Source organism: Callorhinchus milii, unplaced genomic scaffold, assembly GCF_018977255.1.
Source record: "Callorhinchus milii isolate IMCB2004 unplaced genomic scaffold, IMCB_Cmil_1.0 Scaffold5, whole genome shotgun sequence".
NCBI classification, from domain to species: domain Eukaryota; kingdom Metazoa; phylum Chordata; class Chondrichthyes; order Chimaeriformes; family Callorhinchidae; genus Callorhinchus; species Callorhinchus milii.
In genome coordinates this window covers 42,287,502-42,351,796 of record NW_024704746.1, presented here as the reverse complement: position 1 = coordinate 42,351,796, position 64,295 = coordinate 42,287,502, and the positions used below count along the sequence as shown (strand labels likewise).

Sequence of the window (64,295 nt, the reverse complement as noted above, 5' to 3'; positions counted from 1 at the left end):
AATCTTATTGCGGTTAAAAAAACTGTACTTTGACCTTGATATAAATCAGCTTCAAACAATATAGGAACAAATTACAATCAAGAAGTTATGTTTTGCTAAAATGTTCTTTATATATTTAACAAGAGGTTATGGCTCGATTTGAAGAGCTTTCAGGGCTGAATAGAGGGATCTATTCTTTCCTAGCAGCAAACTCCTGCTCTAATTGTGAAAGGACTATTTATCTACTGGTTAGTTGGTTGAACTGGTAACCCCAATGCGCACTCTGTGGACAACAATGGCAAATTGAAAATTGCCTTTACATAGCGCCTTTCATGTCAGGAGGACACCCTGTGGAACTGAAGTCTTCGCTCCTGCCAACCTGCGCCTAACAGTTTTCAGAATTTGGTAAGCAGGCTGCGTCCCTCCAGGGAGAGAGTGCGCATTCCATCCCAGACACAGGGAAATTTCCATGTGAATGTCATCAAAGTTCATTGGCTTCTGTTAAAGTCTTCTCTCCTGTGAGTCTGAACTCAACTCTCTGGGCTTTCCCTCAGACTCTCCAAACCCGTGGGCAATTAAGGTGTCAGATTCGATCCCCAGTTTTCCTTTCTATCCCACATTTGTTCCCTGACCAGACCTGCTTTTTTCCACCTCCACCATATTGCCCGCCTCCGTCCGTTCCTCACAACCGACGCAGCTGAAACCCTCGACCACACCTTCGTCATGTCCAAAGAACTTTTTATATAAGAATTTCATACGATCTGAACCTTGCTTAAAAGAGGGAACAATCTTTCCATAAAATGCTTTTTGGTTTCCTTAAAGGACAAATATTTCTGTAGGCGAAAAACAAGCATTTTATCACATGTCTCTGTTTTAAAGTCTGCCTTTGTTTGCAATTGGGCTCTTCCCTGAATGAAGGATTCAAGCATTCCGGGCTAGAAACTTGCACACTGAAGGCCAAAATCTTCTCAGCTACCAGGGACATTATATTTTTGTATGTACGTTCTTTATGCAGTCCAAACCAAGCTGGTAGCATTATCTTAAAACATCAGGCTTTGCTATTAGCAGTCACAATACATGGCAAGAGACCAACAAAGCACTTCGTAATCAGAGAAGAAACACCCAGATAAAGGAAGGCCGACTAACTGCTTAAATAGCTGAAAAATAGAATTGTTACAGTGCCAATGTCTGATACACTTAACACTACCAATGTGATGTAGAATAATAACTGTGGGTTTAAATCCATCAGTCTTATCTGAATGAGTAAGTATAAACAAAGGAGAAATGTTTTACAAAATGTAGTTATATTAAGTTTGTGCCTCAAGACTTGGGGAATCACTACACTCGGCTTCCCATCGCTTTGGTGCCAAGCCTGCAAATATTTTCCTGGCTCCGGTTCAGGAAAGAACAGCTATGGCTGTAGGATGGAAAGTTAAATGTACTTGCCTGGATACGATAAAATACAAACAGTGCTTTGATATGTATTGAAGTTAGGCTCGGCTGCTTTCTTTAACACGAGCATCTTATTTTGGAATAAAGAATTTGCGCATTTTTCTTTAGCTGACCTGAGTAGCGATCAACTTCATAGAAAGCTCAACTCAGGTGATTGTCTGGGTCAGCAGAGAACTTTGGAGCATGAATGATGAATAAACTATAGAAAACAGATTTTTTGTTTGTTAACGTAAAACTTGCCATTACGGTAGGAACATAGGAACAGAAGGAAACCATCTAACCTGTTTTGCTAGTACATTAGATCTCGCCAGGTTTTTAATCCTATTTGCCTGCTTAATCTCCAAACGCCTTTGTGTGTGTGTGGGGGTGGGGTGGGTGGGGGGGAGGGTATGAGCTAGCATTGTGAGAGGTGATCTAACACCAGGGTAGAGGGGTGGGGGTGAACAAGTAACAGTGGGGGGTGAGGAAGGTGAGGGGGGAGCCAGCTCTTGTGGGTACTACAGAAAACAATGCACATCAGTCCGGAAAAAGCACACTCTGCCTCCACATCCTAAAATACCTCTGTTACTAATTCCTGTTTGACGTGAATGATTTTCAGTAAATCTATAAATCACGTCACTTCCACAGAACAGGTGTTGAACACAGTTTTCAGTGTGACTAAATCAGTCACACGGGGCACACAGAAACAGGGACAGAAAATCATTTCTAGGTTTACATGAAATAAAAGGGTTCAGAATACAAAACACTGACCTGTCTTTCTTTCTCTGATCCTGAACAGACGGCTGTCTGTTTTTTTTATTTCAGATCTCCAGCATTATTCAGTTTCTCTTTTAACATCTGGTCTTTGATTAGTCAGTTGAGACTCTAAAATATTACAGCAACATTGAATTAATAAAAAGATTCCTTGCATTTGATACAGCGCCTTTTACTTCGGGAGGATGTCTCAAAGCGCTTCACATGATTTATAATAAAATGTAATGACTGTATTTGTAGATGAACTCGACAACCAATTATTGCACAGCAGTGTTCTAAAATCAGCCATGGAGTGAGTGTGAGTGACCAATTTTATTTGGGGGATTATTGGCCAAGACACCAGGAGAAACACCCTTCTCTTTTCAAGTCGTACCATGGGATCTTTAATATCCACCTGAACAGGCAAATAGGACCTTGGTTTAATGTTTCATCCAAAGGATGGCAAATCAAAATTTATAACCTGGACGTGAATGATTTACTATTTGGATGGTAATCGGTGACAAAATAATTTTCCCATTCACATTGTAGTCCCTACAATTCTGTCTTCAAAAATGAACACTGTCTTAATTGTCTCTCCACTCATAGCAATTTCTGGGCCAAGAATCCTCCAGATAAACATTAGTCATTCACTTGGCTGTTTTTCAGCGCCTTGGGATGTCCTCTCGACGTGAAAGGCGCTATACAAATGTAATCTTGTTGTTGCTTGTGGGACATTGGTGTGTGCTACAATTACGCAGGTTACTACATTTCACAGTAAATCCTGTGAAGTGCTTTGAGACATCTCAACGACATGATAATTACAACAACAACAAAATTACATTTGTAAAGCATCTTTCATGACATGGAGTAGGCTGGAGCCTGCTGAACAGAGGGAGTAGACAGGTTGATAGGGAGTCAGCAGGTCGGAGAGGTAGGAGGGGGCAAGGCCGGGGAGGGCCTTGAAAGTGAGGATTTTGAATTCTATCCTCTGAAGGACAGGGAGCCTGTGGAGCCTGAGGGGTGAGGCAGTGGCGGAGTCAGGCAATGTTGCGGGGGTGGGGGAAGGTAGAATGGGTCATGGCATGGATATGGTGGAGAAAGGTCAGTTGTGGGCCGAACAAGGTTCCTGACTGGCTTGGTGAGGTGGAGTGTGCATCTGTGAAGATGCTGATGCTGCCAAGTGCCTGAGGTGGTGAGGTGCTGGTGCAAGCAAATCAGGAGGGCCTTGGTCTTGATGACATTCAGCTGTAGAAAGTTGTCTCTCATCCAGGACTTGATGTCTGACAGACAGTCTGCCAGGACGTCAGTTGTGCTGGAATCAAGAGTGGAGGCAGAGAGATAGAGATGGGGATCATCCACATAGATGTGGAAGTTGACCCCATGTCTGTGGATGATATCACCAAGTGGGAGTGTGTAGAGGTTGAAGAGGAGGGGATTGAAGACAAAGCCCTGAGGAACACTGCACAAGACTGTGTAGGGGCTGGAAGAGAAACCAGTGGCGGAGACAAATTGGAGACGGTGTGAGAGATAAGACCTGAACCATTCAAGGACAGAATCTTGAAGGTTGAGGTGAGAGGAGAGGCATGGGAGGAGGATGGAGTGGTCCACGGTATCGAGGGGGAAGACGCTATATGGCGCTATATCAAATGCAAATGCATGGTATAAGGCACATATGAAATGTAAGGAATTTATTAGATTATTGTATAGGGAAAGAACTTTCAGCAGCAGAGTCCTGTCACCACAAAGCCAGCTGTCGTCTTCAGAACCAGAACTGGTCAAGCAGATAAAATGCACTTTACTTGGTATCGCCCCTTCATGGAGCTATATTCAACCACTACTGTTGATAATCCAGCAATTGAAATTATACATGGATTTTTTCTTTGGACATATTTGAAGTGGAGTGCTACTATTGCCTCCTGCCTCCTGCCTGGCACTTCCTCCTTTAACAAGGTCATGGTTAAGCTGCATGGAACCGATTTGTTAGGCATTGCACACCATTGGAACCGTCTCCAAATGATCTGAAGACAGACTGGGCCATCTCGGTGCACTGAATTAAAAGAGTTAACTCAACCACACAGACTTGGAAAGTTACACGTTTGATGGTCTGAGTTAGCTGGTTTCAGTTGGAGCAGTATTAGAGGATGGAGAATGAATTCAATGCCCCTGCATTAGGGAAGACAATACAACCAGAGCTTTTGCCCACGGTCAGCACCCAGTGGCCTCTCCTGGTAATTGCATATGTGTCAACGTCAGAATGTCAGGACTGGGCTCTCAACGGTGGTGCCCTCACAGTCGAACAGCCTGCCAGCACTCACTGTCTAGACTTCCACATGGAGAACAACCTCTTGGATAAGGGTACATTGTGCTTGAGAAAATTACGTACTGTTTCTTAGTAAACAACGGTGGAAATATTAACCTTGTTTCGTGAAATATGGGATTAAAAATCAATCAGTGTGGATTGATTGTGCTGGTTAAATAGCAGAAAAGTGATTCACTTTGTGGTTAAAGGGATGTTCAGTGGCTTGAATATTAGTGGATTACAGTCATACAGAATGAAGTTCAGCTGTTGTGGATTGTATTATTCAGCCAATTTATACAGTATATGAGTGTGGCCAAGATCATAGCTATGACCAAAAATACATTTTCCTATTACCACGAGGCCTGCAGCTGTCCTCCTTAGACCTGGATCAGAGTGAGCACATCAGACACAAAGTAGATGTAACACTGTTCATCATTAGTTATTGGTTTGCTGATTTACATTTGTATAACACATTTCACCTCAGGAGGACGTCCCAAGGCACTGGACAGTCAGGGATCCACACCCGAGCTAGTGGTTGGGAACAGGAGGAGTGGAGGACAGGGAGGGCAGGGAGGATAGGAGGGTGACTGAAGGCATGGTCGAAAAGGAGGGTCTTGAGATTGTCTTGAAGGAGGCAAGGAAGGGAATGAGGCAAAAGGTCTGTGGGATGGAATAACCTACTGAGCCACTGAATGTCAAAACCTGCTCACTGAAGCCATTTATGCCTGTCAGTTAAAGTTGGCATCAACTTTGTGGGCTTCTTACCTGGAAAGATTTTTCTGACAAACATTAAACCTCAAATTTACACAAACCATGACAAATAGTTAATTTGTCTCCACAAAGTTAATTTTGATTTGTTTTAAAAATATGGCCCTTCCCTTCTTCATTACAGGGAGGAAATAGCTGTATGGTGCGTGCAAAGCCATTTCCTCCAGGGTAGAATTTCAGCACCTTGCCATAAAGGTTTGCTGGAAGTCGACACAAATCAGGCAACAGCTGTTGATTTCCTAGGACAAGATGGCTCCTGATACCATGAAACAGAGAAACATTGCCTCGGGTCACTGCCTCTCCCTCTCCAGCCTCTCCTCTGCTTCTCCTCATGCCCTAGCCTCTGCTCTGCCTCTTCCCACACCCCAGCCTCTCCTCAGCACTTCCTCACCACTTGGCCTCTCCTGACGCTGAGATTTTTATCTCATCATCTGAAGTGTGCTGATGACAGCACAGCCAGCCTAGTTCATCGTCAGGACCTGGAAGGGCAGACCAGTCATGGGGCCAGGGAGTCACCCCACTCAGCTCTGTGTTAACCATGCAAGCCAAAGGCCTACATCAACAACGATAAGAACAACAACAATTTGCATTTATATAGCACCCCTCACGCAGAGTACTGTCCCAGAATGTCCCAGAACACCCTAATGGTAGGATGGTCCCAGCTGGAGAAGCAGTAGGAAAATTTCAGCACTTTACCATGCGGTTTTAGCTGGTTAGACTCCAGCAGTACCCAAGGCACACTTTGGGGTACCCAAGCCTTGGCTTTTGCCAACCTGCATTTAATACTTTCCGGAATTAGGTAAGCGGGATGTGTATCTCTAGGGAGAGAGTGTTCATTCCATTTCAACAATCTCTGGCATTTCCATGTGGACATGGGATGCATAGAATTCTCAGTTTGGTTTGGATACTCTTAAGCATGGTGATAGTCTCTCATGTTTCACTTGGCTGACCACAAAAAAGAATATGATGGACAGGAGCCTGTGTCCTATCCCTGGCCTGGACTGGTTCCATGCATTTTATTACCCTACCATCCCAGCACGTTTGAATAATATATTTTGAAAGTTTGAGCCAAACCCCAGAATTTTTAGTAATTTCTTTCAATCGCTTGAAATGAGCTATGGAAAAATTCAAGCTATTTCAGCATTTGTAAGAATTTGATAATCCTTGGATTATTAAATTCTTGTAAATGCTAACAAAGCTTGAAATTTTCCATAGCCCATTTCACAGATGTTACAGCGTAAGCTTGATTAAGCAGTTTAACTCGGTTATTGTGACTTGGGGCCGGTGAAATGAAACAATGATAACTTAAGTCAAAGATGTCTAAACCTCTGTTCAGTTTCAGGCATGGAACATCATCGGAGTACTGGTGAACAGCCGACGTCGAGGGTCAATATATTGCTTCAAAACCTCAAACCAGATACACCTCCGGGTTTCTGAGCTACTGCTTTATCAGCCAGGCTTTAACAAGTCCCAGCCAGCTGGGAAGAGTTTCTGCTGTGGGTCCCCCCCGTTAACTGATTCCTTACGCTATGAGCCCTGCCACAGCTGATGATTCACAGGCCTGGAATGTAGCACATGGAAGCCGGGTTCAACAGTGTTCGAATCAACTGCTTCGCGCTGAAGGGTGGAACCAAAATAAAAAGACGGTCCAGGCTTTATCAGCAGCTGTTTTGTCTTTGATTGTGCCCTGCTTTGAGATGTAAGACAATTATGACTGAGCTGAGGAATTGCTTCCGCTAGCTCAGAAAACCACTCCCCAGCTCTCAGGCCTTCGACGTCTTTTGAATGGAACTGCCCCACCTTGCCCTCCCCTTAGTCGCAGTGCTGACCTGAACAAAACGTTGCTTACATGTGCTATACAGTAAAAATATTCATAGTAACTGAGGTACGGCTGCAAACTTGATGCATCTCAATCATGGCTGGAATAATAACTTCAAGGTTGTTTGTAGGCATTGCTTGGCTGCCGAATTTGCCAAAAAAACACAGTTACTACACATTAGGTAAATTGCGTGAAATGCTTTGAGATGTACTGACTGCAATGCATTGTATCAGGTGCAAGGATTTGTTTTATTATTAATGTGGCAGCCAGATAATCATAACAACAAGAACTTACATTTATATAGCGCTTTTCACGTGGGGCAGTGTCTCAGACTGCTTAACATGTTCATTGGTTCATAACATAACATATTCACACACTGCTGTGCGCAATTGGCTGCGGCATTTCGCCCACAAAACACACAGTTACTGCTCTTTACGGTGAATCCTGGGAAGCGCTTTGAGATGTCACAAAGACGTGATAAGGCGCTATATTAAATGCAAGGATTATTATTATTATTATTGCTGGAGGCGACTGCACCACTGTCTTGCTAGGCCACACTTATCATCAGACTCATTTGACCAGATGTTAAACAACATTTTGTCGTGTGGCCAAAAATATTTATTAAAAAAAATTATAAAAAAAACCAAGCGAAAAAGGGATGAGAAAAGGCAGGAAGAGACTAATGGGCTAAAATAAAGAAAAGAGGGTGGAGGAATTTGTCTAGCATGGCAGGATTTGAAACCATAGAAACCATTGAACCATTTAAATTTACAGCACAGAAGAAGGTCATTCGGCCCATCGTGTCTGTGCCGGCTCCTTTAAAGGTTTGCTGTAGAACTAGTGGAAAACAATTAACTGAATGCTCTGGCCCTGCTTTGGTATTTTGCCTTCATGTTGAAACCATAAAACATTACACTGGAATGTGAGCCAGAACACTGTGAAGTTTTTAGACTAGCAAATGCACATATTCTGTACTTTGAAGCAATGTACCCCCCACCCCACACATACACACTTGAATCTAAAGTAAAGTATATGCAGGGTTACAGTAAGGCTAGAAACAATTTACTAGACATGATTGGGAGTCAAACCTACGACAGTACTTGCCCCATATATGGTAAGAAACTAAGTGCTAGAAGCTCAATGACAACTGAACTGGAGATTCCTTTACAGTATGTGAGGAAGGGAGCCTAAATATTTATAGTAGCCAGTTCAGAGACAGTCATGTGCAAATTCAGTGCCAATTAACAGAAGATTTTAACCCTCAGTGCTTGCGATGCTGACCTCCATGTTTACAGCAGAGAAGGAGGCCATGCGGCCCATCATGTGACAGCGCTGCAGATTTGCAGGCCTCTCTCAACAAAACCTGCACTGCAATCTGCTCTGAGCAGAATTTCCAGAAGTCAAGTCAGTGAGGCATGCATCAGGAACGGCTCAGACTATTGAGGTCTCGATCACACCCAAACCTTTGTCCAAGTTAGCTAAATAGCTGAATAAATAAAGTTATATCGGGTGTTTAGTCAGCTGGATAGAACCTTGTCCAGACTTCTCTGGGTGGTAAGCACTCCCGATGCTATTTACAATGTTTAACTCCAGGCATGTTTTGGGGTGGGGTAGTTTTATCTAACCTAATACTATTTTTAGATTTTTAATTAGCATAATGCTGTTGACAATGTGTGTCTAATGATGAATCAAATTCTGCTGACAATCTACAGAGAAGGCATACTAACAAAATCAACCCCATTGGAAGCTTTTGATTTACAGAGACAAGGAGCATGAAGTTCAAATATTAAGGCTGATCCTCCTACAGTGAGAATGGGAGATCGGGTGTGTTGCTTTTGATCTACTCAGACACATTTGGCTTCACTCAGGCTTCACTTTGGTATCAAGCCAGACACATTCAGCTCTGAGTTCCATTCCTGGGTGGAGTAGGACTTACAGAACGGTACAAGACAATTCCACTCCAGTGTTACATTATTGGAAGTGGAGCAAACAAGAAGACAAGCATTGTGGTTTTCAATACATTCGTTGAATGAATTGTGACTAAAGTGGTGTAGCTCTTAGAGGGAAATTTCAGATGTCTCTCAAGCCAAGCATAGTGGTTTCCAGGAAGAATTGGACAGCCACATAATTAGCATATGTGGGGGAGCGGGGCAGGTAACTGAAAGCACAGTCCAAAACAAAGATCTTAAAACAGACTTTAAAAGTGGGTAAGGAAGAGTCTCATTTACATAAGCAGAAAGCACTATCTGAACCTCTAGTGAGCTTCATTATCTTCCCAAGTCTCCTGACCTCCCTGTCGATATCAGCTGAATACATTTCTATCTTCAGCAAGTGCACCATCCATGCTTCAGCTGACATTGTGCATATTTCTTGTAGTGCTTTGACTTCCTGCCACCGTTGCCGACTTGATAGCAAACAGATCAAGCCATTCGTCTTTTACTTTCCCAGCAGTTTCCACTTGGTCTTGAACAATCTCTTGCATCATACGTGTAGTTGATGGACAAAAGACTTAATGTGTACAATTTTTTCAAGGATACAGAAAATTACTGACTCGGATGGTAGCACTCTCGCCTCTGAATCAGAAAATTGTACGGTCAAGATACACTTGAGAGTTTGAACTCATATAGTCTAAGATGACACTCCAATGCAGTGCATGGTGGGTGTTGCAGTGTTGGAGGTGCTGTCCTTCAGATTAGATGTTAAACTGAGCTGTCTTCACTAACTGGTTGATGTACATAACAGTGATAATAATCCTTGCATTTTATATCGGACCTGATCACATCCTCGAGGCGTCTGAAAGTGCTTCACAGAATATAAACTGAATTGACGGTATATATTGTGGGCGAAACATGGCAGCTCATTGGGCACAGCAGTGTGGATTAAGTGCCTAAATTATTATTTTTAAAACTTATTTATTTTGAAGAGATTATTACCCTGGGAATTTTAAACGGAAATCGTTCACATATCAGTTTGCAACAAACTGAGAGGAAATGGGAAAAAAATGTAATTGGTATACAAACAATCAATTTCAGCATGTAGGGGGGAGAAGGGAATAGAGGAGTATGGGGAGCAGACAGAGAGAGAGGGGCGTGGGAAGGTTGAAGGCTGATGGGGAGTACAAATGCTGGCACAGACTAGTCAGGCCAAATGACCTGTTACAGTCTTCACCATTTATATAGTGAAGATACCCTAGAAATTGAGACTCAGCCCCTCCACTGACAGCATGGCTTCTTGTACATACATGGTGAGCAACTGTGGCATTTACACCAACACTGAACTGTTGGACAATTACACATTCCTAGTAAAATCTACGTTCTTACTCTGTTAGTTCATGGCTGCTGTTTTGTAAAAAAAAAATCTTGCTGAATTCCGCAAAGAATTTGGGGTGAAGAACTGCATACTTCGAACATATTTACCTTCAAGTACTTGGCTGTAAAAAAATCCAAAAGTTGGGAAATTCCTTGCAATCTCTCTTTATTATTTGAAAATCTACAGCTCTGTGCAATAGTTTACCCCATGGATTCAACTTACTCCATCCTTGAAAGCTTATGTGTTATCAACAGAGATCAGCTGCCAACTAAACTTTTATACAGACATTGAGCGCTTATATATGGTGCAAGTGATGTCCACCGAGACTCCAATCCAGCTCTATCTCAATTTAACACACATTGCCCATATACCTGAGAAACTATATATTTAATACTCAACTTGCCTACAAAATAGATCTCAAAGCATTGCAAAAGCTGACAAAACTGAGACACTCAGCCAACTTGTTATATGTTTATGAGGTAGTTTTTATTCACTATGTCCAAAGGAGGCCTCTGAGACGTTATCTATCTCACAAAAGGCAGCAGCTTGGCCTTCAAATTGACACTCAAAAGACTAAAGCAATGTGCATCATATACAGGAGCAGATAATGTGCACATTGGTATGCATAGAGGGAAGCCAGAGGTCATCTCTGCATTAAAATAACTGGGAGCCTATCATTTCTGATGATAACAAGAGAAAACTTGCAATTTTATGCGATATTGACTTGAAATGTAGCAAAGCACCTTCAGTAGTGAATGTGGTCAAATCCCAAAGCTGGTTTTGTTGGTTGTCAGAAGATCGCATCAGAGTGATCAGGGGTGACACACACCCTGTTATTTCTGTGATTTGATATTTGCAGTTTTCATCTGGGCTCTCACCCAACTGAGTTTCCGTTATCTCCGCAACACCACAACACCGCCTGCCTCAGTCACTGCCTTTCCCCTGGGTGACTGAAACCCTCAGCCACACTCTCTTTCCTCAGTGCTTAAGCCCTCTGTGCCCACACGCCCAGTGGCTTGGCCCCCCAGTGCCGCAACCCCCTGCCCCCCAAGCCGGACCTACTTTCTCAGATCTCTCTCCCACCCTGTTCACCAATTCATTCTTCTGATTCCCAAGTAAAATAGCCTCCAGCCTGACATATCTATTTGCTACACATTTGTTCCTGCTTCCCTTCGCCTCTGAATATACTGTACTTGGCAGCAATTAACTGTGATGCACCTTGAGATGTTTCGAGCTTATAAGTGGTACACCAGAGGTAATGATTAATATCTCCCCCCCCCCACCCCCACCCCCAATTGTCCTCCCATGTTGTTCTCCTGTAAACAATACTGTGAAGATGGTGCACATTGTGCACCTCAGCACAGCACTCAGCACAGGATCTTAAGAAGTGTATCTGGAAGTGGAACGATTTCCCTAACAGGAATTCACTCTTATTCCCTTTGCCAGATTGCATCTGAAGACTTTCCTCTGTTATCATGCCTCACCTTTTCTCTCCGCCATTATTAAGCGATCTGTGACACCTCCCATGTGAAGGGCGCTCTATAAATGCAAGTTGCCGTTGTTGTTATTATTTGCCCATCGGAACATTGCATATTGTGCCGCAGTTTGAACAGTGCCTTGACAACCAATGCAGTTAAAATCTCCCGTTCAAAAGCTAACAAATCATAAAACCGTCAAGTACTGCCTTACAACAGCATTCTTTCCCCATGACTGGAGCCAAGAGCAGGCAAATTGAGCAGAAAATACTTATGGGCTTAATTGTGGATTTTATAATCAAGCCGCACAAAAATATGTGAACATCCACTAAATCATTATGTTCCAAAGGCAGGCTTACAGCTATCAAATGGCTTTGTCACAGAAACAGAACTCCAGTCTCTGGTCAAGGTGACATTTGGGCTTGCGATCCGTTCCACATCCTGGCAAGACATGGGTTGCTGCTCGATACAGCAAGTCAGAAAGCAAAGTCTACTGCATTGAGGAGTTGGAATCAAAAGCATCCAGATGAAGCTTTACCAGGTTGAGTCCCATGGTATAGTGGTCAGTGTGCTCGCCTCGCAAGCAAGAGTACCGGTGTTCGATTCCCAGCCGGGGCAAAATCTTAAGTCAAGTTTCCTTGCTCCACACATCTCTGTTTACCTAGCAATAAGTAGGAACCCAGTTATTAGTTGATTGACGGATTGCTTTCCGGGGGCTAATAGTCCCTCAAAAACAAATTGGGTCACTCAACCCATGACTGTTTGTGAGGCACTGCTGTGCGCAATTGGCTGCTGCGTTTCACCCACATAATATAGAATCAATCCACTTTACAATATATTCTGTGAAGCGCTTTGAGCCATCTCAATGACATGATAAGGCACCATATCAAATGCAAGGATTATTCTTACTATTATTATTACTCATACTACTGAATTTCTTTTTTTTTGCATGAATTCTTTAAGCAAAAACTACTGGTGAAAAAAATGTGAGAACTCAGGGCGAAATGAACCCTTGTGCCAAACTGAACTGGTTCAACTCCTCCATTATTTGGAAATTACCCGTCATTTTTGAGGATTGTAAGGTATTCTGCAGAGGATCTGGGCTCATACCCTACGCAGCTTTTACACATTCCACACCAGTTCAAGTAAACACTCGACAGCCTAGATCAAATCATGTTTTCAATTTTACTTCAAAGGTTTAACCAGAGCTCTCCAAAATATGCAAAAAGTTTAAAGTTAAAGGGACCGAAGGTATCGTTTGAGAAAGGGCTTGGTGTTTAACACTTTCAAGCCCTGGGCTTGATTCTCAATTACACATGCACACAGATTAAGGCAATTTTATACTATTGATAATCCTTGCCTTTGCTATGAAACAAAAGAAGTTTGCAGCACAGAAGGAGGCGGTTCGGGCCATTGAATCCACTCCGGCTCTCAAAGCAAGGTATTTGTTCAATTCCAATGTCCCACCCTATCCCTATACCCCTTTCAACCTCTAATACTCTGTATACATGTCTACGTCGCTCTTGAAACCCATGATGAGACTCTACCACTCTACTTGCCAGGGCATATAGAGCCTCATCACATCGTCAAGAAGTCTCAAAGCTCTTCACAAAATTTTACTGTAATGTGCATTTGTAATTTTTACAGTGCAAAATGTATCAAAGTAACTGTGTGTTTTTAGTAGGCAAACATGCCAGCCATTAACTAAAAGAAGCTCCCATAAACACAATGAGGCCATCAATCAGTTACTCATGTGTTTGACTGATGGAAACTCACAGCTTTTTATTCCCTTTTTATTTGGTTTCACTTCCAAAACTTTGGAGTCTTGATCCCTTGTATTTTCCAAGTTCACTTATTTTTGTTCCTTCCCAGAGGTTCCATGGACATAGCTTCTCCTTTGTTGGTCTGCCAGGTGGCAAGTGTGGGAAGTGAGGGAGGGGAATCCTTTGTACGCTCCCTCCCTAAACCATCCAGCCAAGATCAGCAAACGGAGCCTGAAGGAAACACAAGTGGCAATGTCATTTGAGATGGGGGCTGGAGCTGGGGATTACCGAGGTGGAAATCCAGGCTGTTGTATTGCAGCTACAGGATCATATTCATTATAATCCTTGCATTCATGATTATTTGTGGGACATTTTGTATAATGCCTTTCATGTCAGGAGGATGTCTCAAAGCTTTTTACACAATTTACTATAAAATGTGTAATTTTTGTGTAGGTGAACAGCAAATCAACAATTTTATCCGGGAATTGTTGGCCAGGACAGCGGGGGAAACTCCCTTCTGTTTTCAAATAGTGGATGTTTAACAGGCTGATGGGACTTCTGCTTATAATTCCATCTAAAGGATAGAATCTCTCACAATGCAGCATGCCCCCAGCACTGCACAGGACTGTAAGCCTAGATTATGAGTTCCAAGTCCTGGTGTGGAGCTTGAACCCACATCCTTCTGATTCAGTGGTGAGAGAGCTACCAACTGAGGCAGATTGACGTACGCGGAGCAAATGTGTACTTCACACACATCTAATGCAGAAAAGGTGTGTTAACATGGTTTATGCATTGTATGCATAATATGCACAGCTACTCAGATGTAGTGAAGGTGTTCAATAGAGGAATGGACAACATGGGAATGAAAGTTTATCAATAATTCAAACGGCTGTAAGTTTGTGTCAGTAATTATTGAAATGAAGAAAATTTTTACAGCAGTTTTTGTTATGAAAAAAATGCTTTAGCCACAGTAAACCTCTCAACTTAAAACAATGTATAATAAAGCAATAAATGTAGTGCTGTACATCACTGTGGGTGCTCAGTCATCGGTGAATTGATCATTCACTTCATGGTTGTTTGTGGGACATTGCTGTGTGGAACAAATATGGCTGTTGAAAAAAAATTCAGTAGTCACTACACTTTACCGTAGTAAATTCTGTGAAGTCCTCTGAGATGTCCTGCCAACGTGAATGCCACTGTATTAAATGCAAGGATTCTTATTGCTTAAGGTGACCACTGAAATTGCTCAGGGCTAAAAGATCCTTCTAAAGCCAGAAGGCTGTTGCACATGTTCGCTCCTTGCCAAATGTACCTGAATAGCAGATTGATCATTTCCCTTTAAACCTAGTTTCAAAGCAAATTGCTTACACCAGCGCAGCTTGATGAGCTGTCCAGTACTTCGTTACAATCCAAAAGTTCTATTGTTACCTGGTCCATCTTCCCTTTGAAGGTCAGACACATCCTACAGTGTCGTGTACTGGGATTCATTTCTTTTACAGCCCTAGAAGGCAGCTCTGCATTCCAGCCATGGAGTTTTACCACATTTATAAACGTTTCTAGGGAGCTGCCAAAATATTTTATGTGCGCAGCAAGGAATGATCGCAAGTTTTCTGCAAGCAACCTAACCTGAAGCCCCGGACAGTGATTCTACAAGGCGCTGGACTGACAGAGTTACGGACCCGAGCTGAGGGTCGGGGTGGGGGAGGGGGGGGGGGAGGGCAGTTGAATCAAACTGGTTGCCAACTCTGCCCTTGAGGGTAAACAATAAGTTGGACTTTCAGTCAGTTGAAGGAGAAGTAACTGCATTAGTTCACGAAAGTGCTGATGGAACATTCGTTGGCAGGGGATCAAAATAATTCCTGTCTAACTATTATCTCTGGTGATAATGCTGCAGGATCCATGGGAGTGAAGGTATTCAAAGGGGAGAAATTCCATCTGGGTCTACATTTACTCCATCTCAGTAATATTTTACAATGTCCAGAATTTGGCAAATTCTTAATTACAGCCTTACATTTTGAAATGGGTTTTAGGCAAGTTTCTTATAAGAACCAGCAGAAAGCTGACTTTCAGGTTAAGACTAATTTAACAGTTTGCCAAATTCCACTCTGAAATGCTGCATAAATAAGAGTAAATCTGGATCCATGTTGAATTTCTACCCACAGTGTTGACTTTAATATCTTCTACGGGGCTGTATTCAGCTTCTTGATGTTTCAACCTGGGTTTGTAGCCTTTCCACAAGGAAAGGGAATTTATAAAGAAGAACTTACCAAAGGCTTGCTAGGGGAAAAGATGTCTAATTTTTTATTCTGTGGTATTTTCCTTCAACAGTTATTTATTATACTGTAAGAGACAGTTATTACTTTCCTGTCTAAACTCACTTGTATTTATCTTTGGGTGACTCACTGGAACTGTTTAGTTCTGGCATTTTAACGCAGGGACAGTTGAGAAATTAATACACATTTGCATTCCTTCTATATATGACTGATACCATTTAAAGGGGAACTGCCTCAACAAAAACAGAAAAACTGCTGGCTATTCTCCTCCCCACCCAAAAATAATTGATATATATATATGTGTGTGTCTGTGTGTGTGACACAATGGCAATGGCGTTTATGCATCCGAAGATGCCTCGGGATGTATGGTGGCCTGGAGATGGTGTCCTTCAGGTGAGACATCAAACCAAGGCCTCGCCTGGCTGTTCAGGTGGATGTTAAAGATCCCATGGCATCATTCGATAAGAGAAAGAAGTTTCTCCCTGTGTCCTGGCCAATAATCCCTCAACTAATTGGCCATTCTCCTCGTGCCTGTTTATAGGAAATTCCTGTGGGCAAATTAGCTGCTGCGTTCGCCCACAAAATAAGGAACTACAAATCGCATTCATATTACTCCTTTCACATCGGGAGGATGTCCGAGTCCCTCCACTCCAAACAGTCACTCCACTTTGCAGTAAAAATCCCTTGAAGCAAAGCATCCTGTGAAGCACTTTGGGATGTTATCCCGAAGTGAAATGCGCAATTCCAAATGTAAAGATTATCACAATGGTTTAAAGAGAAGCTTCACCATCACCATCTCAGGACAGCTTACAAACAACATCGTCCACAAATCTCACCCCTAGATGGCTGGCCTCTCGAATGAGAAATTTAAGGGGAAACTTCTAAGGGGAGAAATTTACCTGGCTATAGATTTACTCCATATATGTAGCATTTCAGAGCATCCCGAATTTGGCACATTCTTGAACTCAGTCTTAATTTTCAAATCATTTTTCTAGGTCTTAAAAAAAATCCCAGAAGCTGTAATCTACTCCAGGTATAACTCCCCCATTCCACCTCCTATCCAATAGTCACTAATCTTCCCTCCCATTGTCATTCACTCAGTCCTCTCCTACACCTAAACAGATTAACTCAGTAAATCACCTTGGACCATCTCCCTACGACAGGCTGAAGAGAGGAGTTAAAGAGTGTCTCTCTCGATCTCTCTTCATTCTTTCAGTCATGGGAAAAGTGCACTACGAAGGGCAAGATCTCAATCAAGCAAAAATATAAGGATTGGTGGGGGTGCCGAAGCGGGATAGTATGCAACAAAATTTGTTGCTGTATAGGAAAGTAAGGAAAAAAGTGTCACCGTCACCCATCAACAACAACAAATTGGATTTATATAGCGCCCTCCATGGCGGACGGCGTCTCAGAGCGCTTCACAGCAACGAATCCCGGGTCCAAGCCAGGGGGAGGGGGAAGAAGGTGACCAAAGGCACGGTCAAAAAGAAAGGTCTTCAACTGAGACCTAAAAATAGAAAGCAAGAGGGCGAAGCGAAGGGAGTGAGGGAGTTCCAGAGCCTCGAGGCATAGTGGCTGAAGACAAGGCTGCTGATGATGCAATGGAGGATTTGGGGGACAAGGAGGAGGCCAGACCTGGTGGAGCGAAGGCAATGGGCGCTGTTGTGAGGAGAGAGGTCAGCGAGGTAGGGGGGTAGAGGAATGGAGGGATTTGAAGACAAGATTGAGGATTTTGAAGTCGATCCTCTCTGGGACAGGCCACCAGTGCAGTCTGGCAAGGACTGGGGTAATCGGGGAGCGGAGTTTGGTGCAGGTGAGAATGCGGGCGGCAGAGTTCTGGTTGACAGCCTTATGACTGGAGAGAAGGGAAAAGAGATCAAGAATAAACTATATTAGCAAAGGGGGAACATTCCAAATAACAGGTTATTATAATAAAATAACAGGTTTTGGGATTTCCAGATGGCAGGTGTCCAAATGCAGTATAGGGTGCGGAAAGCAGCAAGCAGCTAAAATAAGGCCACTCTTTTCAATTGCACCGTGCTCTTCATTAGCCCGATGGTCAGATACCAGAATGTTACACAGGTCTGGTTAGACATTGTTGTAACACAGTGGTTTGGGCCAGTAAATGTAAACCCTGCAATATAATGACGCACGCTGTAAAAATGGCCACCACTCAGCGCTTTCCAGTCAGATGGCTGCTTGGAAGCTGGCAACCACTTTCACAAGCGCTTGTGGCTGTTGTGAGATGCGACCAGACCCTGGAGGCCCTCTACGCCTACAGACTTTGTAAGACAGCCAGTTGGCGGTCAAAGTACAGTATCCACAGCGTAACTAGCTAGTCTTTCAGCCTCTTTGCTGCCACTCTCTGGAACTCCATCCCTGTGTCCCTCCAGTTCGCTCCCTCTCCTGGTTCAACGTCCATTTCAAGACATAGCTCTTTGACCACACTTTTGGTCATCTTTCACTTCCCCGCTCCCCTTGTCTCCCGCTCCAAGCTCAGATGCCAAGTCAAGACTATTCAGCACTTGGGATGATCTCTTGACCTAAAAAGCACTATATAACTGTAAATCTTTACTGTATTATACATCTACAGATGCACACTATGATGGAGTGCATTGCAATAAGGCCCGATTGTATTCTGTGTCTGAACTCCCGCGATGCCTAACAGAAACACACACATTCAAATTACTCGGTATTACTTTGGGAACAATGGAGATTAAAAGAAATTTTATTTTTAAGCACTGTGAAGTACACTTCTGAAAGTTGAGGGTGTTTCGGAGTACGAAAAGGATACATCATTAAGGGCTGGCATTTCAGTAATTCCCATTTCAAACATTTCTTTTCAGAGCACAGCAACACGGTTTAAGTACAGAATGTGAACGCCAATAGCACAGGATTTTGTACTGTAATAAGGTGTACGTGATGCATTTGTTTATTATTATGCAACATTCCCAAAGCAAAAACCTTGTTCATTTTCGCATCTCCTCATCTTTGCATCAAAAGAACATTTCCTTTTCATTTCACATCAATGCGATGCCCGGCTCCGGATGGACACTGGAAGAAAAGCAATCTTTTACACTGCGGGTCGCTGGGATTGTTTAAGATGTCAGCTTCTTCTTGCAGTCCACCGAGCAGAAAACCATCCCTTCCACTGGCATGAACTTCTGACCGACCAGGCACTTACTGCAGCAGGAGCAGAGGAAACACTCGGAGGAGGCGTGCCAATTATAAGTGCCATACGAAACCCGCTGTGCCTCTGGATCAATGGTGTTGTGACAACCCTGGCACACCTGCAGACAAGAGATTGAGCAGCTTTCAGTATACAAACTTTCATTTTGTCTCTCTCGAAAATGCACATCAGAAGCACCAACAGATTTGGCTTTAAGCAGAGCTAAATCTACAACAACAATAATCCTGTGTTTGGTGTAGCGCCTTATCACATTGCTGAGACACCTCAAAACCGAAGTCCCGTCTGTTCAAGTGGATAATAAGATCTCATGTTTTCTCCCTTGTCTTATTGAACAATGGCCAACACTGTTTCTGGCCAAAAATCCCTCAGATAAAATTGGCCATTCATTCAAAGGCTATTATTGGGACATTGCTGTACCCGATTTGGCTGCCGCATTTGCCTACGAAATACAGACAGTACACTTTACAGTAAATCATGTAAAGAGCTTTGAGATGTTCTCCTGCTATGAAATGGAACAATGCAAGGATTATTATTATGAATAAATTGCCTGGGGAATAATAACTCAAGAGAGTGAGGCAGTTTTGTGGCTCCACATGAACAGTGAACAGCCGGCACGCCCCCCAGCCTAATCTCCTCATTTAGGTAAAATACGAGGAAAGCATTGCCACATGGCTAGCTGGCCGTTTGGTTACAAGAAGTTTGGATTAGCTTCAACACCCCTTCTTTGACTATATATAAACATAAGTACATTAAGTTCTACATTTCTAATACACTGGGGACAGTCAATGAATCCATTGACATAAATAGTTACGGCAGCTGCGTTTTTAGTAAAGAATAGGATGATATTCCTTCTCAAAGAATAACTAAAAGCCCAAGGGTGGGATCAAACTGCCAAATCCAAATGAGCATTTTCAGCTTTGTAACCTCCCAGTCGGGGACAGGAGATGTTCTCGCCGGATACATTACCGCAGCGTGAAGCTTCACATAGCATGGTTTGCAGACCGGTTTCTCGTTCACCATCACATAAATCTCCCCAGCGAGGACGCAGTCGCATTCAAAACAGCAGAAGTGCTTCAGATGCCAGTTCTGGTTCTCAGCTTGGGTGTACTCGTTGCTAAATATCAACTGAGGAGAAGAGGTAAATATCAGGGATATCCATGAGCTTCCAGAAGCCATACTTCAACGAATACATGGTCACAGCCACAAACGTTCGTCAGCTTTTCAAGATAAACACACACAGTGCAAGTGGTGGAACACACAGCTGCTCAGATGCAACGAGCAGCATAATATTACTGAATGCAAATAATACAGCAGTGCAATAAGAATTATTTTGGAGGTCAGCCGCGTCTGGACACATGCAGGAACCCATCACCACGGTTAAGAGTATCCAAATCAGGCAGAGTTACACATACGTATGCCACCCACACACGGAAATTCCCATCTCTGGAATGGAATTATGCCCTCTTTCCCTGGGGAGACCGAAGACCCAGAGTGTGTGTTGGGGTAGCTGCTGGAGTTAATCAGCTAAAACTGCATAACTTGCCATTGAATCTCCTACACGTAGTCACTGTCAAGATACACTGTCAAGATTAATACCTGCCAGAATTAGGTAAACAGAGTGCATCTCTTTGGGGAAAGACTAATACTCTATTCCAAACGAAGGGAAATTTCCATGTGAAGGTGGTAAACACGGAACTCAGTTTGGTTTGGATACTCTTGAGCTTAATGATGTGGTTTTGCGTGCGCCAAAGACCCATCTAACCCGCCCCATCTCCCCAGCTCAAATGAAGTTGACCACTGTTCTCAAGAGTAAACCCCGCAGCATCAATTAATCCAGTGAGCTACAGTCAAGGTTTAACATAAAGCTTTTGCCTACCTCGTCGCAGCCGGCACAACGCGGCTTCTCGCTGTCGCAGTAGTGACGGCCACAGTACAGCTTGCCTTTCTTCCAAAAGTAGATCATGTCCACAAGCAGCTCGCTGCAGACGCAGCAGATGAAACACGAGGGATGCCAGAGCTTGTCGTAGCCAGCACGCTCTGCATACACAGCCGGGTCACCCTCCTTCATGTTCAGCTTGCACCGGAAGCACGCCTGAAAAAACACACACACACACAAATGTGGCCTTTTAATCATTGACAAACGGGATGCTCTGGAACAAATTGTTGAAGTCTGAGAACCTTACAGACGTGGTTATAAACCAAGTCACTCAATCACGAAGCAAGTTACCAAACACTGTACAAACTGTGTTACAATCCCCATTTTGTTTTTAATACGTAGCCGTCTTCGCTGTTCAAATTCTTGAGCGCTCACAGATAGTAAAACCGGCTGTTCGGTCACAGTGCATCACACACTGTGCCCAACTGACCTAATCTTCACCAGCTCTCACGATGCCACATGATAATCCTCACCAGCTCTGGAGATTTATTGGTTTGCCTATGAGCGGAGAGTGGAAGAACTGGGATTTTTTTCACTGGAACAAAGCAGGTTGAGGGATGACCTGATAAAGGACTTTAAAATTATTTTCACTGGTCAGTGAATCAGTAACTCGAGGGCATCAAATTAAGATAGTTAGTAAATGAGCAAAATGAGGAGGTTAGGAGAAATGTTTTTATGATCACAACAGTTAGAATATGGAATGCCCTGCTAGGACTGGTGGTGAGGCAAAATCCATATTGGGAACTAGACAAATACCTTTAAAAGAGTCAGCTACAGTGTTATGGGGAAAGGGCAGGCAAGTGGGACTGAAAGGACTGCTCTTGAGAGAAGTGGCACAGACACGATAGGCTGGATGGCCTCTTACTGCACTGTAAATATTTACAGCTCTATGGTTCTAATCCTCACCAGCTTGAGTGACGCCACGTGCTCAACAAGTAAAATAGAGAACTAGTGACCCAAGAAACCATGAGAGGCAGTCAAATGTAAATTGCACAATCACCTTAGATTGTAAAATTGTCATGTGCTTGGGTTAAAAAAAAACTAAGATACAAGGTATCTTTGTATGAGACATTAAATCGAGGTCCAGTCTGCCTGTACTGGTGGACATTAAAGATCCCATGGCAGGATTCAAAAAGAGAAGGGGGTTTCTCCTGGTGTTTTTGCCGACAATACACCAAATAAAATTGGCCCACTCACTGCAATGCTTGTTTGTGGGACATTGCTGTGCGAAACTGGCTGCCACATTTCGCACCCCAAAGTACACCGTCAAACCACTTTACTGTGAATCGCTTTGAAACGTCTCGATGATGTGATAAGGCGCTCTATCAAATGCAATCATTATTATTTATTTTATTATTACCGCAACACAGGAGAATCCTTCATACTGTAGTCTTTGAGAGCATTCACAAAGTGCTGGTAGCATACAGTCAGAAAGTGTGCAAGCGAAATAGCCCAAATAATAGAGTATTAAACTGATATAAGAGGGACTGCTCTAACCACAAAAAGGGAAATTCTTTGAAGCAATTTTAAATAGTCTTGGTTTTCTCTGATGAGTATCTGCTTTCAACAGAGGGAAAACCTTATACCAGCGTCAAGCTTTAGCTTTTTTATTCCAAGAAACTGGTGATCAACAGTTTTAAACCAACACTCAACAACTTTTGATTTCCTTCCAGTGGAAAAAAATTATTAAAAATTCAGCATCCTTTATCAACTAAGCATACGAAAAGTCAAATGAATTAATGATGTATTGCTTTACAAGGAGTTAGAAAAAAACATTAAAACCTATTAAAAACAGGGTATGGGAACTGAGCAGTTCACTATTTTTAGACGTTCTCTCAAGTGTGTTGATGATGAATTTCTTTTCCCATGTTCAAGGGCTAACGGCTAAGAAAATAAGGGAAACAATGTGGTCAATGCAAATCCCAGGGCAGGCAGTTCCTGTTAAAAGGAATGACCAGTTTCCACTGAAGCAAAGAAAAATAAGGTCATAATGCTTTGGAACTCACTGCTTCAATCTCTCCTCCTCACCCCCTCTATCTTTAAATCCCACCTGAAAACCCATCTCTTTGACTGCGCCTAGGATCATGTTCCCCTCCTCCTTTTCCCTTGCTTGGGCTCCAACATTGCCACTGTGCAGCACTCCAGACTCTATATATTAAACGTGAGGGGCACTCTATAAATGCAAGATGATGGATTAATAAAATAAAACACAGCTTCGGGGGAAAAAAATCAATTCTTGGAAAATGTGAGCAAGGGCGTTCACTGCGTAAATGAATATTTTTGCAAATGTCCATTTTCTAGGTTCTGCCGAACAGTCTCACTTCACAGGACTGCAAGGAGCTCGGAATGTGACAAGTTGTGACAAATAAGTTCTCTATTTTATAGTTTAAAAAAAACTGCAAAGGGTGGGGATCGAAAATACTTTGTGCCTTTCATTTTCTACTCACTGAACAAATATTTCAGCTATTCCCATTTGTTGGGAATGCAGTGGACTGTGTTGGAATTCCTGATTGTGAGAAAGCGAGTGAAGCTCACCCTCTGCTGGCTGTTGGTCAGAACTATCTAAAATTGCTCTTCCAAGAGCTAGGTTCAATATTAAGCACTACCAGAATATGGACTTTAATTCTGGATTCCGCGCCACCTCCATATCAGCTCAAAGGTAGTGGAGATTGTGTTCGATCTGTCCATTGCTTTACATTTCCACCAAAAGGTGGATTAAACGATTAAAGGATGCGATTCTGAATATGTCAAAAATCATAGAGCGGGCCGAGGGCCAGCCTGTTGTAAAGCCTGCTAGACATGACATAATCTTTCCCTCAACCCCAGATTTTAAACCATAATTTTTCGACACAAAACGTTCTGTTCCATTTCTACTACCAACCTTCAGCCTCGTCACATTCATTCGTGTGGGAAGTGCTAGTTATAACTTGAGTCTGTGGTTTGGACCCTGAAACTCCTCTCACATTCGGTTATTGCCTTATTGCTCAGTATGCGTTTTGAGAACATCCTCACAACGTGAAAGGCGCTACACAAATGTACATTGTGTTACGCTTTTTTAAGGCACTTGCCTATAAGGCACATAATTTCTTTGCACTTCCGCCCTTTTGGTTGGTCCAATACCCAGCACTACCCACGATACAACTTACATACATATTGCGCTTTTCGCATCCAGATGACGTCTCAAACCGCTTTACATTTCTACCAAAAGGGGGGTTACCACCAGTACCCTTCCTTGTAGACGTGTAACTGCGTAGTCATTTATTTTCATAAAAGAAATGCTTTGATTGAAAGCAAATAAGAACAATCACAGCATTTATTTTCTTTCATTTTAAAACAAATCTCAAAATGTTTGTGAAAATAAATCCACACCACTACATTTCAGCTCCAAACAAATTCAGATTCCTTTTCCTTATCACGACCTCTAGCTTCGCAGAGTTAGTTGAACTGCGCACAGATCCTGGTTCCCAAATGCCCTGTGCATTTTCAAGCCCATCTAAACATGGGAATGTTGAGAGCTTGTTTGCGGATCTGGCAATAAACACGGTTGGCTCAATCGCTCAAAAATGCTTCACTGGATTCGTACCAAAGCTGAGCTTCCAAGAGGTGCTGTGGAGAGATATCTCTGGTTGAAACTTCATGTTTAGGCACAGCCTTGGGTGGGGCAGGTACAAAGTTAATCATTCGTTCATTATAAATTACACCTCATTTTCCAAAGTACTCCTTATTCCTTCCTAGTTTGTCTTTTTTTAAAAAAAGTGTCTTGGGATAATAACAACAATTCTTGAGCTTAATATAGGGTCGGTCTATCATCTTGTCAGCATATCTCAAAGCAATTCACAGGATTTTACTGGAAAGTGTAGTGACTGTGTGATTGCAGCTGCCAATTTATCCACACACAACAACAATTTGCTCTTATATAGCGCTTTCCACGCAGGGTAACGTCTCTGAGTGCGTAACAGCTGGGCCGGGGGGGGGGGGGGTGCGGGGAGGGGCGAAAGGAAGGTGACAGTAAGCACGGTTGAAAAGGAAGGTCTTCAGGTGGGACTTGAGAAAGGGGAGAGAAGGCAAGGCGGAGGGATTGAGGGAGAGTGTTCCAGAGTTTCGGGCCATAGTGGCTGAATGCACGACCTCCAATGTTGGAGCAGAGGACACGAGGGACAAGCAGGAAGGAGTCTGGTGCCAGTCAAGTGGAGGCGCTGGAGGGTGGATTGGGGAGTGAGGAGGTCGGAGAGGTAGGGAAATGCCTGGGGAGCGTGTGTGTGCTCGTCTTCATGGGTCTATAACCTGGAGAGTTAACAGAGCATTATTTAGGGCTTGCTTTTAAAAATTCTTGTAATTCATAGTCTTGTAATTTTTTTTAAACATTATAATAAATAACGCAAATTATTTAAAAATTGGAGGATCATTTCTAACAATGAATCGGGCATCTTCCTTTTGCTTAGATCTGATATAGCATCTTTCACATTGGGAGGACATCTCAAAGGATGTAGTATAACGTGTAGTGACTGTGTGTTGTAAGTGATGTATGATGCTGGCATTTTCTGGTGTTTATTGCCTGTGCTTAGATACTTTGAAGGTAGTGATAGGGACTTCTATTTAAACCGCCACAGTAAATGTGCTTAAAATATACAGCCTTTTTACAACTACTCTTCTCTCCCTCCCCTCTTAAGAAAAGCTCCCAATCAGGAAAATATGTTCTACCCTTCAATTCAATCCATTTTCAAAGAGCTAAACAAAGACTTTACAAACTATGGGCAATTGGGAAGAATTCATGAATAAATTAGTTAGAATCTCAGTTTCTTGCATTAATGGTATTGATAATCTTTGCATTTGATATAATGCCTCAAATACTTGAAAGATAATTGCTATAAAGTGTAAATTTTATTCTCTGCGACCCCCAAAACACCCCTAAAACGATGTTGCTCATATTCTCCAAAGTGAAGCTCGTCATTTAAATCTGGCTTCAGCTTTATAGCACTAGAATCCTTCCATTGAACTAATATTTCTGAGCCACAGTGGACAACATCACCAAAGTTGAGAAGAACGACAGAGAATCAGAGGAACAACAAATGTTAGGTAATATCAAGCTTGAGGTTTGTTAAGCCTGTAGATTGTATGAAGAAGGGAACGTTTAAGGAGTTGCGGAAGCTTAAACTCCTAATAAAGGATTATATAGGATGTTATAGCACAATCGGCCATCTGGTCCTACTACAATGCCGGTGTTTATATTCCACACGAGTCCTCACCCTCCTAAACTCCTCTTTTCCCTTCACTCTCATGTATGCATCAAGTTTCCTCTTGAATACGTTGATCTTTTTATCCTTCAAACACCACTTCTGGCAGTGAGTTCCCCATTCTCACCATCCAAATTCCTCCTAAAGTTCCTTTTACATCTGCTAATGGCTCTCTTATACTTATATCCCCTCGTTTTGGACTCACCAACAAGTAGAACAAACCTATTGACCTCCACCTTACAGAACATTACAGCATGGAAACAAGCCATTCAGCCCAATTACTCTGTTGATTATTTTGAACACCTCTATCAAGATGAGTTGGACTAAGAGACAGAAAGGTGAGCTTGGAATTTAACATAGTGTGGATGCAGGGAGAGCACCCGGGGGCAACAAAGTTGAAGCTTGGTTGTCAACAGAAGTGGAGCAGCAGTGATCACAGCTTATAGAGAAATGGCCAATTTCAGTTTATCACATTTCAATCTGATCACCATCACACATGAAGAGAGCAGCAGATTGTTCATAAATTAATTATAATCCTTGCATCAGTCGTTCACTTCAAGAGTACGTTGCAAAGCGCCTAAGAGGATACCCAGCAAAGTGGAGTGACTGCAAATCTTGTGGGAGGATGTGGCAGCCAATTTGGCCTGGCAATGACCCACAATCAGCCATGGAGTGAAGGAGCATTTTTATTTGGGGGATTATTGATCAAGACACCAGAAGAAACTTCCTTCTCCAGATGCTAGCAAACAGAAATAAGGGGCACTCTCCTCCCCACCAAAAAAAAATTCTCTAAAGGTATAATGCAATTTAAATTTATGTAGAACCTTTCACGTCAGGAGGACATCTCAAGCACTCAGGGATAGCTCCCTTGGCTGCAGGAACACAAGACTGCAGCCCTCCAAGAGTTAAACCCAGTTTTCTTACACGCTGGCCAACGGCAGTGGGGATTTATTTCTCTATTTGTACAAACATAACATTCTTCCTGCAGCATCCCCAAATACTGGGCTTTGGCAGACTGATTTCATAACTATAAAAGGACACTCAACAAACCCAGTTTGCTGATTCAGATCTCGGATTTCACAGCCACAAAATGTTCGATGTTAAAAAGGTAACAAAACTGACGAGGTGCTCAAAACAAAAAAGATGTGCTCAAAGCAGTCACCTTCCTCACCTCACCCTGATTCTTCAACCTTTCGTTTCCATTAGGCCAGAAGGTATCTGGGTAGAGATCACGTTCAATTGGTTTCCAAAACCCCACCCTCCTCTCGGGAGAAAAACATGGCTCGATTGCTGTATATATGCATGTTAAGTGATTTACCCTATAAATAAAAGGCAGCCCACAAACATTGGTTTTCAGCACAATGCTGGAGAAAAAATATGTTTTCAGAAATCTTTCTCCCACCCCCCTCACCCCATAAAACCAGAAGCATTACAGAGACCAGTGTATGTTGTATGGGTCTTCACCTAGAGAGTTAACAGAGTATTACTCAGGGCTAACTTTCTTGTATGTGGGAGGAATTAAAAAAAATAAAAGGAAAAAAAAGTTAGCACCGAATGTCTTGTAATTTTTTTTAACATAAAAAATGCAAATCATTTAAAAATTGCAGGATCATTTCTAACAATGAATGTCCTCCTTTTTGACGGAACGGTCCCAGGTTTCAAAAGTAAAATTGCTGGCAGGAAAATCAACTGGGAACAGCAGTCTACCTCACAGTTCCTTATGCACATCATTGTCAGAGAGGAACTGCGCAGATTTTACTCTTTTTGCTGAAGGTATGCAGATATTCTTGCAACCCATGCATGAAATTTCTATAATAACTTGGGTTATATGTTGTTGATCTCTTCACACAGAAAGGTAACACCGGGCCTGCAGGTACCTAGACATGTCCAAAACTGAATTTCCATTCAGACACCATTGACCTTGAATTCCCACCAAATGCCAGCACCCTCCCACTATAATCCAGCTTCACATAAGTCGGATGTGAATTTGCTGTCCAAATGAAGTTAGGGAGACTACGCCTGACACTTGAATACTCTCTAGTTCCAATTGTTTGCACATTGTGAATCAACTGCAACTCTTAAGTGTTCTTAGTGAAAAGGCCAGGTAACATTACACTGCCCGAGAACGACATACATATCTTTACATGACGACCAGAAGCTGTGGTTGAAGCAAAAAGAATCAATGCATTTAAGTGAAGATTTGATGTTTGCATAAGGGATATGGGATGAGAGTGGAATAGGTGGCTCGTGTATGAACATTGGGCATGTCTAGATGAGCTAGAAGGCCTGTTTCCGTGACATAGCACTCTATGTAACTCTATATGTAACCTTTAGTTTTTGCACAGCTATGAATGTAAAACAAGCCCTCACTCCATTGTCTCATGCTTAATGGACAAGGTTTGAAATTGCCATTATGAACTCAGTGAAATGCTTCATCCTTCTATGTATTCAGGAATAGAAAAGACATTAAACCATTTCGCCAAAACATCTGAAATAAAATAATTACAAAACTGCCGACATTTCCCCCATCATATTGTTTCGTCTATTTATCTATCTTTACATGCACTTATCGGCTAAATAGTGAATTATTTTCTTGGAGATACTGGCTTGGAAATGTTTCTGATTGGGCAATATACAGGAGCTGAATGAACATCTCTGGGCTTCTCACTATCAATTATCCTTTATTAAAGAATAGTGACTTTCACAGAATACCTCAGTAATTTCCTTGCGATACATCCAGTGCCACCGGCACTTCGAACGAAAACCACCCAGAACAATTGGTAATTTAAAAAAAAATCCATTTTAAATCTTTGCAAGGGTTTGTTTTTAAAGCAAAATGAAATTGTGGTCCTGTTGGTTAACCTCAATCTAAGAGCCACCCAGGGTGACAAACCCTTGATGGGTGGTCCAAACAAATTGTGTGGAAACATCTCCCCTTCCCACTCCCCCTCCCAGCTTCAGAGCGCAGCAAGGGAAATAGCTGCACAACAAGCACTGACAGCAGCAGACATCAAAAAGTGTCTTGTTCAGAATCTCTTGTGCCTTTATTCCTGGGAAAGTGAAAGTCGTATGTCGTGCAATACACAGTCAATATGAAAACATTCTTAATTCCGTTTAGGATTCCTATCTGAACAAATAATAAAAACAATACCAATATTAAAAGATACCGAGCATAAACACACAAACAGTCTAATTCACCATCAAAAAGTGGAGTAGGAACTAACCTTCTGGCTTCTGGGATTCATACTGCTCAGTGTAATCCTGGTATAGTTATCCCCAGTTATGGTTATGGTTTTCTTTGCAAACACCATCACTTGTGGTAAGTGAGTTGATAAGCATGGGCTTCTGCGGAGCTTAACCTGCAAACAGCTGCCAGCTGCCACACTCTGAACATGCAGTGTTGAGGGAAGCAGCTCACAGGAGACTGCAGGAACTGAATCCGAAAATGGCCCATATATAAAAATGGAATTTTAGTATGCGGACTGAGCCAAATGTCATGGTTAGTTTGGATTACTGGGACCAACTGCTGAATCATACCAAATGGATTGTTATGGTACTGAGTAATGAGATTTATCTCCTAGCAGGGTGTTTATTATTGTTGTTGGTACAGATCTACCAGATTTGTGGAGTCCTGTAGTTCAGTGGTTAGAGCGCTCGCTTTGCAAGTGAGAGACCTGAGTTCAATTCCAGGCAGGTCAGGGCGAAACCTTGGGCAAGTTTCCTTACTCCACATGCCTAATAATAATCCCTCCAAAAAAAACAAAGCAATAATGGTCATTTTCAATCTACGACTGTTTGTGGGACATTGCTGTGCGCAATTGGCTGCCGCATTCGCCCACAAATATACAGTCAATTCACTTTACAGTGTGTTCTGTGAAGCGCTTTGGGACGTCCTCCCGACGTGAAAAGCGCTATATCAAATGCAAGGATTATTATTATCTACTGCTGGGTAACTGACTGTGCTTCACTCGAAAGAAAAAAAAGATTGCATTGTCATAGATAATATTGATAATTCTTACATTTGGTATTGCACATTTCAGGAGGATGTCCCAAAATGGATTTCACTGTGAAGTGCAGTGACTGTACGTGTTCTGGGCAAACACAGCAATCAATCTGCAACGTCCTACATACAGGCATGACAAATTTTATTTGGGGAATTGTTGGCCAGAACACCAGGAGAAACTCCCTTCTCTTTTCCAATAGTGCCATGGATCTTTATCATCTATCTAAACAAACAGACGGGCCCCAAGAACGATAATCCTTGAATTCAAGCGTTGCAAGAGATCAACTGTTCCCAGTGCCCAGCACCAGTTAACGATTTTCAGACAACTCTGCCTTCTCGTGACTCCTAGGCATGTCATTCTTTAGTTAACGGCAAGTGTTAGCAAGGTGATGTTTAGATGGGATGCTTGAACTATCATCCTAACGTGCTCTTTCTCCAGGGCTGTGGACAAGATTATTCATTCCTTATGTCCAAAACCCCCTGAAGTTCCACTGTATGCAACAATAAAGGGATTGTTGACAGCGAGAAAAACAAAATGTTAGCAGAAACTCCATTCAACTTTGACCCATTCCCTTCACATTTCTTGGTTTCAATAAGTAACTAACATTTAATTTACAAAAGCATTGCACCGAACGTGGAGGTCTGACCATTTTATCCACTTTTGCCCCCAATCTCTGGAACTTCATCCCAGAGTCCCTCCAACTTCCTCCCTCCCCTTTTTTCAAGGTCAATCCGAAGACCTAGCTCCCAAGATGGGGGTGGGAAGGGGAAAGATAACTGAAATCGATTAGATTCATGAGCAGGGCATCAGTGACACACCGTGACGGAAACTTAACCTTTAGGCTTCTAAGCAACTTTCAAACTTCTACTTTGCAACATAAAAACATTACATTTTAAAAAACCTATTCCTGGCGGGTACTGAATAATTTTAAATTTTACCTTACATTAAAAAAAATAAAACTGGTTCTGGGACTCGATTTAAGTCCTTTATAAAACAAGTAAGAGATAACATGGGTGAATAGGCTTGCCATATTGATTGTGGACTGAATACTCACATATTTTTCACCCTGTTGACCTGTTTGGGCAGCCATTGAACCCACAGCAGCTGCTGTGCCCTTCTCACCCCCTGGACTTTTGCTGGTTTCTTTGACTTGCTCTTTCAGCTCATCCGGGAGTTTGACATCCCCAACCCCGAGAGCCTCATTCTTGTATTTCTTCACAAACTGTTCCATCTGTTTCACCTCATGAGGAGACAGCTCATGGCACTTGGAAGGGTCCTGATCGTGAGCAGGCAACTGTTTGGCAAGCTGCTTTTTTCGATACTGAGCTCCCTCGGAACCAGCCACTGGTTGCTTCTCCTTTGGTAGTAGTTCCATGTAGCGCATAGCCTTCAGAGGAATGAATTAGTTTAATTTTAACAGCTATCCAAGTTTGTGACTCACTCAGAAAAAGTCTGCTCCCTTTTTAAGTAAAGGAGCCTACAAAATGTTCCAGCGATCTCATCCGACCTGGACTGGTTTGATGGTCACTCTGGGAGATTAAGTACATCAAACCATCCATAAACATTTTATTTCCAAAGGAAAATATTTTCTAGCATTAGATAAAACAACAAGATAAGTCTGCAGCTGGAGTGATTTGAGCAGCGTTGTATTGGCAAACAGCCAACCCATACAGGTTACCAGTAAAAAAAGGACACTTTCACAGTATGGCATGCAGTTAGATGTTTGGATTTCTTTCTAAGAAAATAAATGCACTCTAGTGATTAACACTTTCTTTAGAAGTATGCAAATACCAGCGTTGGTCAGCATAGAAGGGCTGAAAGGAACTTGAAACTTCCGAATTAATATCTAAAGTTCAGCAGTTTAAATAGGGTTACAAAACTACTGTCAATATGAGGATTCACAGATTTAGACTTCAATTAAATTTTACTGCACAGGCTTGAACCCTGCTTGCAGTGGGTTTCTGTTAAGGGGAATAAAGAGGGAGCTCCTTCAGAGAGCCGGCACAGGCACAATGGGACAGATGGCCTCCTTCTGCGCTGTGAAATGCTACGACTCTGCAGTCGTCTATGATAAAAATAACTCATCGCAGCAGCCTTGACAGATTTCAACATGAAAAGGCACAAGACCTCTGGACCAAACACTCACCACTGCCTGACTCTGGACAGGTGGGGCCCACTCGTACGTGACCGTCTTGAAGGACACGTCCTTCTTGGCCGCTACGGGGTTAGTCAGTGTCACTACGTTACGTTTGTAGACGGGGACTCCATCGGTCTTGAGCTTCGCGATGAGACTGGTGTATTTAGTGTCCTCGAAAAGCTTGCCCACTTTCTTGTCATCCTCCGTACTGCTCTGGACATCGTGCTCTTCCTGGCCGCACTTACAATTACGACAGATCTTTCTGTAAATTCAAAAGAGTCGTGTCAAATTCGCCTGAAAGTGGGTTAGTACGTTGTTGGTTTGTTATTAGCACTGCACAGCTTTGTGCCGTAATCACTTACGCAGTCAGGAGATGGCTATCTCCACACCACCAGGGAAACGAGTCAGACTTAATAAATAATATTCCCCGCATTTGGATAGAACAGCTACAATGTTGAAAATCTATCAAAGTGCTTCAACAACAACAACTTGCATTTATAAAGTGGCCTCCACGCAGGGTGGCGTCTCAGAGCTCTTTAGTGCGGGTGAGAATGCGTGCAGCGGAGTTTTGAATTTGTTGAATTTTGTGAATAGTGGAGCAGGGAAGATCAGCGAGGAGGGCATTTGAGTAGTCAAGGCAGAAGGTGATGGACGAGGGTTTCGTCAGCTTTTGGAGTGATGTATGGACGGAGGCAGCAAAGTGGCGGAGGTGGAGGAAAGCGGTCCTGGCCAGGGACCGGGTGTGGGGTACGCAGGATAGCTGTGAATCGAACCTGACCCTATTTTGCTCACGGGTTCAGTAATTCTGAGGGAGAGATCCGGTAGGGTGAGGAGGTCTGAACCGCAGGTGAGAAGACATTAGCGGGAGCCAAAGAGTATGGCTTCCGTCTTGTCAACGTTCAGCTGCAGGACGTTTGCACTCATCCATACCTTAATGTCCTTCAGACAACCTGACAGGACATTAGCAGACCGGGAGTCGCAGCTGGAGGAGGAAAAGTACATTTGCGTGTCATCCGCTTACATGTGGTAGTCCACGCCATGTCTGTGGATGACATCGCTGAGAGGGAGCATGCAAATGAGGAAAAGTAGGGGGCCAAGGATGTGGCCGCAGGTGACCAGGTGGGGGCGAGAGGAAAAACCACTGGCCAAGATGAAGTACTAGTGGTTGGTTAAGTTGGACTCAAACCATGCAAGTGCGGTCCCACTAAGGTGGATGAGGGAGGAGAGGTGGTGGAGGAGGATGGCGTGGTCGACTGTATCGAACGCAGCGAAGAGGTCCAGGAGGATGAGGAGGTAGGGGGAACCCTGGTCACAGAGAGAGTGGATGCTCTTTGTTACTTTGACGAGCGCTGTTTCTGTGCTGTGAACTGGGCAGAAAGCGGACTGGAGGGGTTCAAGTAGGGAATGGAGGGCCAGGTGTGAGTGAAGTTGGTTTGCAACAACGCATTCCAGAGCTTTGGCCAGGAAGGAACGGGTTTGAAATGGGACGGTAGTACACGAGGTTGAAGGGATTGAGATCAGTTCTTTTCAGGAGGGGAGTAATGACAGCTGTTTTGAGGGGGAGCGGGAAAAAAAGAATATTTCAAAGAGCTGTGCAAAAGTGTCATGTTGTACATCAAGCAGGGGAATAAGTGATTCAAAGATCATGGTAAAATAGATCTTTTTAGGAGGCTTTTGAAGGCTGGAAAGGCAGGAAACATCTGTACTGCACACAATAGAGGCAAGCTCAGCCGAGATAGCAAACAGGTTAATTTTTCTAAATATGGTAAGGTCTGAACAGGTTGCTCAGCAACACAATAAACAGCGAGGAGAAACAGGCTTCTGGTGAGGAAAGAGAGAGAGAGAGAGAGGGGCTTGTTACAACACAGTGCAACGTAGCTCTGAGGAACTGTGAGTCAATGGCTGGGTGGTTGCTCTCAATGGGGAATAGGCTGTGGCACAAATGCAAAGCTACAGCAGGCAACAAGCAGCGACTGAGTTTAGAAGTCATAATGGAAATTACTTCCAGGAAATCTGCCACCTGGGAACGCAGGGAGTGAGCGAACAAAGATCAGCTTGGGTAAGCAGGTGTCATTTTACACAGCAAAGTTATGGAGGAGCCTTGCAAGGATGCCAGCTGCATCTATAGGCAGTGTGAGGATTTGGGGGTGGGGGGGGCAGATGTGGGGATGGGATGGTTTGCAATTGATGAGCCACCCAATGGCCATTATTTAATAGAGCGGGGCAGGGAGAGGACTGGCCTCTTCTCTGACCTTCTTTCTTTTTTTAAAAACTAAAGGCAGAAGCAGCAGATGATAAATAATAATGAATAATTCCTTGCATTTGATATAGCGCTTTTCACATCTTCTCAAGTCTCAAAGTGCTTCACAGAATATACTGTAAAGTGAATTGCCTGGATATTTGTAGGCGAAACCGGGCACCAATTGCGTACAGCAGTGTCCCACAAACAGTCGTGGATTGAAGTGACCAATTTATTATGTTTTTTTGAGGGATTATTATTAGGCGTGTGGAGTAAGGAAACTTGGCCAAGGTTTTGCCCTGCCAGGAATCAAACGCAGGTCTCTTGCTTGAGAGGCAAATGCTCAAACTACTGAGCTACAGGACGCCATAATAAACATGAGGCCTTCTGCTTTGCTGGCTTCCTTCAGGCTTATGGACAGTATGAACACGGACTAATAATAATGCTTCTTAAATTTTATATAGCACCTTTTATGTCAGGACTATGTTTCAAAGCATTTCACAGGATATACTGTAAAGTGTAGTGACTATGTTTTCCGGTTGAACGTGGCAGCAAGTTTACTCGTAAAAAAAGCCTTGAAATGAATGTAAAACAGGAAGTCTCGGATTACACAGCAGATTCTTTCTGATACCCATTTGTGACAATACCCATCCCTCCAACACCCCAAAAAGCTGGAATCAAGCCATCAGAGCATATCATCCAAAGCAGGTAGTGAGCTTCAACTGGCAAGCAACGATCTCTAAATCCATGCAATAAAACAAGAATCCAGTTCTTCCACATTTCATTGGCACTCATCTTCGGAACAGAGGCTGTCTGAGTAGGAAGAAGCAATCTAGAGACTAAGCACACAACACTGCAGTAGCCAACCTTCATTCTTTGAGTTATAACAGAGCAGGTTTGGGCCAACAATCCAATGAATGTTGAGCTATTGAGGTCAACTGGCACCTGAAGGCAATAATTCTCCACACAAAGGAGAAAAGAATGGAACCCTAATCCTGCCCCAAGACATGGCCACGCACTTTGGACTAAATGCCAAACTAAATGCTGCCACTCAACTGCAAGGACATTCTTATCAGCTCATTCAGCTAGAAAATCTCAGCTCTCTGTAGCCTAAATGTTTCCCTTTTGAATAGACTGAAATGACTACTTTGAGAAGGTATAACTTGATCCTCTTGTGGTTAATGTGTCTGCATGTATTTTGTCTCAGAGATAAACTTAATGCAGGTCATTTTTGGGGGTTCAGCCACTAAATTTTTGGGGATCAGTTCACTAAAACTTAGTGAGTGTTTTAAAATTGCAGACTGCAATTAAACACATCTTGTATTTCTTGTAACTGCTGCTGCTGGATTTATATACGATTTAGCTTGGGTTTTTGAATGTTGTATTTCAAGGAAGACTTAGATTTATCAAGCTTTTTAATTCTTAATTTGTTGGAGCTGAATTTGTGACAGCCTGGGGAGGTTACTGGCATATCTTCTCAGTTGGAAAACCACATAAAAAAGCAAGGTGAGTGGGCCGAAGCTTTAAAACTGAGTAAAGGAATTGATAGAACTGGACAGATGGGTGAGCGAAATGATACTGCGTGTTGGCAATCCTTTCTGTTCAATGTAAAGTATGTCACGGCAAAGTAACTCGTGCTCAATAGATTGAGCTGTAAAACTGTAAAATTGCAGGGGTCAGAAATACATCTCTCAATAAAAAGCAAACATTTCTTCCAAAGATGTCCTAAGTGACTTTTCCATGTACTAAATAAACCAACAGGTTTGAATAAACAAACAAATCTTCATATTCAAAGCATATATATTCTCTTTCCCCTCCTCCTCAAAAAACATGTGAAATCTGGAAATTTCATGAAAGCACATGGTGCCTCATTTCTGTGAAAAGGCAACAGGTTTTGTAAAAGGAAGTACTACAATTTCCCTTTTATTGCCAGTAAGCTGCATGTTAATTCAATGTGCAAAGGTTTCATGCAATATGCTCACCAGTGTACTGAAGTGAACTTTATTTTACAATCCAAACAATGCAAGGGCTGATTGACAGTCTCTGCGTGAATTTTCACTGTCAGTAATGCCCTGGGAATGTAGTTGCAATACACAGAGGAGATCGTCGTAAAGCAACTGTTTTAAAAGTGAAAGGAACACTGCGGGATAAGAATGCCATTTTTTAATACAAGTACTCATGAGAAATGTAATCTATGAGATTACCTTTCTCATAGGATCTATGATTTTTAGATTAAAAAATATAAACCCAACACTTCTTGATCAGTGCTGCAATCTTTGTGATGTTTCCAAAGCTTGGTGTGTGCACATCTCACACCCTCACTCACATATGCACACACATCACACCACCCCAAGCGATTCCTTCCATTGGAAATAATGAGCAGGGTACTGAGACAGTGTGAGAAATTGTCACAAACTACGCCCAGCACAAAGATAATATCTGTCAACAGTAACAAAGTGTTTTGTGTTACATTATTACTTTTTTGACAAAAATATGTAGGGGGGACATTTTTTCTCCCATAAATATTCTTATTATCCCAGAGCACTGCTTCACAGCAATGTCTTATAATCAAATTGGTTTGGAAAGTAATAGATTCGTTGGAAAGTAAGTACCATGTCAGTTTTATCTATCATCATGAGTGATTTACTTGTTTTGCAGCAGGAATATTTACAGTAACTTTTGGAACTTTGAAATCAAATTAAACAGAACATTCATTTTGAGACCATATTAGTTCAAAAATGACACGACAGACCAAAATACAAACATTCAATACATTCTTGTCATATTTACAGCAAACCACTGTAAACCCTAGTGCAACAGTGGCACTTGAATTAAAGCAAAGTTTCGAAAATCCTGAATACAAGTGCATGACTTAAAAACTGGTACAATTTCAAGTGGTTTTACCAAACCAGCAAATGCAAAGGAGAAGTGACATATGCACCTTATTCCACACTAAGTTAAATCTCCATATTGTACATTTGATGCTCCCAAATGGTTATTATAAATAATAAATACTACTACTAATAATCATTGCATTTGGCATAGCACCTTTCAGGTCAGGACATCTCAAAGCGCTTCACAGGATGTACTGTTAATGTATACTTGTATGCAAACACAGCAGCCAGTTTTCACCACAGCAAGACAGATTCCTTGCAGAGTCAATACTTTCCCTGGTAGTTGAGTTGTGCAGTTCTATAATTGCATTTTTTCGTATTACAGCCATATGCTGTTCTGAAAGACTTAAATAATCTTTATACATCTGACCCAATCCTATATCAGACAAGACTATTCCTTTGTAGTTCATTTAATAGTAGAAAAGAGGGAGGAGGGGATTAGAAGTGGGAGTGGAAGAGCTAATAGAATTTAATGAGATCATAAAATGTCATGAGCGCACTGTGATTTAAGTGAAAGAGCACATTTATAAACATCACTGCATCATCTTTGATTCAAGTTTGGAAACTGAAGTTTAGTTTCTTCTCATACTCCACTGACTTCCTGTGTCCTAAGATCCTAAAATATAACTCCCTTTACTCTCTAGCAATTCCCTATCTATGTGATCTTTTCATAACCCACTCCTCTGATTGCCGCATCCATTCAGCAAACTCCGTCCCATTGTGTGTCCCCAACCTCTCCACCCCATCATTGCTGCCTTTAGCAACTATTCTCTCTGCCTCTACCTTCGGTCTTGCTTGATGTCTGAAAACCTACCTCTTCAACCGTGCTACAGTCACCTCTCCCCTCCCTTTCTCAGTGTCCAACACCGTCCCTGTGAATCGCTCCGAACCCTCATTTTACACGAAGGGTACTATATAAATGCAAGTTGTTGCTGTATTATTAGTTTTCTGGTAGACATCAAGTAGAGTAATATACAATCGTAATGAAATATATCTGGGCAGCAAGTCAACCAGCAACAGTACAAGTTGCAAATCATGACTGCATTCAAGCTGAATGAAGAAAAATCAACAAGGTGCGTCAGCAAATAGAACCATTCATTTGGTTTGACACTCTTGTTCTGTTGTCTCTGATGATTTTATTGAATGGAGCACAATGTAAGAGTCCAGCAGCAAAGCACAGACTTACAACTGAAAACTATGTAGTCTGAATTCCAGCCTTGACTGACATTCAAACCTGTTGATCAATAATGTTTTCAGATAGGAGCACTTTACCTGGCAGTGGGGCACTCTGTCTCGACAACAAAAATCAACCAGGACCAGGCTTGTTATGAAGAGGTTTACTTCCAATCAGTCATCCATAATCCCCTGTATGAACACAACTGTGCAGTTTAGCTTCTTTAAACTGCAGCAGTATGCCAACCCACACTCTGTGGTCCCAAGCCTTGGGTCTTGCTAACTTGCATCCGATACTCTCTGGAATTAGGTAAGCAAGATGAGCCCCTGCGCAGAGAATGCACATTCCTTTCCAAATGCAGGAATTTCCTCATTAAGTTGGGAGGCATGTAACTCTGCTTGGTTTGGATATTCTTAAACATGACCAAAAAAAACACAAGGTGGGTCTGAGCTTCCAATATTCAAGCCTAATGGCCCAGCATAAGCCACAGAAACATAAAACATTTTTAGATGATATTTGAACCAAATAATACATTGAAAATGTAAAAAAAAAAGTAATTATTTAATAGATGCAATACCTCCAAAAGTGGAGTTCAAATCCTTCACATTTTTCCTTGCATTTGAGACATGGGGCCCCTGCTCCCTGTTCATGTCCAAGGGTGATCTGCAGGGTAAAGCACATACATTATGTCATCAGTCTCAGTATATAAGACATAAATTTCTTTCCATGTCCAAGATGGACATTGCAAATAAGATAAACAAAATCTTTAAACGCCACTCAATATTTGCTCCAGCTAAGAATTCTATTAAAGGAAATGTTCGCTGATGAAAGCCATTCAATTTCAACTCCTTGAGAGCCATTCCTCAAATGCAGACTTTGACATACTGTGAAGAAAAATGATGTATATTTTTACTGAGTGGTCACAGCTGCTTTCCCTAACTCTTGGTTCACTTTATGCCTAGCCATATCTCTGGCGTTCGACCATTGCAAACAAAATAGTCTACTAAATTATACAGGAGCCTCATCTGGAAATGTGTCAAAAAATCTACTTTTGTCCTTTTAGGGTAAATTGAAATGAAGACAAATTGGAACAGACAGCCTTCTGATCAATGCCCCCATTTGGCTCCATCTTGAGTTTGTGATGTGGCTGACAGGATTGTTAAAACGTGGAATACCCTACCTGGGATTGTGGCTGAAGCTAAATCGATATTAGCTTGCAAGAAGGAATTGGATAAATAACTGAAACAGGCAATAATAATAATACTTGCATTTTATATAACGCCTTATCACATCGTTGAGACGTCACAAAGTACTTCACAGAATATCCTGTAAAGTGGATTGACTATATTTTGTGGGCAAAAAGTGGCAGCCACTAGTGCCCATCCCACAGTTATTCGTGGATTGAGTGATCAAATTATTATTATTTTTCAAATTTTTAGCCCCGGAAAGCAATCTGCCAATTGACTAACAACTGGGTTCCTACTTTCTGCTAGGTAAAGAGAGGCATGTGGAGTAAGGAAACTTGCCTAAGGTTTCGCCCCTTCCACCCGGGAATCAAACCTGTGAAATATTAAAGGTATGGGGAAGGGGGAAATGGGACTAACAGAGGTAGCAATAAGCACAATGGGCCAAATGTCTCCTGTACCGCAAGTTTCTATGTTTTTAATGGGACCAACATTTTTAGTCTAACATTTTAGATTATTGCTCTGTTTGTGGAGGATTTGGCATTTAAGAGAGAATAAAAGTTCCTTCACTGTCGCGGTAGAACCAGCACAAAGGCCTCACACATCCAGCGAAGCAAGCAACAAAATCCCCTATTGACAGCAAATCATTTTGCCTAAAAACTGGCTGCTGTGCAAATGGCTGTTAGTGGGAGGAGGGGAGGGGGAGAGACACTGTTATTAAAGCCATCTGAGCATACGTCAAACTGTGAAAATGCATTCTCTATTACAGAGTAGCAGAGAGAAAAAAAATTCGAAGTAAGGAAAACCAGCAGTGGTTGTTTGAGACTAGAAGAAAACAGGAGAATTTATGTCTCTCAGGTCAGGTAACCATGCTTTGCAGTGCACACACATATTCTATTTACCAAAGGTTGAGTCACATTACTGCAATATCCTTTGCTGAGCCAGCAATTTAACAATGAAGAATTGGCCTCCCTCCCAACTGCTTGTACTCTTTCCAAAACAGGTAATCTGCAAGCTCGTGGTTAAGATGAGAAAGAAAATTCCATTGAAAAAAAATTACAGTTTAAGAAAGGAATCGGTCTAGGATACAAACCCATTTTTCTCTTTGCAAGGTCAATCTGACCTTTTCTTAAGAGAGAAATACTTGACAAATGTAGGATGGAACCAAAACTCGTTTTAGTACAAAATGTGTCCGTCATTGTGCCGTGAAAAGCATGATATATAAAAACAATCCACAATTTTACAACTTCATGCAAAAAAAACTAGTAATTTGATACAGTCTTATATTGTTGAAGCTTCTCAAAACACATCACAGGAATTTACTGTGAAGTGTTTGCCTATTGTGTTTGTAGGCAAACACAGCAGCCGTGTTTGCACACAGCAATGTCCAACAATTAGCCATGAAGTGAACGAACAATAGAAACTAGGGGGCTGTTGGCCTGACACAGGGAGAAACTCTTTTCAAATAATGCCACAGGATCTTCAATGTGCACCTGAATAGGCAGACGTAACCTCAATTTGACGTTTCAATTGAGGGACCGTACCTCTGAAAATCCAGAGTTCCCTCACCCCTATGCTTGAGTGTCAGCCGAGGCAAAGTCCAGACTTGGGACTTGAACCCACAGCCTTTTGATTCAGAGGCAAGAGTGCTACCGACTGAGCCACACTGAAGCCTAAACAATACGCACCAGTGCATATGTAAAGTCTTAAGAACAAGAATACACGTACTGGTTGACATTTTGATCCATTTGTCTGATATTCTAAATTGCTAAATAGTGGACAGTTCTTCCTTCCAGTAGAGCAATCCAAAATCAGATTATCTTTAATGTCAAAGTCATAGATTAGTAATAATAATCCTTACATTTGGTATTGGGCCTTATCACATTGTCAAGTTGTCTCAAGTGTTTCACAGGATATGCTGTAAAGTATAGTGACTGTATATTTTGTAGGCAAATGTGGCAGCCAATTTGCACACAGCAATGTCCTACAAACAGCCATTTAGGGAATGACCAATTTTATTTGGGGGATTGTTGGCCAGGATACCAAACAGTCTTCTGTAAGTAAGGGCATTCCTTAAAAGATAATAATAATCCTTGCATTTGATATAGCGCCTTATCACGTCTTCAAAATGTCTCAAAGCGCTTCACAGAATATACTGTAAAGTGAATCGACTATATTTTGTGGCCAAAATGCGGCAGCCAATTGCACACAGCAGTGCCCCACAAACAGTCGTGGATTGAAGTGATCAATTTTTTAAAAAAATGATTACTATTCCCGCAAAAGCGATTTGCTGGTAAACTAACAACCGGGTTCCTATTTACTGCGAGGTAATATAGGATTATTTTGAGGATATGAAACTAGGGTCGTAACTAGCGTCTTGAAGTGCTTCAAAAAGTAATATTGATTAGAAGACATGAAGTGAGTGTAGTTATATAGGCAAATGAGGCAGCAACAGCCCATAAACTATGACAATTAATTTGAATTTGAATTTGAATACTCCGCTTTGGAATAACAAAGTCTTGCATTTGATAAAGTACCTATAGCACTGAAATGTCAAAGCCCTTTCTACAGGGTTTCTTCACAGAAGGGGAGGGGGGTGTGTGGAGGGTGTGTGTGTGTGTGGGGGGGGGAGGGGATGTGTGTGCGTGTGTGGAGGGGATGTGCGTGCGTTGTGGAGGGTGGTGTGTGCGTGGAGGGGTGGTGTGTGTGCGTGGAGTGGGGCGTGTGTGTGCGTGGAGCGGGGGTGTGTGTGCGTGGAGCGGGTGTGTGTGTGCGTGGAGGGGGGCGGTGTGTGTGGGTGGAGCGGGTGTGTGTGTGCGTGGAGGGGGGCGGTGTGTGTGGGTGGAGGGGCGGTGTGTGTGGGTGGAGGGGGGGTGTGTGTGCGTGGAGGGGGGGGTGTGTGTGCGTGGAGGGGGGGTGTGTGTGCGTGGAGGGGGGGTGTGTGTGCGTGGGGGGGGGGGTGTGCGTGGAGGGGCGGGTGTGTGCGTGGAGGGGCGGTGGTGTGTGTGTGTGGAGGGGGGCTGTGTGTGTGTGGAGGGGGGATATGGTCCCTTTGAGCGCACCAAGATGTAGAGAAAAGGCGCGGAAATGGTTTTAAAAGATCTGATAAGCTGGTGGGACAGGCTTCCTGTTCATAAGCCATTAAAAGCAAACCTTAAAATCCAAATGCAATTTTTTAAAAAAAACTCAATTCTTAGAACTAAGACTAAGTTTGTAAGTTGTAAGTCAATGATTTTATTTTAGAACAGGAACTTATTTGGATTTTTTTCCAAGAAATTAATGTGCCCTGCGGCAGAATGATACACATTCATTTGAAAAATATCCGCACGCTCTGTTAACAAAACTAAATTGCATTTATATGGCAGCTTTCATACTGGGAGGACGTCCCAAGGCGCTGGCCAATGAGGGATTTGCACCCGGGCTGCGGGTTGGGATGAGAGAGTGGTGGAGGAGGGAAGATGACCAAAGGTACGATCGAAAGAAGGTCTTGGGATGGGCCTTGAAGGAGGTAAGGAAGGGGGTGAGGCGGAGGGGCTGTGGGATGGACTTCCAGAGGGTGGAGTAGAAAGGCTCAAGGACCGACCACCGATAGTGGAGCAGGTAGCGCAGAGACATGGAGCAGGCCAGTGCCTATAGAGTGGAGCGAATGGACAGGTTGGTGAAGCTTTAATAGGTCGGAGAGAAGCAAGAATGTGGAGGGTTTCAAATGTTAACAATGAGACTCCAGCAAAATGTAGTTTATATCTTGATGGGACTCCTGGGAATCTGGGAGAAGAATTTGAGACTAATGCACATTCAACATGTGCTGTGCCTCTTGTGTCAAAGAGTACAACAGTCTCTGTATATATTATAATATATCCTGGAGTCCTGTAGCTCAGTGGTTAGAACACTCACTTTGCAAGCGAGAGATCTGGGTTTGATTCCCGGCAGGGTGAAACCTTGGGTAAGTTTCCTTACTCCACTCGCCTGATAAAAATCCCTCCAAATAAATTAATAAATTGGTCATTTCAATCCACGACAGTTTGTGGGACACTGCTGTATGCAATTGGCTGCCGCATTTCGCCCACAAAATATACAGTCAATTCACTTTACAGTCTATTCTGTGAAGCGCTTTGTGACGTCTAGAAGACGTGAAAAGCGCTATATCAAATGCAAGGATTATTATTATTAAATAAAAAGCTGCCACTCACCAACTCCAATACTTCCATACTGAGTGATCACAAAACAGCAACTTGAGCAATGGAATTGTTTATTATATGCTATTATATTTCAGTGAAGTGTCGATTTTTATTTCAGTGCACACAATACAACTAAAACCTAAAAATGTATAGCTGTAACAAGCAAAGGACCAAGAATTAAAGGAATACGCTTCCTTGAAGAAATGTTTCTATGAAACAACTAGTCACTTTTATTCTCTGGACCTGAAATTTGAGGTTCGTCATACACTCTATAGCACAGGAAGAGGCTATCCAGCTCATCATGCTGTGCTAGTTCTTCAAAAGATGCAAACATTTATTCCCACCTCCCTGCCTTTTTCGAATACGTGTCAATTCCCTTTTAAAGGCTACTGTGGCTTCTGCTTTAGGTATTTCATGACCTATGAACTCATGTTAAAAAAATTCTCCTAACCTCTCCCTTTTTTGGTAATGATCTTCAATACATGCCCTCTGATCACTGACTCACTGACTAATATATTGTGTGGAAATGGATACATGCCTCCTAAACTCCTGAAGATAGCTTGTTACTATTTCTTTCTTCTTTAGATTCACATCAGCATCATTTGGCTGTTTATGGAATATTGCTGTGCACCAATATTGCTGTGCCCACAAAAACACATCACTTTACAGTATATCATTAATTAAATTTGTATTCTTTTGGAACACGAGTTTCCTCTGTAAAAAAAAAACTCCATTCCTCAAATGGTTGAATACAATAAACCGAAAATACTGATCACCATGCACTGTGCATTCACAGGGATATTGAAATATCAGCACAGAATAATGATGGATATTTAAGCTTTAATGTAGTTAAACTTTTTTAAAAAATTGTATTGTGGATAGGGTGGGTGAGTTAACTCGTATATTCCCTCCTTGTAAATGGAACCTACAACAATATGTTGTATGTAACCAAACCCATGTGAATATATCCATATCCACGGGTGAGAATGAATGGTGCATTTATGTGGAAATAATCCTGACATTTTCGATACAGTGGAATCTGTGCTGATCCAAGTCACAAAATCAAGATCACAAGATTGGTTGGATGAAGATAGCCCTTCGGTCCAAGCAATCGCATCTCTCCAGAACCACCCACCACCCCCATTTCAGCATCAAGCTGCTTTTTAAATGAATCTAACGTCCTGGTCTCAATCATCTTTCTCTGCAACCTATTCAAGTCGTTCATTACCCTTTGAATAAGGTAATTCCCGCCTCGGTGCACTCTAATTGATCTGGGTTTGCCTTTTCAATCCCATTTAAAATTGTATAGACCCCAAGGAGGTCCCCTCTGAGTCTTTTTCTTGCAAGACGTGCGAGAGCCCCAGCTTGAATCCCTCTCCTGCTCGAGTACCACTTCAAGGCAGTTTAAAAGACACAACAGAGTTTGACACGAGTAAGTGAAGCACATCCTTGACCGCCTTCAGAGAATCTGAAACGCCGTCATCTTGTACAGTTCTTAAAAATGCAAAAAACGTTCCAGGGACAGATCTGGGGCTGCGACAGCGTGCGGAAAAGTGAAAACGGTTGGATTACACAATGCAATGCGTTTAGCAATCGGGATTTCTCCCAAATAAAGTTTGGACAACTCAAAAGTTCAGCGCATCACCCATTCCTTCGGGCGCTGCACAAGTAAAAGCATACGATTATGAATATTTTTTTTCGACAGCCGGGGCTCTCTCCGGATCAAATCAAAATAGGAATGAAAGGCTCCCACTGTAGCAAAAATACTGATTAGATTATTTTTCAAAAATGCCTAAGTTAACTGTGTGCTGTTGGGGGGGGTCACCACCAGCAAACATGTTGAAACCGACCTACATTTCCTGTGCTGGTTTCCTTCCCCACCCATCTCTCTCTCTCTCTCTTTCTCTTTCTCTCTCTCTTTCTCTCTCTCTTTCTCTGTTAAAACCCACACAACCTATGAATGAATGAATGCTCTTTCTGCTTCTTTTCTCCCCACCACCACCACCAACCCCCTCCCCCCCTCCCCTCCTCCCCCTTCCCCCCTCTTCCCCCCTCTGAACTGATCTATTAATCGGACACTTAAGGATGACTCCTGTGTGTCTCACCTCCTATGAGCCTTTTTTGATGTACGATTCACGGAACATTAGAGACTTGGGACTGCGGAGAGCGATCGCGGTGACAAAAGCCTCTCAAGTCGAACCCCCCTCTCAGTTCCTATCTCTCCGTTTCCATCATCTTTCTCCACCGACCGACAAGAACGCTACAGCCAAACACATTCCCCTCCGCTCACCCACAAAGGGATGAGCAACTTCCACAGCAAAACCCCTCCAGTCAGCAGTTGGGCTCTATGCATTTGGAGGTCCTATTCGACATATTATCTGACAAAAGCGGCTGTAAGTTTTATTGATCAATAGGTTGATTTGGAGTTGGGTGTAGACCCCCTTCCTCCCCCCCAGCCCCCCACCCCACCCCCCACCTCCACCCCCACCAGTCTCCCCATCAGACGAGAGAAAGGTTCAAGAGGGGTTTTTTTTAAACATATATATGTAATGTACATATCATAATAAAACAATCAAAGGGTTAGACTGAAAGGCGTTGATGGTGTTCTTACCTTTTTCATTTTGTTTTCCAAATCCATGTCTTCCAAAGTGCTGGGGTTCCCTGTGGGTGTGGGTGGGGGTGTGTGTGGGTGGGGGGTGTGTGTATGTGGGTGGGGGTGGGGCTGTGTGGGTGTGTGTGGGTGGGGGGTGTGTGTATGTGGGTGGGGGGGGGATACAATTGGCAACAGTTACTTCACTCTCCAAAGAAACCAGTGGATCTCACAGCACTTCCGCCACAATGTAGCGAAATGAACAACGCGACCAATCAGGTCCCAGTCCTCCTGGAGCGGGCTGACCAATCAGGAAAGACCCGGGTTCGGGGCCAATCACACCCCGCCCAATCGCCAACCCATCTGACCAATCACCGCGTGGGATCCGAGGGATGGGGCCAATTCACAGCCTCCCTTTGCCCCAATTTACCCTCAAAGCCTTCGAACCCAACCGTGACAGAGTTTCCGGTCAACGTGCGCCGCGGCCAACCGTTACATTGATAGGAACCCCTAAACCTTCTCGGTGGCTCGGGACGGGCGGAGTGGCGGGTGGGCTCCGTCTGCGGCTGCACCAGGCAGACGGATGGATCTCCGTGCGATGAGTGAGAGTTTGTTGATAATAATCCTCGCATTTGATACGGCGCTTTATCGCGCAGTCAGAACGTCTCAAATACGCTTCACGGTGTTTTACCGTAAGATACAGTGACTGTGCGTTTGTAGGGAAACCTGGCCGCCTCCGCTTCATCTCGGCAAATGGTTTCTCTTCCTGCCCCCGCCCGGTCACCTGCAGGGGGGTACCCCAGCGCTCCATCCTTGGCCCTCTTCCTTTCCTTATTTACAAGCTCCCTCTGGGCAACGTCATCCGCAGACACAGGGTAAAATTCCACGTGTATGCGGATGACACACAAATCTACTTTGCCTCCTCCATTACCAACGCCAGGTCCACCAAGGTTCTCTCAGCCTGTCTGGCAGTCATCAGGGTCTGGATGAGTGCAAATTTTTGGCAGCTGAATGTGGACAAGATGGAAGCTATATTCCTTGGCTCCCATCAATGTCTGCACTCCTGCGGATTTAAACTCCTCAACCTCCCTGGGCTCTCCCTCACGCTCACTAAAGCAGTGCGCAATCTAGGCACCCGGTTCAACCCCAGCTGTCCTTCCTCCCCCACATCCGGTTCCTGACTAGTACTGCCTTTTTCCATCTCTGCTATATTGCTCGCCTTTGACAGTATCTTACCCCAAATGCAACCGAAAAACTCATGCATGCGTTTGTCACCTCCCGCCTGGATTACTCAAAGCGCACTCCTCGCTGGTCTCCCCAGGTCCACTATTCAAAAGATCCAGCTCATTCAGGACTCTGCTGCCTGAATTCTTACCCGGACCAAACTCCGTACCCACATCTCAGCAGTTCTGACCAGGCTCCACTGGTTCCCCATCACCGAATGGATCGACTTCCAGATCCTCACACTCGTGTTCAAATCCCTTCACTCTCTGGCACCTCCCTACCTTTCCGACTTCCTCACTCCCCATTCCACCACCCTGGGCCTCCGCTCGACTGGCACTAGCCTCCTGTTCATCCTTTGTACCCTCTACCCCACCATCAAAGGTCGCACTTTCAGCCACTACGCCCCGAAACTCTGGAAAACTCTCAATCCCTCATGCCTTACCCCTCTCTCCCCTCCCCTCTAGACTGTGGCTACGACCACCTCCTACCCCCACCCACCCGACTCGGAGTCCGGCTCCACCACTATTAAGTGCTCTGAGATGCTACCCTGTGCTATATGTACAAGTTGATGATGCACACAGCAATATCCAATATCCCACAAAAGCCATGAAGTGAATGATTTATTTGGGTGATTGTTCACCAGGAGACAACCCATTTGTGGAACATTGCTGTGCTACAAATGGGTTGCCATCTTTGCCTACAAATTATTTAGTCATTCCACTTCACAGTGTGAAATGCTTTGAGACATCCTCCTGACATGAAAGATGTACACCAAATGCAAGGTTTACTATAATTATCATTATGTTACCCGTTGCAGCATTGCTTGCAGCCAAAGGATCCATTACGGAATGTAGACTGACACACAGACATTTTGTTCAGACATTATCCTCAGCAGGGAGGACTTCTGTGGGAGGATTCCTTTTGGGAGGACTCAGTGGGAGGACTCCTTTAATATATTTTCTCTCAGAGTCTCCCTCAGTCTCTCTCTCAGTCTCTGTCTGTCTCGCTCAGTCTCACTCTCTGTCAGTCTCCCTGCCTCTCTGTGTCTCTCTCTCTCAGTCTTTCTTAGTCTTACTCTCTCTTGTCACCTACTCTCAGTCTCTCTCCAGTCTCCATCTCTCTCTTAGTCTCTCTCTCTCACTATCTCAATCTCTCTCAGTCTCTCTCTCTCAGTCTGTCTCCTTCTCAGACTTTCTCTGTCTCTCCCACAAAACACACAGTCACTACACTTTATAATATATTCTCTCTCCCAGTCTCTCTCTCTTGCTCGCTCAGTCTCTCTCTATCTCTGGCTCTCTCAGTATCTCTCTCTGGGAGGACTCTAGCTCCATGACAACCATGAAAAAGTGCCATACATTTGTTGCAGATTATAGATGTATCTCTCTGAATGGTGTGTGCTTTCTTCTGTCGCGATGTAGTTGTAGAATACGATGCGTACCTCATATTTTGAGCCTTAATTAAAGCATTTTTTAATGTAGCTCATCAACGATAGGAGATCCTCCCAAAAAATATGCCCATGACACTGCCAGTTGCAAAACCTTTCCGATGAGGTATAAATCATATCTCTACGTCAAAACGGTTATTGTGTAATTGTCAGATACACTGACGCATAAACATTTGTCATTTTATTAGTATAGATAGAAGATTGTTGTTTAGATCACTCCGTAGAAGTAGTATCTAAGTCAGTGGTGGCCAACCAGAAAGTGGCGTGCGGGGCTGCCAAGATGTGGCCCCTGAACATTCACACGAGACGAGGTAAGTCCGTGTTCTGTTGTTAAGTGTTATTTATTGGTTAAATATTTCTTGATTTATGAAATAAGTCAATGTGATTCCCAGGAGCCAAAATAGACTAACTTTGTATGAGAAGCGTAGACATAAACAGATGACAAGCAACTGGTAGGAGCACACCCTGGCAAGTCAGCAAAAGGTAAACCCCCAAGAGCACCCGACTAAACATAACCAGCAGGCGCCTGATAAAGCAACACTTCATAAGCCAACACATCCATCGAGTGCTGAGACAAACCACAACCCATTATGGGTTTTGATAAAACATCCACACTCAAGGAGGTGAGAGGGGGCAAGTTTGCTTACCAAAAACTGTGGGAAATCCCCTACCATACAACCAAGTAATGGATCAAAACTACCTTCATAATAATATACATCACAAAACTGATATTCAATTTCCTGATACTCTCACTCGTTTTCAAATCCCTGCATGCCCTTGCACCTCACTACTTATCCGACCTGCTTACCCCCCACTCCATCACCTGCCTCCTTTGCTTGGCTGGCTCCAGCCTCCTGTTTGCCCTACTGCCCTCCGTTCCACCATCAGCCAATATGCCTCAAAACTCTGGAACTCTCTTTCTCAATCCCTCTGAGTATGGGAGGCCATATTTCAGATACCCCAAAGCAGCAGAACAAGTTACATTACATGGTTAGAGCACTCACCTCTCCCGCACTAGGCTCAGCGATCTTATCACCTCCATCCTTGCCCAACTCCACTGGCTTCCCATCACACAGAGGATACAGTTCAAGATCCTTCAAAGCACTCCACAGTCTTGCTCCCCCATACCCCTCCAACCTCCTAACCCCCTACCACCCTGTTCGCTCCCTCCACTCAGTAGGCTCCGGCCTGCTTCACGTCCCCCGCCTTGCTTGCCCCAGTATCGGCGGGTGGGCCTTCCCCACTCTGCACCCACCCTCTGGAATTCCATCCCGCAGTCCCTCCATCTCGCCCCCTCCCTCACCACCTACAAGACCCACCTCAAGACCCTCCTCTTCGACCGTGCTTTCGATATCCCTGCTTCCCCCCCTGCCCTCCCCCACCCCAACCCCCAGCTCGGGTCCGTAACTCTGTCCAGCTTAGGACATCCTCCCGACGTGAAAGGTGCTATACAAATGTAATTTTGTTGTTGTTGTTGTATCTTCCAATATCCTTCTCCTTGTCACCCACTGCAACAACTTCAATGTCCTCATTGTCAGCTATAAACCACTCACACCCTAGTTCTTCTCTATCTCTCTTATCTTCTCCTACCCCACTGTTTGACCCACCTCCTCTGCTTGGCTATCTTGGGTTAGACTTGGAGTCCCCTGCCTCCTGCATGCCATGATTAGTGAACGAGCCTTCAGAAACTATTCCCCTAATCTATACAACTCCCTCTCTCTACCCCTCTGTTTCACCTCTGTCTTTAGATCTTAAAAAAAATCTCTTCGATTATACTGTTATCGCCCACTCCATCCTTCCGCTCAGCCTTGCTTGGCATCCAATCCCATCTTTGTGAAGCACTTCAACAGCAACAACAAAAAATTACATTAGTATAGCGCCTTTTACATCGGGAGAACATCCCAAGGTGCTGGACAGGGATCTGGATTTGAGTCGGTGCTTAGGATCAGGAGGGATAGAGGATAGGGAAGGTGGAGGTACGAGGGTGACCGAAGGCATGGTCGAAGAGGAGGGTCTTGAGATGGGCCTTGAAAGAGGCAAGGGAGGGAGCGAGGTGAAGGACTGTGTGTTGTTCCAAAGGGTGGGAGCAGAGAGGCTGAAGACCTGACCGCTGATGGTGGGGCGGTCAGGCGGGCGACATGTAACAGGCTGGAGCTTGCTGAACGGAGGGAGCAGACAGGCACTCAAAGCCATTAGTCTACGTGGAAGGCACTATAATAATAATAATAATAATCCTTGCATTTGATATAGCGCTTTTCACGTCGGGAGGACGTCCCAAAGCGCTTCACAGAACACACTGTAAAGTGACTTGACTGTATATTTGTGGGCGAACGCGGCAGCCAATTGCGCACAGCAATGTCCCACAAACAGTCGTAGATTGAAAATGACCAATTTACTTATTGTTTCTGGTTTTTGGAGGGATTATTATTAGGCGTGTGGAGTAAGGAAACTTGCCCAAGGTTTCGCCCTGCCTGGAATTGAACTCAGGTCTCTTACTTGCAAAGCGAGTGCTCTAACCACTGAGCTACAGGACTCCACATCCTTGCAATTGATATAGCGCCTTATCACGTCTTGGAGATGTCTCAAAATGCTTCACAGAATATACTGTAAAGTGTAGTGACTATGTATTTTGTGGCTGAAACATGGCAGCCAATTGTGCACAGCAGCGTCCCACAAGCAGTTGTGGATTGAGTGATCATATTTTTTAATGTAAATGAGTCATTGCTGTTTTACACATGGAAACAGGGAAGAGGAGTAGGGGAGATAATGGGTAAAAACCGAACTCCCACAAGTACTCTTAAAAACAAGTTTATAAAAATTTGATATTCATGTTTACCACAAAATTGTATCAACCCAGGAAAAAAATGGTCATGTGTCAGTTATCTTGACAAAATCAGATGGTTAGATGACTCAACAGGTTGCAGGATTCTTAAAAGTCTTGGAAGATTTTAACAATGTCTTAAAATAAACCTGTCGACTTGCCTGCATTCTCACAGCTAATATAATCTTTTCCCTGTTTTTCCTGTAAGATGCCACCCATCGAATGCAATGCTAAAATATCGTACATGAAAGAAAGCCAGGATAATATGGAAAAGTCCCCCTTTTTTTCAAGGATTCTTTTTTGCTATTCCTTTATTCAGCGTTTTTTTTTTACATGCACAGAGCATCAACAAGTTTACTAAAGTATGTTTACAATTGATGTAAATGGATATTAATCAATGTTCATTTCAACACATTTTCTTTAAAACTGCATTCCAACAAAGATATGAAAAGTTTGATTTTCTGGGTGTTGCTACAATGTGTTGGCGTAAGAAAGGGGAAGCAGGACATAACAGTATATATATGGATTCTTGCTTGCACATATCCAGTGTTAAGTGACAAAGGACTGGACAGCTTCAATAAGGCAGTGACTAGATTCCAACTGTGTTGCTCCCAAAACTATTTCTTTACAGGTAGGTTACACTTGGTTCTTATAAATGGCATATGTTATGTACATCATATATTTTGGTTGTGGTTTTTTTAAGAGAGGTAGAAATTAATCATAAAGTGGTATTGTGGTAAAGTATTACAATATTTGGATGGATATTATGTTATCATATATACAGTTAATACAATCAATAAGGTCACATGTCTGCTTAAAATTACTTTTGTCAAATTTTCTTTTTATTATTGCTATGCTATTCAGTATGGTGAATAGTTTTGTACAAATGAGAACTTAATATTATTGGGTGAGGAGTGGACTTGATGGTTCTTTGAGTGAATGTAGGTGGCCAGCTACTATAATAACAATAATAATACTTGTGTTTGGTATTGCACCTTTCACATCAGGGGGATGTTTCACAGAACTTTACAGGATTTACTGTGAATTAATTATTATGAATTTATTATTATTATTAAGTGGAGGGATTGTGTATTTGTAGGCGAACGCAGGACCCCATTTGCACACTGTAGTGTCTCACAAATAGTCACAAAATGAATTATTTATGAGGATTGTTGGCCAAGGTACTTGGAGAAACTTCCTTTCTCTGTGTAACTCCTGGCTTTTGGGGCCAAGGAAATGTCATCGATGAGAAGCAAGCAGCCAGGGTTAAATATTCTGAAATTTCACTTCATTACATGGTTAGAGCACTCACCTCGTAAGCGAGAGGTTATCTTATTAAAATGATCTGAAGAAGGAGTGGGTTTGATGGTCTGAATAAGTCTTCTCATTACATACTTTCTTTATCTATACCAATGAATTACATCAATAGTTATACACATATTTATTAATCTGTTGGAAAACTCTTTGTATGGAATATAAACTGTTACATTTTATTTTCGTCGAAACAGATGATAATGGTACAAGATCAATTTAATATAAATTTTTGGATCCCACGTCATATCAAAATAGACCCGTGTGAAAAAAGTACCACTTTACAATGGCACATACCCAAACCGATCCTAATGCAAGGATACAATGGCTTAATGAAAATAATAATATGAACTGGTGCTTCCTTACAATTCTGTAGTTAAATAAAGTGTGAACTTTGGAAAGGAAGTGCATGAGAAAGTATTTTAAGAAAACGGTTTGATTTTTATTTCATGCAAAAGGTGCCAAAGTGGGGTTGCTTGCAGGGACTGGCTTCTTTGTATGTTACACTGAATTTCAGAGCACTCAATACTGCCACAGGTTGATAAATATGCAAGCACCTTTTAAGTTTAGCACAGAATTCAACAAAACAAATAAATATATTTAACCATAATCGTTAATGTATGATAATACTTGTAGCCTTATGATATTATAGGGCAGATCATTCTTACAAATCTTAAATTCCTTAAAAAAAAATTTCTGCAATAAACGCTTTGAGATGTCTCGATGGTATGGCAGGTGCTGTATCAAATGGAAGGATTATTGCGCTGTAAGTTCCTTTGCATTAGTCGCATACATAGAATGCTGCAGCAAAGAAACAGGACTTTTAACCCCTCAAGCTCTTTTTATCACATGACCACCTGATCACGTTCTTTGAACAACAAACTTATTGTCACAAAACTGGCCTCTTTAGTTAATAGATACTTCTATTGGTCAACATCCTGCATCAATGGTTTGGATGAGAAGTTAAACCGAGGTCCCATCTATGCCTGTTCATGTGCACATCTAACATTCTATGCTACTAGTCGAAAAGAGAAGGCAGCTTCTCCTGGTGTCCTGAGCATCAGCCCCTCAAATAAAATTGTCATTCGCTTCATGGGTGCTACAGCAACACTACTTTAATAGTTAATGGTTCATTCTTTGACTGATACTCTGTGGAAATTACTGTTGTGGAACAGTACTGTGTGCAAATTGACCCATGTGCCCAGAGTATACAGAATGAACCATTAACTGTTTAACTTGTGTTGTTTTAGCATAACTTGTGTTGGTGTATGGGAAAGCCCTGGGGAAATCCCAGATTAACCACTACGGTCAATAAAAGGAAATGCAATCCAAGGGGAAATATAGTAGAAATGGAGCTCAAGTGCAGGTACATTTCTGATCTATTTCCAATTTTAATTTCCTCTTAAGTAAAAGATGGGTATGTCTTTTGAGCTACTGTGCCCATAGTTACAAATAAGTCTTTTCGTAGGGCTTATATGAACTATTAGGAACTAAATATAGGAATTACTTTACTGCAATCCACAAACCAGCAACCAGATGAATTTACCTGGGTGACACTGAATGTCCAACATATGGAAACGGCTAAATTCAAACTTTATAAAACCTCCTAAAGCGAGCCTGCTGATTTTAAAGAACCTAGCACACTGCAAAACTAAAGTATCCTTTCAGTTATCAAGCCATCCACCTTCATGTCAATACAATGGCACACAGAGACACACTCGCTATGTCCCTAAGCTCTGGAACTTCCTGCCTCCATCACTCTGTCTTGCCCCCTCTTTATATCTCTTTAAATCCCTCCTTAAGATTTACCACTTCAACCATCTCTATGTTCACCTCCCCGTCCCCCCTCTCCTTCACTTATTGTCCAACTCTGCCTTTGTGCAATGCTCTGAGACGTCATCCTATGTGAAGGGCACTACATAAATGTAAGTGTTCTCTGTAGCACACCAAATGCATTACCAAATGTAATCAACTAATGGTTGAGCAAAATTAAATGACTGTGCAGTGGGTTTGAATGGTCAGATACATCCAGCCATAAGTAACGTGTAAGAAAACCTGTTAGAAATCACCACAATGCTGGAATTCCACAGAACGACTAGTGAATATTGCCTCTCAAATTGTTACTCTATCATTAATAAGTATCATTATCACTCTCTGGAATTAGACAAACAGTGCGAAGCTCTCTGGGTAGAGAGTGTGTGTTCCATTTCAGACACAGGGAAATTTCTGTACGTGAGTGGCATAGATTTGTGGAACTCTCAGTCTGGTACAGATAGTCTTAAGCATGGTGATGGGTTTCTGCATTAGTCAGACTGACCAAAATAAAACAAGTATCACTTTCTACTTACAGGGACAACATTTATCAAGTTATCATATAAAATTTTAATGCTTATTTACTGCTCAGATGAAGGGGTCTAGCTAGACAGGCCTATATATTGTGACTTTGGTTGGTTTAATAAATTGCAACAGATAAATTGTTTTCCGTGTTTCAGAGGCCTGAGGCAGCTTGAACAACCAAAATCAAACCACAATCAAACAATCCTGTGATATTATTTGTATGTGATTCAAATGGAAAGGTACCACTTTTTCCACATGAATTCATGTCACGTTACTATAATTTAGAAATAGGGGTGCATTAATATGAGTGTTAAAACCTTAGTCAATTATTTTCTGATAAGCAACTATTATTGGCACAACTGATTGTGAGTTGAGTAATTTGATAATTATTGTACCTCATAAATTACATCCTCTCCATCTGTGACCAGGGCTCCCTCTGCCTCCTTGTTCTCCTGGATCTCTCTGCTGCATTCAACACAGTTGACCACCTCATCCTCTACCACTGCCTCTCCTCCCTCATCCACTTTAGTGGGACCGCATTCGCATGATTTGAGTCCTACTTAACCAACCACCTCCACTTCATCTCAGCAAATGGTTTCTCCTCCCACCCCCACCCGGTCACCTGCGGGGTACCCCAGGGCTCCATCCTTGGCCCTCTTCTATTCCTTATCTATAAGCTCCCTCTGGACAATGTCATCTGCAGACATGGGGTAAAATTCAAAAAAATAGAGGGATTAGGGGATATGGGGATAGGGCAGGTAATTAGTTAGGTCTGAAGATCAGCCATGATCTTATCGAATGGCGGGGCAGGTTTGAGGGGCCGAATGGCCTACTTCTGTTCCTAATTCTTATGTTCTTATGTTCTTATGTATGCGGATGACACACAAATCTACTTTGCCTCCTCCAGTACCAACTCTAGGTCCGCCAATGTTCTATCAGCTTGTCAGACATCAGGACTGAGTGCAAACTTCTTGCAGCTGAATGTGGAAAAGATGGAAGCCATACTCTTTGGCTCCCATCAAGGTCTTCACTCTTGAGGATCTAAACCGCTCAACCTCCCTGAGCTCTCCCTCAGACTTTCCGAACCAGTGCGCAATCTAGGCATCTGGTTCGACCTCCAGCTGGTCACATCCGGTCCCTGACCATGTCTGCCTTCTTCCATCTCCACCACATTGCCCGCCTCTGACAGTCCCTTACTCCAAATGTAGCCGAAACCCTCACGCATGCGTCTGTCACCTCCTGCCTGGAATATTCAAACACACTCCTCACCGATCTCCCCTGCTCCGCTATTCAAAAAATCCAACTCATTCACAAGTCTGCCGCCCGCATGCTTACCTGTACCAAACTCCATACCCACATCTCACCAGTTGTATCCAGGCTCCACGGGATCCCCCATCACTGAACGGATCGACTTCAAGATCCTCACACTCATGTTTAAATCGCATCACCTCCCTACCTCTCCGACCTCCTCACTCCCCAATCCACCACCTGGTGCCTCCGCTTGACTGCCACCAGCTTCCTGCTTGTCCCTCGCATCCTCCGCTCCACCACTGGAGGTCGTGCTTTCAGCCCTGAAACCTTGGAACGCTCTCCCTCAATCCCTCCACCTTGACCCCTCTCTTCCCTTTTTCAAGTCCTGCGTAAAGGGCGTTATATAAATTGTTGATGTTGTACCTCTGCTGGAATCTAATAAATCTAACAGGATTATAGTTAATAGAAAGTTGTTCAAAGCCAATGTCCAAAATCAACATGTTACATTTATTCAATAATTTCAAAGGAAGTGTTTGCTACACCATACCTATTGACAATGTATTTATGGACAATGCAATATTTGCTGTGTCATCAATACAATGGTTGACAATAGAAAAACAACCGAAATAACAATAGAAAATAAGGCCATTATTTCAAGGAAATTACTCCTTCCAACGAGAATAGTCGTGCTGGAAATATTCTGTCACATTTTAGACCCAACTTGAGCTGAGTAGTTTGTGAAGCATAACATTGTGTATGAAGGCACTCAGGTGCTCAAGAATAAGTGTCGTTGAGATTGTTCAAGTGTTTGATGAACATGGAAAGTGTACATCAGTCACAGTTTACATGAAAATCTTAGTCTGAAGCATCCAACAGCAAGACCTTTCATACAGAGCAATATATCAAGTGTGTTTATAATGCCCATACCAATATATCCTCTTATTGTGTTGTAGTAATACTGCATTACTGTAATATTCTGCAGACCGGAGGCTGGCAAAATGCAGATTTCCCACGCCAATTTCATTTCCTCTTTTTGAATGTCAACAAAAGCATGTGAGCATAAAGCCTCCGCTGAAGGCTCCTGGACTGCCCTCAATGCAAGATTAATCTTCATGGCATTAATCTAGAAAAATAAACTGGACGGTGCCTTTCTCATTTTCTTGCTAAAAATATAATTTTTTGATAGAATTTACTGACAGGACTTGGAAAACGTTGAAATCAGATTCCTGCCACAATGGATGTCCTGTTGTGGCTGACAATACTCGTGAATGTATGAGTCATCCTCACATTTTATTCTGAGTGACCAACAGGAAAAAATCCTCGTGCTTAGATAATTTTCCAATCTTGTTATTAAGTTTTATTGCAGAACTTGCAGCAACATCAGTGTAGAAAGTGCAATATCATTGCCAACTCATGGGAATTAGATGAACATCATCTGAAAGTAACATCTGTTATTACCATCATCCAAACTAAGAAAGATCAAAATTGATGACTTGTGCAAAATTTTCCACAAAATACAACAGTTATAGTAATCTCAAATAATCTTGCATTTCATATAGCACTTTATCCAGTCATCAAGACATCTCAAAGTAGTTTGCAAGATATACTATAAAGTGATGTGACTGTGAAGTTATGTCATAACTGCAATACATTTGGAGGGTTATTGAGTGAGTGAAAATACAATGAAACGTAACAGATACTATTACCAGAGGAAATTGTGTTTTAAATGGACAGTATGGATATTTGGGAATACTTGCAATAAGTGCAAGTTCAGACTGCACAATAATGCAAAAAACTGTGCTTAAGCCATTATAACTACTTCTTGATATCAAAGTTAAATCACACCTCAAATTCATTCCCTAATGTTTGGTGGTGGGGTCAGGTGGAACAGAATAAATCCAGCGTTACGTAGTTACGTGAAGCACTTTGAGACGTCTAAAAGACACGATAAAGCACTACATCAAATGCAAGGATTATAATTATTATATTATATTGTCTTCTCGATGATACTCACACAAGGATGTTCGTCCCATGCTTTGTGATACCATCAAGAAAGTAACAAAAGGGACTAACTCAATGAGAATTTACAAGATTTTAGTACAGATGCTAAAGTAATTACAAGATCGTAATTATATAAAAGTTAAAGAGAGTTTTAAAGGCAATTCATTAGTTGGTGTTGATTAAATCACGTATGAGACCTTTAGAACATTAAGCTGGCTGGCAATTCACAAGCCACCCCGCGTGAAGGGCGCTATATCAGTGCAAGTTGTTTTTGTTAGTTGTTGTATAGATCCTTCCATCAGACTGAAAGTTGATTTTTGTTGAGTAATGTATGAGGAAACTCTGAGGCTTGGATCAACAGCTGCTGGAAAGCATTACCTTAAGTCTGGATTTGTGAACATGTATTCATATAGCCAGGGCTTAGTATCCACCGTAATCAGTTTTCAAAGAGGATAGCAGCTTTTAGTCAAGCTCTGCACCTACAACTGATGGAACCATCGCTCCATAGGTAGAAATGGGCTATGGGCAGGAGGATAGGCTCTCACATATTTCACACTGAGTTGTGCTGCTCACCAAGAGGCCACCCACCCAGCGAGGGATCAAACCAACACTTGTCAAATATTTCATGAACAACAGGTGACTATCCTCCTTAAGGGGAGGTAAACATTGTTCCCTCAGGACTGAGCTGGCTTCAAGGCAATGTACCGGGCAATGGAATATCAGAATTAAGTACATTCTCTTTGGCTGTCTCAATAGTCTGGTTCCTGAGCCAGGAAGGTCTGCAGTACTCCAAAGTACTGCTGATGACAGACCAGCCAGCCTAGCTTGTCGGTAGACATTGGAGGGGCAGACCAGTCACTAGGGGCAGATACTCTTTCCCCTTGGCTCCTGTTAACCTTGTAAGCCAAAGCCCTAACAAGCAGAAGTTGACATAGCCAGGCAAACCAGGAAGTTTGCCAGATAGTGTTCACAGTGGTAAGCTACGTGGTTTAGCTGGTTACACTCCAGCACTCTCCCAAAGCACACTTTGTGGTCCCCAAAACTTGGTTCAACTTAATAATTTCCAGAACAATGTAAGCAGAGTGCATTTCTCCAGGTACATTTCTTTCCAGATACAGATAAATTTCCATGTGTAGGTGATGTACATATGTGGAATTCTCAGTTTGGTTTGGATACTCTTTAACATGATGAGTTTCCGTATGTTAAGTACATGGCTAAGAACACAAAAAAAGTGATGGGTGCTAAGAGAGTGCTATATAAATGCAAGGTGTTAGTTGTTACTATTAGTAGTCTATTCCAGGACAACAGCAATGGCAGTTTTGATAGCATGAGGACTGGGCCATGTTCAAAGTCTTGTTGACTACAAACTTTTCTTGCCCATTGGTCCTGCATGAGCAATCTCCAGAAAAGTTTCTCTGTTCAGGGGTTTGGTAACCATCTCTATTTATTACATATCTTTTTACACGATAGACCAGGGCTTGAGAAAATCCTTACCCTCTACACACGACCCTTCTAAAAACAAGAAGTTTGCACATGTGCACAAATCTTAAGCACGATGTACCAATGGCATGTGACTTTCACTATATCACTCCTGATTCTACTTCTGTTTCCTTTAAAGATAAACATCAGCCTTCTGAAAAACCTTCAGTCACTGTTAGTCATATTAAGTATCATTGGCAGCCACCCCAACATAGTTAATAGAACAGCAATGATACCATGGCACTTTGCCTGTCTCAGCGGAGACGGCATCGTGCTTAACAAAACCAATAATGTAAAGTGTTTATATCCTTGAACAAAATGCAATAGAATAAATATTACAGTTAAAGTATCCTCCTTCCATTGCCAGGTTATATTAATTAAATTTGAACTTAGCTCGCCTCAGAGGTATCCTTCGCCAGGCAGTAAGTAAGCCATCATTTTAAGTGTCACTTTTCTGCAGGATGTGAGAAGACATGAGAAAGTCAGGGAGAAGATTTTTTCCCATCCTCTTTATTTCAGGATTACCGGACACTGGAGTCCTGGCCCTGGTTATGCTATACAGAGAGCTTTATTTGTATCAAACCATTAATATTACCCTTTTATTTATCCCACAGCAAAAAGAGATGAACATTAAATCCTGGCAGTTGACATTTTCCCCATTAATTCCTTCCAAAAGAGACTGGGTAAATGCTATGGCCTGTTACGCTTAGGCTTGTTTGCTGGTGGTTTATTTTTCATGTGTAGCCATTGTAGACATGTCTGAAAAGTCTCAAGGTTTTGAAGTGACATTTACGATCTAGTTTGAAGTAGTTTGACCTTTCCCATGGCTCATTATTCTGTACTATCTGTGCTGCCCTGAGATTCAGGTGGACATAAAGGAACTGCCCTGACATTGCCATTTCAAAGAAACATGCAGTCTTTATTCTGCTCTTGCTAGGTTACATTCCCCTCTTAATCCACACTTACACGCCCCTAACCCCCAGTCAAAGTGGTGGAATTCTCACTTCACTATTGTTTATGGGTCTGGATGCAGATTAGAAAAACACTGTCAGCCGATGTAACAATGTTCACTTATCATTTCTAATCACTTAGATTTTGTAAAATGCTTTGAGACGTTCATGGCTTGGATTGTGGTACAAGCCTCTTCACTCAAGTCAAACAGCCTAGTGTTGGTGAACAGACCATGTATAATACACATTTCGAATAAACACCAATACTGAATTAGTGCTATTAATGAAGGTTTATTGATCAATTAATCTGCAGTCAGAGTATTAAATAGATCTATGGGTTTGGTTACTGGTCATTTACCTCTGGGACCTGGATTGATATGCAGCTCAGTGATATTGCTCAGTATTTGCACATCGGCTGCAGGAAAAATGGAGCAAGATCATGAACCTACTTCTGAAACAAACACGATATGTTGCCTGTATCTCTAGAAGAAAACATCAGATGTTTTGGAAACAGGAGCAGTGACCAAGACCTTATCTATTTAATCAGATCGCTGTCTCTCCTTCTTGCCTTCTCACAGTCTCTCAAACACACCTTGTTATGTTTATTTCCTGATCCTGTTGCTTCCAATTGCTTTTGTGTTGTTTATTCCACATTTCTATTCATTGCCTTGTAGCTGGGATGAAATGGTTTGGCTTGAACTCATTTGGTACTTTTTGAAGTGTTCTGAGACACTACCCTACACGGAGGGCACTATACAAATGCAAGTTGTTGTTGTAGTACGGGAGGGGGCAGGGGGATGGGTGGGCAGATTTTCTGGTCTTCAGTAAATTTACGGATTAATGTGATGAGTTTATAATTGACGTAATTTATTGATTTGATTTGGAAACAGCATCAAATCAACAATAATCTCAGTATAAAAGGGCCACCAATTTTTTTTACAAAATGACAGGATTAGTTTAAAATGAAGAAAGCCCTTCTGCCCGTCCAATCTCATCATTCTAGAACACCCACCGTACTATCCCCCCATCACAGCATCAAATTATTTTTTCAAATGAGTTCTTCATTCTGGCCTCAGCCACCCTTCCTGTTAACCCTGTTCCAGTCAATAATTACCCACAAAGTAAATAAATATTTCCTGGTGTCTGTTGTGAATTTCCCCTTTGCATCTCAAAACCTCTTGCTCTAATGTGTTGGTGCACCATAAAGTATTGTTCTGTGTTTACTTTTACAATCCCATTTAAAATGTTATACACCTCTAGTTCCAGAGTTAGCGCCATTCTGTTGGCTCATAATTTCGTTCTCAAAGATCACTCTTAACAACAGCAACAACAACAAGATTCCATTTATAGAGGGTCTTTCACGTCGGGAGGACGTCCCAAGGCACTGGACAGTTGGGTCAGGACTGGAGTAGGGGGGAAATGGTCAGGGTGAGGGGAGGGAAGGGAGGGAGCGAGAAGGGGGTAGAGAGTCGAGAGGGGAGCTGAAGGCACGGTCAAAGAGAAAGGTCTTGAGACCGGCCTTGAAGGAGGAAAGGGAGGAGGCGGCGAAGGCACTGCGGGATGGAGTTCCAGAGCCTAGGGGCTGAGAGGCTGAAGACCCGGCCACCAATGGTAGGGCGGTTGGGGCGGGGGATGTGGAGCAGACCGGAGCCAGAGGAACGGAGGGTAGGGGCAGGTAGGTAGGGGGATAGTAGGTTGGAGAGGTAGGAGGGAGCAAGGCCGTGAATGGCCTTGTAGGTGAGGATGAGGATCTTGAATTCGATCCTCTGGGGGATGGGGAGCCAGTGGAGGCGAGCGAGGGTGGGAGTGATGTGGTCCCGAAGCCTGGTGCGGACAGTACACGAGCTGCAGAGTTCTGAATGACCTGCAGCTTGTGGATGGAGGTGCCGGGAAGGCCGGCGAGGAGAGAGTTCCCATAGTCCAGCTGTAGTTAACGGTTGTAGTTTATTTTGGTTTAACCTTCGCCTCTGGGTGAAAACATAAGGTGTTTTGAAAACATGTGGCCTGTACCTGTGGCCTCAGTGGAGTGGAAGGACATTATCTTTCTTCCTCTCTGCTGCTCGGAAAGGTGATTTGTTTAGGTTTCTCTCTCCTCCACTCCCATACTCTGTTGTCCATCTGGCGATTACTGCTCTGAGTCTCCTGGCCTGGACATTTGTTCCTCTTCTCCACTTCCACATGGGTGAATTGCAATGGCTGGTCCCCAGAGTGTGTTCTCCATAGCCTTCTTCAGAGGTCTAACCTGTTCATGTTTACATCCAGGAAAGTAGCACGGGGGAATTCCTCCCCTGCAGCTTCAGCACACTGTTCGAGTCTGAGGAAATCCTGAGATAAAAGTCCCGTTTGGAGTTAAAGTTGGCATATGAACACCTTCTTTCAGAAAACTGATTATATACAGTCAACTTCCTGCAGGAGGTCATTGAGGCTAACGCCATTGATAATATAAGAGGCGAATTAGTGGTGTTTCTTGAAACATTCCTTGTGTGATTTAACGCCTTGCATTTTGAATGCCGGACAATGCAAGGTTTTGCATCGGTGTAAAACCTGTTTGACAATAATGCGCGAGCAGGCATACATCTGTGTGTGGTTAACATGTTGCAAATTTTACAAACATCCATTTGAGTTTTACATAGTTTCAAACCTTCTGCCCACCACAGGTGCCTCCCCCACAATACAAAACAACAGAAACTTACCAAGATGAACATCTTAGGAGAAATGTCTTCCTGCAGAGATCTTCTTATCTTCACTTGACTTGCCCCTCCCTCACCTCTTTCATTATCTGTCTCAAGACTTTTCTCTTTGACTTGCGGTCACCGCCCTCAATTCCCAAGTGTAAATTTGTGTTGTA

The 64,295-nt window shown here is 42.7% G+C and overlaps 1 protein-coding gene across 1 annotated transcript; it reads right to left on the bottom strand.

The window, feature by feature from the left end:
* Positions 1-18,579: 18,579 nt before the first annotated feature.
* tes (testis derived transcript (3 LIM domains)) lies at positions 18,580-46,727 on the bottom strand. The gene is made up of 7 exons (XM_007894580.2): positions 46,651-46,727; positions 39,255-39,340; positions 32,380-32,632; positions 31,288-31,620; positions 20,936-21,151; positions 20,026-20,184; positions 18,580-19,159 (listed from the first exon to the last, which is right to left on the bottom strand). Exons 1-7 carry the CDS (start codon positions 46,675-46,677, stop codon positions 18,968-18,970), a joined length of 1,266 nt encoding a protein of 421 aa, XP_007892771.1. The 5' UTR covers positions 46,678-46,727; the 3' UTR covers positions 18,580-18,967.
* Between the last annotated feature and the right edge of the window lie 17,568 nt (positions 46,728-64,295).

What these genes read in the sequence shown, in the direction of transcription:
- tes (XM_007894580.2), bottom strand. Translation starts at nt 46,677, where the DNA reads ATGGATTTGGAAAACAAAATGAAAAAG. An exon ending in TTTGAACTCCACTTTTGGAG is followed by an intron (nt 32,633 to 39,254) that starts GTATTGCATCTA and finishes TTGAATTTACAG; the next exon opens with AAAGATCTGTCGTAATTGTA. An exon ending in CTGTCCAGAGTCAGGCAGTG is followed by an intron (nt 31,621 to 32,379) that starts GTGAGTGTTTGG and finishes ATTCCTCTGAAG; the next exon opens with GCTATGCGCTACATGGAACT.